We start from the raw sequence: 72,089 nt of genomic DNA, 5'->3' as shown, positions 1-72,089 counted from the left end.
CTCCCAGGTTTGTATTAAATGGCCACTGTCACCTCTGGATTTAGAACACAGCTTAACAATTGTACTTTGTAACAACCTGCCATTAAAATGTAACAATGTGGAATTAATATAAAAAATACACTTTTTATAAAGTAAAAATATTTGCATTCAAAAATTACAGCTACAATTTAAAAGTGCTATTATCAATTCAATTTACTCAAGCACAGTACTGAGACTAAGTGCAGTTAGTCACTTCTCACCACTGGTTAGCATATTTCACAGAAAATGACTTTTAACAGAAAACGTGTCATACAAAGTAACTCCATCCATATTCATTTTCTTTGTTTCAAAAATTGATAGTTTAAGTGAAAATACAATGTAATCAGAATGAGAAAATTAAAAGAGTGCAATGAAGAGTAGAGAGAGCAGAATCAAGTTGGTGTCTCTGCACAGAAGAAGAGAGAAGGTCAGGGGAACCATGCAATGGTTCTGTGTAAGACGTGGTGCTCAGTGGAGGTCCGTGATCAGTTCTACTGTGCAGTGGAGATCCGAGCAATCATGGGGCTCCTAGAGATCCTGTGGTTGGTGAGATGTGCTCAGGGTAGACATAGTTGGGCTCAACATCGAGGGATAGAGGCCAGCACGAGACTCAGGAGAGGACCATGTTTTCCAGGGTTTTGTCCCCACCTGAGCATGCTAGAAGTTGGGTAAGCAGGGCATGATGAGAGAGAGTCCTGAAAACAAAGATATAAGCAATCCTAATTGTTTTTTATCCTTGGTTTAAACTCATTATTTATAATCAATATATCTTGAGTTTAACCTCCTCCCATGCACTTTGTTGAACTATTTATTGATTAACTTACGGATGTGATTTGGACCCCCGTTTTTTTAAATAAATGGACAACATATTTTTGTCCAACTTTTTGCATTGTGTGTTCTCATTGACCGGCCCATCTTTTTATGACATCATTGTCAAAAAGTTCAAAAAAAATGCTAGCTGTGAACAACCTGGGATCACATTCATATTATTAATCTGTCCTTTTAAAAAGTAGATTATTACACGGGCCCAACTCAACCATCGGGTGGTTGACAGTCCAAGGCAGGGTCCTGGGGGTTTCCCCCACTCCCTTTTGGGCCTTCATTTTTTTTAAGGGGGTTTCCCCCTTAGCAGGAGGGTACAGTTATGGTGCTGGTAATCCCCTCTATCCCCTGATTACGAACAAAGTCCTCACTTAGACCATTGCATGGTAACTGAGATAGGGATGATCAAAAACACTGACTTGAGGCCACCCTTTGATCGGAGAGGGACACTCATCAGCACTATGAAGAAGCCCTGACAGTCTCAGCCCCCTTTTTGGTGCTTAACAAAAAAATATTTGGGATATCGGGTTTTTAAAAAGGAAAGGGGAAAAAAGTCACTAGAATAGCAGGAGAAACGCCAGATACTTTTTTAGATGAAAGATGGATTTCAAAAAAGACACTATTAAATCAAATGCTATTTATCACCAATAATGAAGTAATTGTGAAGAAGTGTGGGGACAAAAAAAAAGTTGCTAATTGGGAAAATAAACCCAAATGGAAAGATTTTATTCCTGAAGATATAATGTTTAACAGACTCAAGTGAAAAAAAACAAAAAAAGTGAGTCTGGATGAAGAACCCCCGAAATGGAATTGAATACAAAGAAAAGTAGTTAGAAAAACATTACAAAGGTAGAGCCAGATGAATGAGTAATCATGGTATGTAAGGGAAAAAGCTGCATGGAGAAGGACACAGTGTTGAAGGAGGGTCAGTCAGGGGGCTCAAACCACTGTTCAGTTCTGTTTCTGTACCCCCCATGACTCACATGAGTCAGATTGAAACAAACAAAAGTGCAGTCCAAAAAGATGAAACAAAATTTTAAATTTCACAGTTAAAAGGCAGAAGGTGGAATGAATCACCTGAAAAAAAAAGAAAAACAACAGAGAAAGGGGACTGGCAATGGAAAAAAAATGAGGGAGAAAGTAAGGAATGAAGAGAATTGGTGTGATTCGGGATCAGATAAAATAGAAGATGGGGGGGAACAGGAGGCCCCAACACTGTGACAGTCATAGGGGGAAAAATAAAGAAGAGGAAATATACAAAATAAATTAAAGGAAAAATTTAAAATTGAAAGAACATATTCATCACCCGCATGTTTCATATAACAAAATATAAATTCTTCAGTTTTTTTTTCTTAAATGCATCTCTATTTATACCCCCCCTTTTAAAAATCCCTATTACAAAACGAAATAGAAAAAGGAAAAGACTTTTTTAACATCCCTAGGGCTTAAATTATAAAATATTATCGTTTCAAAAAGGGAAAAAAAAGAAGGGAAATTTGTTTTTGACCCAGGGTTTATTCAAACCAAGAGAGAAAAACGTAGTTAAGAGGTTTTCATCCAGATCCAATTCAAAAACAAATTTTTTAAAGGGCTTTTGTTTCCAGTTTTTACTGATTATAATGTCCCGACTGAGCTCTCTTTATTGTCACAGCAAAGGGTTTATTACTTAGCATTCAGTGTTTACAGATCACCCCCCCTTCTCCCTCCCTTTCTGCCCATTTATTTTAGTTTAGAATGATCTGTGGAACTTGTTTTCAGTCTGAATTTTGTTTATTTTGAAAGTCCAAAGTGAATACATTCATTTTCCCTTTAGAATACAATAAAAAGAAGAACATATCCAAGTATTTTGACAAAGTATTTAGAGACATTTTCTCTGTCGCCCTTCTTTCCTCTCTGAATAATTTACAAAAACCCTCACACCATTCTACAAAAGACCCTTAATTCAGGGCCTGGGGGGGAGACGCCCAATTGAATAAATCAAGCCACAGAGTCAATAACAATGTGACCATTAGGGATTGTATAAGAAATGAGGCCATGAAAATGGATTTTCAATAACAACATAATATACTTTGCACCTAAAAGAACAAATAAAATTTAAAAGTTTCTTGAACTCTCCTTATTGAAGTTACAATTGGTAAGCCAGTAGTTTCATGGAACAGACAGTAATGTCAGCACCACATTTTTCCCGCCATTAATCTGCCTGTCTGCCACTATATATGGGTTAGGGGGTGATCTGACAACCAGAATGATCTTCTTATTACCCTTTAAAAAAAGAAAATATTATTAATTAACTCTTAAATAGAATAGTTTGCATTAAAAATAAAATGTTTTTTAATTTTTTATAATCCCTCCATATTATTTTTAAAAGCGGGAAAAACCCAGAAGGACCCGAAGATCAAAATTTCATGGGAAGCCAAAAAAAACTGCAACATAAGACCGGATTGCTTGGGTGATCTTTCTGACCCCCCTAAACACCAACTAAGAGCCAAAAAGAAATGCTCATTTAATATTTGAGCAAAATATTTTGTGTTTTTTTAAAAAAATTCTTCAATATCTACATATTAATTAAGAACAATAACTGATATTTCACATTTCATTTAGGTTGTAAATCCATTTATCTCACCAGTGGATTTAAACTTTAAAATAAAAAACATAAACACTAGAACACTGATGCGTATCAGGTGACGTGGCATCAGGTGCATCATTTTAAATGACAGAATCAGAATTTGATCATCACAGCCGCGATGTTTTTGGAATGAAAATTCGTGGGACCTGAGGGATAGTGACAAATGAAGGAGGGGCATCCTGAGAAGAAGGTTTAGTGAGTGTGCATTAGAGACAATAAAAAAAATATCACTCAGCATGTACCTAAAACTACCTCCACTACCTAAACCCATAGGCCTAAGCACATGGACATCATTGAAACTTGGCAAGGATCCTGGCTTGACTTGAGGTAAAATGGAGTGCAGACGGTGTTACCTCTGACCACAAATGAGCAGGAGTGACATGGAGTGAAGAAGGAAACAGTGTCTAAAAAACCCTCAGATGCGGGATAAGCAAAAACCATTTGGTATCACTCATGTATGGACTACCAGTGTCAGTGGTGATAAATATTCAGCCAAATAATGCAATTATAACATCATGCGAGTTGAAGTTCTATCAATGTAATGTTTTCACATACAATATAATTACTAAAAGTCAGAATTTAAAGATATCTCAATATCAACATCAAACAATCAACACTAAGGCACAGTGGCGCTTAGTTGGTAGCATTTTTGCCTTGCAGTTAGGAAACCTCTACTTTTCGTGGTCCTCCCTATGTAAATGACCCAGATTATTTGTTCTATTTGATATTTTTTTGATACTTAAATCCTGAACGAATTATACCTTATATGTTCATTAGACTCTTATTTTGAAATGGGAACAGGCAACTTCCTGGGAAGGAAGTTCAAACTGCTACTGTTTGCTCACCAGAAAAGGTTAATGAAAAGTTATCGCTTTTCCATTCATCTTTAAAATTAGCATCTAGCTGGAAGGCTTAACAGCTCTTACGATGTGTCTATGGTGATTTGTGAATAAATGTGTTGGAATACCCCACCATGGTCCATTCGTCATGATTATTGAGTGCATCGTCTGAATAAAGTCCAGCTGGAATGCTACAGTAAGAGCTGATCCCCCGCATCATCCTGCTGCCACTCTGCACCACGGAACTACGAGGACGAATCACTGTGTTGCTATTCGCCTGGGATTGACAAGACATTTCACGGAGCAGCTCGCGCCATTCTACGGGTCTTCTAGACAGAGAGACTTTATGATCATCATGCAGCTGGCTTAATGGTTTGATGTGACGGTCAGAAAAGGTATGGAACATTTCATTCTAATTGACAAAGAAAGGACATTGATTCTCATCGATGGTGGCTGTGAAGGAGCGCGGGTGGCTCGCTAAAACCGGAGGAGGCTCGGCGCAGAAGGGCACGGCGTGAGCTAAGCGCAGTCAACTTTTCATGTCGAGAGAAGGACGTCAACTACTGTGGGCATTTACTGCATTAAGACAACGGACATGAAGAATAAGTGAAGTAACTTTGTTTATTGGTATTGTCAGTCAGCAACAGCTAGCAGCTTGCATTTATTATTTTATACATTTCTTCTTAATGTTATGTTGGTTATTGGCTTCTATTTTAACTTAGTTTAAAACGCAAAGATTCTCCTTCTGTTAATGCAGCCTGTAAGTTATAGTAACTACAAACAGCTCATTAACTAAAGCCTACAAATTAGATAAGTAAATAACATAAATATGAAGGAAATGGAGAATCCCTCCTCACAAACAGAACTAGAGCATCAGATAGTCGACCTGCAGAATAAAATCAAAGGCTTAAGGCGCCTCTCAAGACACATCAGAAACTGCGGAAATAGAACTTTTGGAGAAGGAAATTCAACGTGAGAGAAGAAACGTTGAACAACTTACAAGGCAAGCTTAAAGAAGGCCTCCCACCGACTCGAACAAAAATCCCAACCCAAAGGTGCTCGAAATGCAACAGGAGGAAGCAAGAAAAAGGGAAAGAAAGTTCATCTCAACATACAAAGATGGAAGATTCGAGCCCGAGAGTCAAGAGAGCAGCTCAAGTCAGACATTAGTAAAGGCGAGCTGGCATCTTTGATGGATGCTTTGGAGAAAGAGAAAGAGGCTGTGTTAAACACTTACCTTGAAATACGAAGTCACATTACACCTTCTCCAGAATTAAGACGTCACGTAGACAGTTGTGGGGGTTACAGCGAAATTGTGAAGGTTGCCTACAGAGAATGTCAGACCTCGATGGAGATTATGATGCAGAACAAGTGCAACGCCTCTCAGGGAGCTGCTTAAGAACAGCTACGACGCTCCATCTATGGATCCACCGCATCTAGAGTGACAAAGTCAATCCGTAGTCACAAAAGCACTACTTTAACACTTAAACAGGCGGATGCCGCAGCAGAGCTGCTAAGGAAGTCGAATTTGAAGGTTGCTCGAAGAAGAGAGACAAAGGAGAAGATAGAGGAACAGCAGAGAAAAATGGAAGTAGAAAAGCGCAGACTAAACGCCTTCAAGCAGAAAGGAATTTAAGGGCTGCTCGGGCCAAACTGCAGGTCTACAGCCAGGTAGCCTCGCAGGAAGGCAGTCTCCATTCCTCTAATAGTTCAGTGGGAAATCATCATGTTCCCCTGCTATCGGCCATCCAACTCCCAACGTCACAGCATCACCACCCACCTAAACGTGTCATCCCTTGCCCAAGCCCTACAAGATAGTATGGCTCTAAATAGACTTCCAGTTCCAGAGCCGTCTGTATTTAATGGTGACCCCATTCAGTTCATTGAGTGGAAAACTTCATTCATGTCACTTATTGACAAAAAGGCCATCTCCCCAGCGGACAAACTTTATTACTTAAGGAAGTATGTAGGCGGTCCAGCTCGAAAACATTGGAAGGAACTTTCTATAGAAATGACAGCGACGCTTATAAGGATGCGTGGAACAAACTGGATAACAGATATGGCCAAACCTTTATTATACAGAGAGCCTTCAGAGATAAGCTCACAGATTGGCCAAAGATCCAACCAAGGGATGCAGAAGGATTAAGAGACTTCTCAGATTTCTTAAATGCTTGCCAAGATGCAATGACACATGTGAAGAGCCTTGAAATACTGAACGACTGTGAAGAGAATAAGAAGCTAGTCCTCAAACTACCAGAGTGGATAGCATCTCACTGGAACAGGAAGGTTACTGAAGCCCTAAAAGGCAAGGAATTCCCCAGTTTTAAGGACTTGCTGCATTTATGACGACAGAGGCAGAGATCGCTTGCAATCCGATCACCTCAGCTTATGCCCTCCGCAGCTCTGAGTCAAGCACTGCAAAACAAGGCAGCAGAGAACCTAAGAGGAACAAGGCAAGCGTTCTGAATACACAGACTGAGGCTGACACTGAGAGGCTCAAGCCAGTTAAAGGAAAGGAAAAGCCTCCTTGTGCTTCTGTCAAAATCATCAGCACAGACTACATGGATGTCCCAAGTTTATTGCTAAAACTCTGGAGGAGCGAGATTTTGTCAGAGAACATAAGCTCTGCTATGGCTGCACCAAACCTGGACATAGTGCAAAAGACTGTCACATCGACACGCATGCAACACGGTAAGGGTAAACATCCCACTTGTTTACACGATGACAACTATATAAAGAAGGAGAAGGTCCTGCCACAGGAAACCGCTATCCTGAGCAACGCCAGCCAAACGGAGGCTGCTGCAACTTCAATGTCAGTGATTACTGGACAGCCAACTAACACATCAATGATTGTGCCCGTGGGTGTCAAAAAGGATACAGGAACAGAGAAACTGGTTTACGCCTGCTGCTGGACACAAAGCGACACCATTTGTTGAGCAGGAACTGAGCGATGTACTAAAGGCAGATTCCTGTCCAGTTAAGCTGAAGTTAACTACTATGAATGGACGTGACGTGATCGTGAAGAGCCAAAGAGTCTCAGGGCTTTGTGTGCGGGGTTATCGCTCCTCCCTCCTCATCAACCTTCCTCCTGCTTATACCAAGGATTGCATACCGTAAACAGAGCCCATATCCCAACAAGCGAGACAGCTAAAAGATGGAATCATCTCTCCAAGGTCATAGAAGAGATTCCACCTCTACAGGATTGTGAGGTTGGTTTGTTGATAGGATATAACTGTGCACAAGCAATGGCACCAAGAGACGCCATATCGGGAGGAAACGATGAGCCTTATGCGATCCGCACGACTTAGGATGGAGCATAGTTGGTGGTGCTCACATGCCCGCGCTTCAAGTACAGCGGACAGTGTTTCCGAGTTGCAGTCAAGGAGCTCCCACCAGTCACCCCGCAGATGCCATTCGATTCTAGAGTCTGACTTTAAGGATGCTAAGGAAGATGGCAAACCAGTGTCTCAGGAGGACATCCTGTTCCTGGACAAACTCAAGAACCACATCAAAAGAATAGTCAAGGTCACTACGAGATGCGCTACCCTTTAAGGAGAGACCTACCTTACCTGACAACAAACAGCTTGCAGTCATGCGCCTGAGCCATCTAAAGAGGAAGCTGTTAAAGGATGAAAGGTACAAAGAACAGTATGTCAAGTTCATGGAGAAGGTCATAGAAAAGGGTGATGCAGAGGAAGTCCACGATGATGGGAAGGAGGGCGAAAAATGGTACATACCTCATCACGTGTATTCCACGACAAGAAGCCAGGCAAACTGCGTGTGGTGTTCACTGCTCTGCCAAGTACCAGGGAACCAGTCTGAACGATCATCTGCTCACTGGTCCTGACCTGATGAACAATCTCAACGGTGTACTCCTTCGCTTCCGGTTGCACTCCACTGCATTGATGTGCGACATAGAGAAAATGTTTCATCAATTTCATGTGAGGAAGTCGGATCAGGATTACCTGCGCTTCCTCTGGTGGAAGAAAGGAGATCTCGTGCACAGCCCCAAGAATACCGTATGAGGGTGCATATCTTTGGCGCAGCCTCATCGCCTGGTTGTGCTGAACTACGGATTGAAGCATTTGGCTACAGAAAATAAAGACCGATACCCATTAGGCTCTCAGTTCATTCTGAGAAATTTCTATGTCGACGATGGAGTCACAAGTACAGACAGCTCAGAGAAGGCTATTAAGTTGGCAGAAGAAGCCAGAAGACTTTGTGCCCTGGGTGGTCTTAGGCTCCACAAGTTTGTGTCCAATGACAAAGCTGTCCTGGAAAGCATACCAGCAACTGAACGTGCATCAGACATTAAAGACCTCAACCTTACCTTGACAACTTACCTTCGAGAGAGCTTGGGTATCCAATGGCATGTTGAATCAGACAGCCTGAAGATCAGCACCAATCTTAAGGAACAGCCTGCAACGCGCGAGGCATATTGTCCATTGTTGCATCCCTGTATGATCCCTTGGGTCTCGTAGCCCCTTTTTTGCTCATTGGAAAGGAAGTGCTGCAGCAGATGTGCTGCCATGGAACAGGTTGGGATGACCCTCTCACCAACGAACTTCCCACGGTGGGAGAAATGGAAAACGACCTCAACAACTTGGAGAGGATAAATATACCCCGTTACGCACCGCAGATTTCGGAAAGGTTATCAAACGTGAGTTACATCACTTCTCCACGCAAGCACAACCAGCTATGGACAGTGTTCATATCTGAGGCTTAGCAATGAAGAAGGAGACATCCACTGTGCACTAGTCATGGCCAAATCTCGTGTCGCCCCAACAAAGGTCACCACGATCCCAAGATTAGAGTTGACGGCTGCAGTCATCTCTGTGAAAACCAGCAATGTTTTGAAGGAAGAACTGGGATATGGACATTGAAGAGCATTTTGGACCGATTCCAAGGTTGTACTAGGGTACATCAATACGAGGCTCGACGCTTTCACACGTTTGTAGCCAACCGTATCCAGAAGATACATCTCTACACGAATCAAAGGCAATGGAGATACGTCCCTACCGACCAGAATCCTGCAGATCGTGCTTCTAGAGGTTGTTTCGTCAATGAGCTAATATCATCAAACTGGTTTACCGGCCCTGCATTTCTATGGGAAAAGGGAGTTGACCTCTCAGAAGAGGTGGCTCCGGAACTGTCAGTCGGAGATCCAGAAGTTAAAGAAACACGGACTCTAAACACGGAAACTATAGAACAAGACTCTCTTGCCAATCGGCTGACAAGGTTCTCGTCCTGGACTCATTCGTTTGTGCAGTGGCTCGCATTCTTCAAGGATCAACAAGGATAAGTCAAACGGTCTCTCTACAGTGCAGGAAAGAGAAGAAGCAGAGTGCCTCATCATCAAAGATCTGCAGAGACAAACATACTCGGAGGAAGTGCGGGTATTGAAGAAAGGTTGTCAGCTGCCACCTCATAACAAGCTACATCGCTCAACCCCTTCTTGGACAACGATGGTGTGATTAAGGTGGGAGGTCGACTCCATGATTCAAATCTTCCTCTCAGTCAAACACCCTACCATCATTCCAAAGGAACATCATGTTACAAGGATGATCATAGCATACTGTCAGAAGAAGTCAAGCATCAAGGCAAGGGATGACTCTCAGTGCGATCAGGACAAGGGGTTACTGGATATCAGGAATTGGTAGGACGGTTGCATCTTATCTTCGCCGATGTGTAGTTTGTCGAAAGCTTCGGAGACGGACAGAAGAACAGAAAATGGCTGATCTCCCTCCAGAGCGAGTAAATCCATCTCCACCCTTTACCTACTGTGGAATGGATTGCTTTGGACCCTTCTATAGCAAGCAAGGACGTAGTGTGCGAAAACGATACGGTCTCCTTTTCACCTGCTTCTCCTCTAGAGCCATCCATATTGAAATGCTCGAGGACCTATCTACAGACTCATTCATAATTGGATTGCGCTGCTTCATTGCTATACGTGGAGCCGTGCGCCAGATCAAATCTGACCAAGGCAGTAACTTCCTAGGAGCCAAGAATGAACTACAGGAAGCCCTCACGGAACTAGATGGTGATAAACTGACAACTTCCTTTCTAAGAAGCAGTGTGACTTCATCCTAAATGCTCCTGGTTCAAGTCATGTTGGTGGAGTGTGGGAGCGTCAAATTAGAACAGTCAGGAGTGTTCTCAACGTGACCCTCGCACTCTCACCTGGAAACCTACCTGATGCTTCACTCCGAGCATTCTTCTATGAAGCAATGACGATAGTTAACAGTCGTCCTCTCACTGTTGAAAACTACACGATCCCAATAGTCTTGAGCCACTGACACCAAACCACTTACTTACCCTGAAGTCTACCATTACCCTTCCTCCCCCCGGCAAGTTCATAAGGGAAGATATGTACGCGAGAAAGAGATGGCGCCACGCACAATACTTGGCCGATCAGTTCTGGAGCCGTTGAAAGAGTATTTGGCCAACATTGCCTTCAGACAATGCTGGCACACCCCAAAGAGAAACCTGCAGACGGGAGATATAGTCATAATGAAGGATGAAGACTTGCCCAGAAATGAATGGAGGTTGGGCAGAGTCATAGAAACTACAATGGACAGAGATGGACTGGTTAGGAGAGTAAAGCTATGTCTAGGTGACAGGAAACCTGGCAAAAATGGTGAACGTCTCATCAAGCGGTCAGTGCTTGAACGGCCAGTGCAAAACTAGTCTTATTGTTGGAAAATGACTAGTTCATTCCTTGCATACTATGCTTCTGTTGGTTGGTCATTCTTTGTATTAGGAAATCATTTGTGTTCTCTCTTCCTATGGTTATGAAGTTATGATATTTGAAACACTAATGATTTGGTGGGAGTGTAAATGACCCAGATTATTTGTTCTATTTGATATTTTTAGATACTTAAATCCCTGAACAAATTATACCTTATAATGTTCATTAGACTCTTATTTTGAAATTGGGAACAGGCAACTTCCGGGAAGGAAGTTCAACTGCTACTGTTTGCTGACCAGAAAAGGTTAATGAGAAAGTTATCGTTTTCCATTCATCTTTAAATTAGCATCTAGCTGGAAGGCGAACAGCTCTTACGATGTGTCTATGGTAATTTGTGAATAAATGTGTTGGAATACCCCACCATGGTCCATTCGTCATGATTATTGAGTGCATCGTCTGAATAAAGTCCGGCTGGAATGCTACACCCTGTGTGGAGTTTGTATGTTCTCCCCGTGTCTGCATGGGTCTCCTCCAGGTGCTCTGGTTTCCTCTCACAGTCCAAAGACATGCAGGTTAGGTGCATTGGCAATCCTAAATTGTCCCTAGTGTGTGCTTGGTGTGTGGGTGCGTTCTATGTTGGGCTGGCACCCTGCCCAGGATTTGTTTCCTGCCTTGTGCCCTGTGTTGGCTGGGATTGGCTCCAGCAGACCACCGTGACCCAGTAGTTAGATTATAGCGGTTGGATAATGGATGGATGAACAATCAACACTAAAATAAGAAATTGCTGATATCTTGAGGGGCTGCTGGGTAAGGGTGAATGTTGGTCAATACACAGTGTTTGGAATATTATTTTCTGTCTATTGAATTGCTCCTTATTTTTACTTTCTCGTATGCAAAGTATAGATAAAGTATTGTAATCATCTAAAAATTAGATGTCGAGATTTTGATGAATCTCGATATTTCCTACCTCCCCAGTCCGAAAATATCAATTTTGTAATTATGTCTGTGTGTGTGTGTATGTGTTTGTCCAAGTATAAACACTATAATTGAGTATACTTTCACTTTCGTGAACCAAATTTTGGATACAAGAATTAGGTACAAAACATAGATTTCTTTTAGGCTATTTCTGCTAACCGGAAGTGGTACTTTAACTTTTATAATATTTATGTTGAGTCTTGATGGTCAGATCCCTTGTATTATATGTCTTATCAAATGTTTAGTAAAAAATTGATCAGAAAACCAAAAAACATGATTATTGGTGATGTCTTAAGATACAGTATAAATTCTCAAAAAATTTTCAAGGTTTCTACTTTATCTAATATTAGATTGTTTAAACAAACAACATACAATCAACCAGTGGGTCATTTTAAACGAATGTAGCCTTCAAACCCCTATGTGGAAATGAAATTTTCAGGTTTTACATTCACACCCCTAAGCAAAATGAAAAGAACAGCAGTGCAGGGTCCGAGGGTCTGGCTAGGCAATGGAGAATCAGGGTCCCGGTTCCAGGCACAAAGAAAATTTCACATACTCCAAAAATTAAATATTGTTCTGCATAAGAAACCGCATTGGGCATATAATGGAAAATTAGAAAATTATGATTATGACTAATAAGATGAGTTAGATGCTATCGTGCAAGAGAGAGAACATGACAAAATAAGAAAACTAAATTGATTATCAGAACTTAAGAAATTTGATAAATAAGAGGAGACCATTCAGTCCATGAAGTTTGCTTGTTTCGCTAATAGCTTAGCTGTCCTAATATGTCAGGACGCTTCTTAAGCGCTCTCAAGATTTCTGCTTCATCTACTTGTCTTGATGGTTTGTTCAAAAAAATGAGGAGCACCTCAACAATTGTGCGCAGGGCCATACTAATTTTAATTAATGTACTCCCTTGATTACTTGATTACACAAGTTCAGGAAGAAAAGGTTAGTTCTGAGGACGCTTTTTGTAAGAGAAGATGTAAATATATACGATAACAGAGACAGGTTAACCACAGAAGTGCTCATCCACCTGAAGCTAAGCATGTTCAGGCCCAGCCAGCACTTGGATGGGAGACCATATAAGACATGGGTAGGCAATGTCGGTCCTGAGGGCCACAGTGGCTGCAGGTTTTTGTTTCAAACCAGATTCCTAATGATAAGTCGATTATTTCTGATGAAGCACTTATGGCTGAAATGACATTCTGATGCTTCATTATAGTGGTATCACTTGTTAAGGTTCCTCACCCTTAATTGCTTATTTCAGTGTTAAATGTCTGCATTCCCTGTTCTAATGGCTCCTTTTTAGCAATAAGATGTAAATGACAAAGCAGCCAGCAGTTCTCCATCTAACTTGTTTCCATTTACAACTCTGTGGATTCATATTCCAATATTTGGTTTAATTAAATACTGAAGAGAAAATGTGCCAGACTGACAGATAATCATTTCTGTTTTCTATTTGTGTTCATTAAAATGACAGGCTAAAGAAAAAAAAGCGTATTTGAAAATATAAAATGCAATTTTAGTGTGTGCCCAGTTTCACTAATTTCTTAAGTTTTGGTTACAATAAAAATTAAATGTTTTAAAAAGAAATGTTGCTTTATTTACAGAATCTGCTAAGAAAATACTGACAGTGTGCAACTTGATCTTCATATTAAACTATCACTAGGCCTTTAATGTATATTTAATGTATATTGCTCAAAAGAATTAAAGGAACACTTTTAATCAGAGTATAGCATAAAGTCAATGAAACTTATGGGATATTAATCTGGTCAGTTAAGTAACAGAGGGGTTGTTAATCAGTTTCAGCTGCTGTGGTGTTAATGAAATTAACAACAGATGCACTAGAGGGGCAACAATGAGATGACCCCAAAACAGGAATGGTTTAACAGGTGGAGGCCACTGACATTTTCCCTCCTCATCTTTTCTGACTGTTTCTTCACTAGTTTTGCATTTGGCTACAGTCAGTGTCACTACTGGTAGCATGAGGCGATACCTGGACCCTACAGAGGTTGCACAGGTAGTCCAACTTCTCCAGGATGGCACATCAATACGTGTCATTGCCAGAAGGTTTGCTGTGTCTCCCTGCACAGTCTCAAGGGCATGGAGGAGATTCTAGGAGACAAGCAGTTACTCTAGGAGAGCTGGAGAGGGCCATAGAAGGTCCATAACCCATCAGCAGGACCAGTATCTGCTCTTTCGGCAAGGAGGAACAGGATGAGCACTGCCAGAGCCCTACAAAATGACCTCCAGCAGGCCACTGGTGTGAATGTCTCTGACCAAACAACCAGAAAGACTTCATGAGGGTGACCCAAGGGCCCCATGTCCTCTAATGGGCCCTGAGCTCACTGCCCAGCAGCATGCAGCTCGATTGGCATTCGCCATAGAATACCAGAATTGGCAGATGCACCACTGGTGCCCTGTGCTTTTACAGATGAGAGCAGGTTCACCCTGAGCACGTGACAGAAGTGAAAGGGTCTGGAGAAGCCATGGAGAACATTATGCTGCCTGTAACATCATTCAGCATGAGCAGTTTGGTGGTGGGTTAATGATTGTCTGGGGAGGCATATCCATGGAGGGTCACACAGACCGCTACAGGCTTGACAAAGGCACCTTGGCTGCCATTAGGTATCAGGATGAAATCCTTGGACCCATTGTCAGACCCTATGCTGGTACAGTGGCTCCTGGTGCACGACAATTCCTGGCCTCATGTGGTGAGAGTATGCAGGCAGTTCCTGGAGGATGAAGGAACTGATACCATTGACTGGCCACCACACTTTCCTGACCTAAATCCAATAGAACACCTCTGGGACATTTTGTTTTGGTCCATCCACCAGGTTGCACCTCAGACTGTCCAGGAGCTCAGTGATGCCCTGGTCCAGATCTGGGAGGAGATCCCCACAACACCATCTGTCATCTCATTAGAAGCATGCACCGATGTTGTCAGGCATGTATACAAGAACACAGGGCCATACAAAGTGCTGCATAATTTTGAGTTACTGCAATTAAATTTTGGCAAAATGGACTAGCCTGCCACATAATTTTTTACTCTGATTTTGGGGCGCCTTTGAGTTCAGGGCTCTGTAGGTTGATCATTTTCATTTCCATCAAACGATGTGGCATCCTTTCGTTCCTAACACATTACCCAGTCTATATCAGTATAGATATCCAGGAGGATTTCTTTTTCCCATTGAGATCTGATGTTTTTCAAAGTGTTCCTTTAATTTTGAGCAGTTTATATATATATATATATATGTTTATATATGTGTCTGTGTGTGTATATATATATATATATATATATATATATATATATATATATATATATATATATATATATATATATGCCAGCAAAACTCATGACAATGACAAAACAATTACATTGTCAATCATGTTACGTATTATTAAAATGTTTCCTTTTCTTTTACTTCTCCGCTGCCAATCGTAGGTATTTTGATATATATATATATATATATATATATATATATATATATATATATATATACAGATATATATAAATATATATATATATATATAAATAGATAGATATGACAACAACACTCATATCAATGACAAAACAATTACATTAACAATCATCTTACGCTATTTTTAAAATGTTTGCTTTTCTTTTCATAACTTCTTTAACACTACTTCTCCGCTGCGCTGGTATTCTGCTAGTATACAGTATAAAAGGGAAAAAATAATACCGCATATCATATTAATACTGAAAAATTTTATAGCATGTTTTTAGTTTGTTTCTCTTCTATAACCTGTAAGTGCTACTCGGGATGGATGGTCATCCTGTCCAAGAGAGGGGATACATCTTTACCCGGACGGGAGGCTTCTAGAGGACAGACAGACATCCTGATCAAGGGAGAGAAAGGTGCCAGACTTGCAAACGAATTCTTGGGAGGATGGACGAAAATCCCATCCTGAAAAAATCTTTGCCCAGGCGGGAAGCCACAGGCAGATGCACAGGCAACTCAACTGGACATATATCTAGGACATTTCCTCGCATGGAAGAAAGGGAAGGATAGGGAAGAACTGTCTCTGGGAATGTTTATTCCCCCGAGTCACTAGATGGCAGTGGCTCTCGATATCTGCACCCATTTGGGAACCAGCTGGGAATGGCAGGATTTGCAGTCTAACAGCGCAGTCCTGCTGGGGTCTGTGAGTAATGCAAGAGGGTGCTGCGGATACAATTTCTGATATGTGGACTTCCGTGTGACCCAGAAGTACTGTACTTCCAATGGGTAACAGCCATGGGACCGGAAGAACTCCTGGGTCCTCATTTAAAGAGATTGCACTCCCTTGTCCAGGCAACTCGGAGCTGGGAGGAGGACGAGCAATACTGGACTGGAGAAGGTCAGAACAGGGAAAGAGGAGAAGTCAACTAGAGGAGAGCTAACTGTGTTTGTGGTTCATTTGTCAGGTGCTGGGTAATAAAACTCCATTTATTTGAACCTGGGACTGTCTTGGTATATTCGTATTGGGATTTGGGACTCTGGTGCCTGCTTGCCCTCACAACCTATAATAATCAGCATTGTAGCATATACCACTAAATATATTATTTCAGACCCTGCCCTAAACATGCTTAAGATTTTTATTTCATCATTATTCTTTGATTTTATGTCACTTACTTGAAACTTCCTTTAGTGCCACAGCAATGTCAGTTCCAATTCTTGAGACCACTGGACAAAAAGAGTAGAACCAAATGTCTAGACTCATTGTCAAGCTGGGTCTTCTATTGTAATTTTTGATTCTTCAGTTTTTGGTAAGTTCATTTAAGAACATCACCCTGTTTTACTGGTTTTGACCGAGGAAACAACTTCAATAACTAAAACTGTAACAAAAGCAGAAAACAAAATCAGCTCAGATACTCATATTTAATTTAAAATAGTCAAACATTTTTAAAGAATGTTAGACAGTCCAGGATACATACAGTATAAGCATGGAAACACGCAGTTAAATAAAATTTCAGACTGCACTCTTCTTTGTTATTACTCCTAGTAACAAAGAGAAACAGACAGACCTTTAGGAGAGGGCAAAATGGAACGAGGAATCCAACTCCAAAGGTCTGGACCTTGTCTCCTTCTTCATGACTTCAGGCACACAAGACATTAAATGAAGCACAGAGAAGAAAATAAAATTAATGAAGAAATTAACAAATATGAAATCCGCCAATTAAAAATAGTTTGACAGATATATTTATATATCTAACAATATTGCTAATAATCTATCTATGCATATATACAGTATATATAGTGTGGTCCCTGGTCGGGCAGGAGCCCGCCGGGACGCCTCAGGAGGACCAGAGGAGGGCTTGTGCCTCCTCCAGACCGCAGGGGCGCCCGCCCTGGTTATGTTGGAAGCCCAACCCCTGTAGGGGCCCGTGGCCACCTCCAGGCGGTGCCCAGGTGCCTGAGGAACCCTGGAGCCCAGCACTTCCACCACAACAGGAAGTGCTGGGGGAAGACGACAGGGACACCCGGACGACTTCTGGGCGCAGTTGGCACTTCCGCCACACTGGGGTGTGGCTAGGACTGATTGCCGGGAAGCAGCTGGAGCCTATCCGGTTCCTATAGGCCCTCCCTCCAGTCATTGGCGGAAGTCGGGTGGAAGAGGACGGAGCTGGAGTGAGGACTGGTGGCGCCAGGAGAAAGAAAGGCACAGGACTGTGTGGCCTGGACATTGGGGAATCGGTGCTGGAGGCACTGGGGAGATTGAGGAGGAATCCACTGCCAGGAAGACTGCCCCAAGCGCCCCGAGAAGGTATTGCAATGTCCATGATGGCTCCCCGGGACGTATGCGCGAGGCATCCCGGCCGGGCATGGGACCCGCTGTCCGTCACAATATATATACATAAAGTGAGCCTTTTAGTGTCTCAGTGCTGAAAGTTGAAAAATCTGTTAATTTTTCAAAGAAAATGAAAGTACAAGAATTTCAATATTAACTATTGCTTTTTTCATAATTAGAGGTAGAATTTTTAAAGATGAACTTGAAGGAGCTGCCTGTTCTGCTAACTTACAGACTGTTTAGGAAATTTCCTAACTGGAAAAAATGGCAGCCACAGGGCTGAGATGAAGCAGCCATTGAAGATGAGAAGCACCCTTTCAGAATGAAAAGACAAATGTAAAACAATCAATAAGGAAACTGAAAGTAAGATATATAAATAGATCTTGTATGGTACATAATTGCCATGTTCACTGCCAATAATCAGCTCATTGAAAGTTTTTCCAGTGTTAGCAGGACTATTAATAAAATGTGAAAGTGCAGCTGTGATGGCCTTCACTCCTCAGACCTGGCATTCAGTAATCTGATTACCTGAGATCACTTGAAACTGACTGGACTCAATGTTTTGAAAGGTAGCAATTCTAGATTTTTTTAAACTTTTCATACAATGTGATACTTTTAACGTGAATAAAACGTTTTTCTTTTTTTAATGTAACCATCTTGTAAATGTTTCTGCATTTTAAGTAATTTCTACTACTTGTTATGATAAGTGAAATGAAAAATGTCTTTTGTTAATGTGCACAGGAATCAACTGAAGAATGATTTATTAGTGAGTTCTAAAATGTTGCTCTAACATGACATCAACTCCACAAAGAAAGAGAAAAGTGAAACACTGTATTACTAATCTTAGGTAAAACATTCAAAGGAGATCTGCACCATACTGTATTTAATTCAAACCAACCAAGCTATGTAAGTGGAACTGGTAAGACAGGCCAAGCTAATAGTAAAGAAGGACAAATCAGACCAACTTAATCCAATTCTAAAACAGGGGGTTGGGGGCAAAGCTTATCATGGGAGTTGTGAGAGAAGAGAAGGGAAGCAGAGCAGGACAGGTGCCAGTCCTCTCTGGGCAGAAGGAGGCTGTAAAAATACAAAACCAAATTGGCATGAGTTGTACAGTAGGACATTTAAAAGTGCTGCCTTGGCAATGAGCAGAAGAAGCGTGTCGATGTTTATACTGCTGCTCTGTATAACTAACTGGCTTTTATTTGGAGATACGTATCAGTGGTGCACTATGAAGCTAATGTGTAGACAAGATAGAAGGTAATAAACTTCACATTTTGGGGCATTTTAAGTGATGTCTAATTTACCTTGCCTAATGAATTTACTTATTTTTGAGTAGATTGTTCTTTATTTAATAATGATTCTTTTGTTTGTGAATCCATTCTGGTTATTTCCTCACTATACCAAGTCAACCTCCTTTGAATGTTGATCGCTGTATCATCTCCTTCCGTACAGATCAAAGATAATCTGGTGGATTGTGAAACTGCTCGATAGCTTCCCAGTCCACCAATTGGAGATCTTTCTGCTAACACTTCACAAAGATCTTTTTCTTAACCTTAACGGCTTCTCTCACCACAGATGTCCAGCACTCAGTCCTAGTGTATGGTTGTTGTTTATTACTCTGAACTTCAATATGGTCCATTCAGACACTGTGTCCCTGACCTCTGTCAGTATTCACCAGCACTTGTTCTAATGGTGAAAACTAAACTCCTCCTAACAGATACATCTGCTAACACGTTTGGGCCTTCCAGGTCTATCCAGGTTGTGCTCCACCTAAAGAGGCCATCAGATCACATGACAACAAAGTCAACTATTGTGCACATATGTGGCTACCAGGAGAACAAATGAATAATCTTTTGTTTGAACATCAGACTGAAATGTAATAATAATAAAAAAAAAAAAAGTTGAAGGAAACATCATTGATACAACGCATAAAAAGTTTTTTTTAACCTTGTGCTAATTTGAGAATTACATTCCTACAGATAACAATATATAAAGATGTGGGATTTTTCACAGTTGGTTTTGTACAGATGAACTTGCACCACATCCAGTGTTGTTTCCTGCCAAGCATCTACAGCTGCCAGCTTCTGTACTTCTGTCTTGGAGGAAACCGGTTGGGGAAAGTCTTAAAATATGGGCACTGGCTGGGGACCCCAGGAGCATAGGGGCCCACAATGTTTCTGATGCCTATTTATGATTCAGTTTTGCTGTCAAAACAGAGGCTCCTACTATCCTGGGGTCCTATGATGCTGTTAAGACGGCCCGTGTGACTGCCAGCATCAGCCTCTTCCTATTTCTGATTGGTTAGCTTGTATCATCTTTAATGAAGCAGACAGTCTTCTGCTTTTTCAAAACACATCCAATTCACAAAACCTTCTGGGATAGAGTTTTCTCTCTGTAACTATCCTCCTGGGTTTATAGTGTGGACGGGTGAATAATTCCATGCAGAGTCCAAAAAGTATTGGGGTACCAACAGGGTTAAATTTTTTCATTTTCATACTAAATAAATCAAAATTCAGTGCTCAAGAGTACAGAAATGGAAACAAAAGGATGCTAGGAGAAAAGGCTTTGCCTCCAGAGAGCAGATCTGTCACTGGGAGTTTGTACTTCCACTTTGTCCAGCTCCAAATGACAAACCAACATCAGTAGGCCTCGGACCTTTATAGCACTGCTGCTGTAAGTGTGGGGTTATTTTCCCACAAGGGCGTCTTCTGACTGCAGTAGAAGAGGATAAACAAGATGTGGCTGTTGGCAACAGCACCCCCTGTCTCCCTAATGGAGTATTGCATACCTGTGATCAGCTGAGAAGTTTGTTCCTCTGATGCACATGGGTGACAATAGCTATACTAAGGAAATGATTTAATGGGGTGATTTTAAAATGCCTCTCCTGTACCCTAGTCATATCATTGCACATTCAGATCTCTACCATTCCTATTCACATTTGAACTTGAGCTGCCTCATGTACATATTGCTATTGTATGCGCTAGAACTTTTATTTTATCTATTATAGCAAGCAAGCAAACAGTCACCGGTTTCCTTTTCATCAAAGACAATAGAGAATAACTGATTTTCCTTTTATGATTGTAATTACTTTATAATCTGTATTGTATTTCAGTGCTACCAGTAATTAATTGTGCTTCATCTGCTAACAGGCAGTGACACACTTGGTGTAATGCGTCCTGTGTGACAGGATTGTGTCACTTGCTCTGCATACACCCCTGTAACATTTATGCAGCAAATTGTAAAGGGAGTTAGAAAAGACTCAATTTAGTTTAGGCATGTGTGTTATTCATTGACCCCCCACAGTACTGAACTGACATCCTGCACTACGTAGTATTGAGGTGGGGTCACAGACCCTACAATCCATCAAGCCAGAAACTTTGCAAGTGTAGCCTCAACATTTTGTGTTAAATTTAAATAGAACTTTATTTAGCCCTGGGAAAATCTGGCTTTGACAGACGCTCTTTACATAAATAAATACATAAATCAATAGATAAGTAAGTAAATAAATAAACATACACATACACTTTGGTCTGAACACACACAGAAATTACTAAAAAGCAAGAAAAATTCCAAAGAAAGAAAAGTTCTGACTTGTCTGTCAAAGTCATCAAATACTTCAGTAATTTTTCTGCTTGTTTGTTAGTTGAAGCAAATGAAATGAAAATATGAAAATGAAAATATTGAGCAGCACATGTCTAGAACAGGAGTATTAGAAATGGCCAGGGAAGGTCGTGTTTCACTAATTTACTGGAATTCTTTGAGGAACCAAGAAAAGAACACAATCAGTGAGGTGCATATGAAACCATTGATTTTAACATATAGAAGACGTTTGATAAGAACCCACATGAAAGGCTAGTGATGAAATTAAAACAAGTGTGAATTCAATAAGCAGTGTGTAGGCGGAACAAGATTGGCTCAGACACAAGAAGCAAAGGGTTACAGTGAGGGAATATTTTCAGAATTAGGTGATGGTTAAAGTAATGTCCCTTAGGGGCCGCTGCTCTTTTAATGTGCTTAAATGACCTGGACAAGAATATAATCAATATGCTTGTTAGATCTGAACAGAAAACCAAACTAAGTAGAAAGGTAGATAAAGTAGAATCAGCAGAATGATTACAGAGGGACTTGGACAGATATGTGACTGATAAAATGAATGCATGTAAATGTAAAATATTATATATTGGAAGTAAACATGTTAGATTTGAATACATAATGGGAGGTCTGAAACTTGAAAGTACCCCTTATGAGAAGAACCTGTGAGTCTCAGTGGATTTGCCACTGTCTGCAGTGTACTGAAGTCATTAAGAAGGTTAACAGAATGTAAGGTTATATAGTGCCCTGATGTGTAGAGCAAAAGTCACAGGTGGAGAACACAGGGACATAGTTGGAAACTTGTTTAGGTAAATTTTACAAAGACATTAGACTGGTTTTCTTCACTTAGAGAACCATAGGCACATGGAATAAATGATCAAGTAGTGTAGTGGAGAGTAGGACTTTAGAGACCCTTAAAACTACACTTGATGTTATTTTGGAGAAATTAGGTGTACAGGATTGACAATCAGTTTGTGGGTGAATAGCGTGTTCTTATCAAGTGTTTTCTACTACTCTATAGACTGTGGCCCTTCAATGTCATCTTGTCTGGATTAACATGTGTAAATTGCAGTGCCCTTGGAAGTTATGTTGTTATGAACAACACTACTAAAATGTGCACAGACGTAGAGAATGAGGAAGCTGCTGTGCATATAAATGTCTAAACATTGTCAGCATTGAATTAACTTTTCCAACCTTTTGACTCAATTTGTTTGAAGCTCTTCCTGATAAATTATGTGTGTATAAAACTATATGAGTAAAAGAAGCTTTGCAGACAGAAATGTTTAACCTCCTCACTAATTTTACCAAATCTCCACTCTCTTACAACGTTTAATATTTAACTCAAGTTTGGAAATGTTGCATTGCATCTATGCTAGTTTTAGGAAACAAATACAGATTCTCCAAACTGACATTTCTGTTCCTTTTACAGTTAAAATAAAATGTTTAAAAAACCTGGAGCCCTCAATTAATCTGGCCATATAATCTTAGCTGAATTAATACAAAGTTAAGGGATGCTGTGGACTCTATGGTTTGCTACTGCAGTGTGAAGCTCTGCTGTTTGCTAAGACACAACATTGTGATCCACTGCTTCTGGCTGGTGACTTTGTTCTGATTATGATTTATTTGAAACTGTGTTCAAAAGCTCATTAGGGACTCATGTCATCCACTGATGTCCCCTGTATGTCTCATCTTAAAATCTGACTGACACCCTTAGAGGCCATGACATTCAGAACTGACCTGCTCACCGACTCAATGGCCTGTGCCATCATAATGAAGTTATCCCTTTCAATTAGAACTGAATCTGTTACTGAAAATGTGGCTGATGGAGAATTTCTAAATAGTCAACACTACAATATTTACATTTGGTAACGTAATAATACATTCCAGGCACATCCAATGTCCTTATAAACTTTACTAAGACACTCGTAAACATCTGTGTAACCATTCACCATGGACTTCTGAAAATATGCACCAACTACCACTTAATTGAGTCAAAAGTGTGATGTTAGATGCAACACAAAAACAACATAATGATGCTGTGACTTTTGGATGCTAATTATGTTAGTCTTCTTCACAGGAATGGAAATGAACTGTAACTCAAATAGACAATGAAAATGCATAATGAATGTATATAAGGAAGGGTTACTTACTAAAAGAAGAAATGAAATGCAGTGGTAGAGGGATAGTTACACTCTTCTTCTTCACTTTCTTTGTAGATATTTTCATTAAGTAGTGGAGTGAAAATAATAGCAAAAAATCAGAGACACAGCACTTTTTAACAATGAGAGCATGAAACACAACCAGCCCTATGATCTGCTGAGACTGGACTGCCTGTGAGGTGGTCTTCATCCTCTATGAATTGGAGGTCAATTTAAATGGCTTCACCATTCATTTGGGTGCAGTTTCAGAAGATGGGGTAGCTAATCTTAGATTCAAACCTTAAGTCATAAGACCAAATTTCCGTATGGGTAGATTAGAAATAATGAGGTATTGGTTTACACTTGAGTAGTAAAAGCCAGCATTATAACTGGTGTACTAAACTAAAAATATATCAGCAGTTCAGAAAGAACCATGCAGTTTTAAATGCTGTTTATTGAACATTCGCTCTCTTGGCACTAAAGCTGTTTTGGTAAATGATATATATTAAGTACAAAATCTGATCTGTGTCTTCTTACTGAAACCTGGCTTAGTAAATGTGACACTGTTCCCTAGCTGAGGCGTCACCAGATGGATACTCGTTCCTTCATAAGTCTAGAGATTCTGGTCGAGGAGGAGGCCTTGGAATAATTCATTGTAACAAAATGCAAATCACTCCTAAAAATTTAGGCAACTTTACATCCTTTGAGGCATTCATTTTAAATATTAAAACAGATTCCAACACAATTATAGTGCTAGTCTACAGACCACCAGGGCCATATTCATTGTTCATGACTGAATTTAGCAACCTTCTGTCTGATTTGGCTATAAATTATGATCACGTAGTTCTGATGGGGGATTTTAATGTACACATTGATGTGGAAACTGACACTTTTAGCAAATGTTTTACTTATTTGTTAAATTCAGTAGGATTTTGTCAGATTGTCAAAGGTCCAACTCATAATCATAACCACACATTAGATTTAATTATAACTTACAAAGTTGAAATTCAAAATTTAAATATTACTCCATTAAATGTAGTTATTTCCGATCACTTCTTAATTACATTTGATTTAGTTCTGCCCATGCCAAGCACTCACAGATTAAAACAAAGACAGTGCGACATCTAGATTGTAATTCTGCTTCAAAATTTATAGATACCTTGAGTAAGTCGAGTGTAATTGTGGAAAACCATTTAGATCAGTTAACATCAAATGTAAACGTGGAAAACAATTTAGATCAGCTAATATCACATTATAATGTGACCTTGAGAGATGCTCTGGACACAGTGGCTCCCCTAAATACAAAAGTGATCAAAGCACATAGAAACTCTCCCTGGTTTAATGAAAATACTCGAGCTCTTAAATTAGAGTGTCAAAACTGGAGCGCAGATGGAGAACAACAAAGCTACATGTCTTTCAAATTGCATGGACAGAGAGTGTAAATAAATATAAAAAAGCCCTCTTTAAAGCTCGCTCAGAATACTATTCTACATTAATAGATAGCAATAATAAAAATCCTAGGGTACTTTTAGAGCAGTGGCTAAATTAACAAATGGGAATTCAGATCAACAGTGCAAAATACCAACAGATATTAGCAGTACAGACTTTATGAACTTCTTCAATGAGAAAATTAAAAATATAAGATCCCAGATCTCAGCATCACAGTACAAACCAAATACTAGCTTAGCAGACCCTGCACATTGCATTCAGCACTTTAATAATTTTAATCCTGTAACTCACCAGGAAGTCTTAACTTTAATTACTAAAATGAAGCCCACTACTTGTTCCCTAGATCCAGTGCCAACAAAACTAGTAAAAGTGCAATGGATGTTCTTGCAGCCTATTCTAACCATTATCAATAGTTCATTACTGCATGGCACAGTACCTGATGCACTAAAAGTGTCAGTCATTAAACCTTTACTTAAAAAGTCAGACCTAGACCCACACATACTAAATAACTATAGGCCTATTTCAAATTTACCATTTCTCTCTAAAATACTAGAAAAGTAGTCGCCAGTCAGCTTCAGTCACACCTTACGCATTACAATTTATTTGAGAAATTCCAGTCTGGCTTTCGACTGGTCATAGTACAGAAACGCACTAACACGGGTTGTAAATGACATTCTGATATCCTCTGATGAAGGAAATTCCACTGTAATTATGTTGTTGGACTTAAGTGCAGCATTTGACACCATTGACCATTCTATTTTACTGCACAGGCTAGAAAACGATGTTGGGCTTACAGGCCCGTGCTCGCTTGGTTCAGTTCTTATTTATCAAATCGATTCCAGTATGTACAGAAATGTGCAGACAGTACTCCATCATTATACACAGAAGTTCAATATGGTGTCCCAGGGCTCAGTACTGGGACCTTTACTGTTTTCACTTTACATGCTTCCACTGGGATCTCTCATTAGGAAACATAATGTTAATTTTCACTCGTATGCAGATGACACCCAGTTATACCTTTCATTTAAATCAAATGAAGTTTCTCCGATGTTGTCTTTAATTAGTTGTGTTAGTGAATTAAAGGAATGGATGAATGAGAACTACTTGTCTTTAAATACAGATAAAACAGAGATGTTAATTGTTGGAGGGAATGACGCTGATCACAGCAATATTTTGTCGTCATTTAACTCAGTTGGAATCCCAATTAATTTTACTGAATCAGCCCGCAATCTAGGAGTTATCTTTGACTCTAGCATGTCATTTAAAGCACATATTACAAAGTCGTCCAAAACATGTTTTTCCATCTTAAAAATGTTAGGAAATTAAGGCTTTCTAAATAAACATGATTGTGAGAAATTAATTCATGCATTTATCTCTAGTAGGATTGACTACTGCAATGCGGTGTTCACTGGCTGTTCAAACTGTTCTCTATACAGCCTCCAGTTAATCCAAAATGCGCTGCAAGAATTATTACAAGAACAAGAAAATATGAACACATAACCCAGTTCTTAAATCTTTACACTGGCTCCCAGTTAAGTTTAGGGCAGATTTCAAAATCCTCCTTTTAACATATAAAGCATTAAATGGCCAAGGTCCGCTTACTTGTCTGAACTTATCATGACTTACAAACCTGAGCGCACATTAAGATCTCAAGATGCCGGTCTGCTTAGGATTCCAAGGATTAATAAAATAACAGTGGGAGGTCGAGCTTTTAGTTACAGGGCCCCTAAACTGTGGAATGGTCTTCCTGCTTCCATAAGAGATGCCCCTGTGTCTTAGCCTTTAAATCCCGGCTGAAGACTCACTACTTCAGTTTAGCATATCCTGACTAGAGCTGCTGATTAACTGTACATACTGCATCTCTGTTGTTAGTCATTAGCACTATAATATAAGTAACATGATAATATGAATACTAACCCTCACCTATTCTGTTTCTTTCTCGGTACCCAAATGTGGCCATTGGTGCCACGCCCACCTGCCAAGTTGTTTGCCTGCCTATGGTAAAGTCATCCCTGATGGAGGATCACAGGAATCATGGGAAAGCAACGTTTCAGCCGTGGCATGGCCAAATGGGGAGGCAGCTAGATGGATGAGGTCTCCAGGACTCTAAAAATATCCAAACCTAATTATGTCATATCATCTACTGTTAAACCGTACTTCTAAAATTTTATTATTATGCTGTCTTAAGGAATTGTTCTGTTCTGTGTATTGTGTTGTATTGACCCCTACTTTTGACACCCACTGCACGCCCATCCTACCTGGAAAGGGGTCTCTCTTTGAACTGCCTTTCCCGAGGTTTCTTCCATTTTCCCTACAAGGTTTTATTGGGAGTTTTTCCTTGTCTTCTCAGAGAGTCAAGGCTGGGGGCTGTCAAAGGCAGGGCCTGTTAAAGCCCATTGCGGCACTTCCTGTGTGATTTTGGGCTATACAAAAATAAACTGTATTGTATTGTATTGTATTGTGTAACAAAATGTAAAGCTTGAAACATTAGAAAAATAGGAAGAAAGCTGCAATATGATAGTTTCATTATAGTAATTCCCTTGCATTCCAGAGGTGCAAACATAGTAATAATAAGAAACAAGATACAGGAGATTAATCGAAAGAAGTCCTGAATATTCTGCTGTAACTCCCAGAAGGATGAAGCAATCTGAACCAAAAAATATACCTTGGACGTATGTGTAATCGATTGCATTACATGTGATGCTGGAAGTGGTTTCCGCTTTTCTGCCAGACATATTTTGACGTGGCAAACATATCAGCAAGCATCTTGGGGGTAATAGCAGCAATTTCACATTGATAGTTTCCTTCAAATCTTCCACAGTGTGAGGCTTGTTCTGATAGACTTTTCCTTTGAGCAGACACCAAAAGAATAAGTCTGGTGGTGTCAGATCCGCGACCATGGTGGCCAAACCCATTTGAAATTACCCTGTTGCCGAAGAAGGACTCAGTTTATGCCATGCTCCTTGCAAATGTGTGACACGCTGCTCTGTTAACTCATGATCATCCTGTTGATTCTGACATCGCTTAAACAATTTGGTGACCCAATAGGTTTGCACCATGAAGAAGCACCTCTCAATACTGTACACACCATCCTGATGAGAAGTCGAATGACTGAGTGAAGGGGTATGGGTGGTGTTCACCCAGAAGTTGCAAACGGGTTTAAACATCACGACGGCTGTCTGGGGCCTACCTCTTCACTATGATGCAGGGCATCCCATCTTGTTTGAAGATCCATATACTGAGGAGTATTTTTTAGATTGCTTTGTCCTATCGAGTTATTACAGAATATTCAGGGCTTCTTCTGAGTGAATCTCCTGTATAACTTGATCTTTGGGGTGGGTGACTACATGTCCCACTTTGCCATTGTGGGTACATTAATTATTCTTGTTGACAATACTCTATGTTGTCATGTACGCTGACACTTGATGTAGTTTCCATTTGTTATTGTGTTGGGATTAAATCCTACATATAATTTTTCAAAATTAATTATTTTTTCTTTTACGGTAGCAAGTTGTCACACTGTAATAAAAGTTTAAAATCAAATATGTAATACTGTGATTTAGGAGCATGGTTTTCCCTAAAATACTTATTACATACATAGATGTTCTAAGTGAGAAAATTAGACATGTCTTTCAGGCAGCTGTGACAATCTGAAGACTACTAGATTAGACCAGGTGCAGTGTTAGGTCACAGCATGTAGAGGAAGATAATGAAAGAATGTGCGATCCTGGTTGGAAGAGAGTGAAATCCATTGGTCAGTAGAATACAAAAATAACTCATTGAGTGATCTAAAATGGTCAGATAAGCTTTAAACCACACACAGTGCTGGTCAGTGGAAAGTGTGAGTATAAAAGCTTGTCAGAGTCTCAGAGAGTCTGAAGACACCTGGCACAGATGGAAGATGCCCTGTTGGCACAGATGTGATGTTGACTCTATGCCAAGTGAATTGGCAATCCCAAAGATGAAAATGCAATTGTTCTATGGATTGTCTTTGCCTGTACATATGTATAGATTAGATTAGATTCGATTAGGACTGAAAGCTTCATTTTAAAGAAAGTTAAAAATATACTTTACATTTTGCTTTATTTGTCTGGTCTTAATATCTCCACCACGGTTACTGGGATGGGATTTGAATAAGTTCAGAGAATGAGCTACAATTCTAAAAAGAACACATTCCCAGGTAGAATCGGTCTCATTTGAATACAATCAGTAAGGGATAAACAAAATCAATCATGTACGGCATTAAAAAATTGGGATGCATGGAGAATCACTTTATCATTGCACTGAATCAAGCAGTGTCTCAGGGGTCACCACCTCTGTTCTGTACTACCCTTATTTGGCACACTGTGAGACAACCATAGTTAGTTTGTGATGTTTAATTATGAGAGCTTATTGCAATTAACATCTCTAACAACAGCAGAGCAAAAAAAAAAAAAGAAAATGTGGAGACCCTGAAATAAATTTTTCATCAGCATAAAAAATGCTTCCGTAGTTTGATAGACTAAATAATAAAAATATTAAGGTAACAATTACACAAGCAAATAAATAGCCAGCCAAAGGCCCAGTTAGTGCAACAAGACTTGAAGATAAGTAAATTTCTATGTCTATGTGTCAAAAGAAAATCGTTTGTGACAAAAAAGTGTCTCCTCTCAGAATACTGACATAGTCTCTGTCTCTACTTCATTTATTTGTCATGTGAACTTTGTCAGACTAGTCTTGCTGTAATACGTGTGGATGTGGCACTCTGTGGAACAATGCCCCACAATCACACAGAAACACAGCCTTGGCAAACAAATGGCGACTCACAGAAATCAGAAATAAAACACTATATTACGGTGTTGCAGCATAAATGCATTTTTACTACAAAGTACTTTTATTTAGTAACAAAATTTAACCAAATGTTATAATATGCATTTAAATCAATTTAATATTGTCTAAGTATGTAAAATATATATCCTTTTATAATATAATCATACCCATTTTCTCCTGGAGTTTAAATACACTTTCATTAAAATTATACCCCCATTCTTGAACAGCAGACTCTGAATAAGTTTGAATAAAAGATACACACAGTCAGGTAAACATAAATTAAAGAACGGCCACCAACCCATATTCTCAAAATAACAAAAAATCAGATTTTCTGCAGCTGAGGAAGACTGAAATGCAGTAGACAGAAAGAACCTAAGGTGACATATGTAAAACATATCTTTTTGGACTTGTCTCACATTTTTAATTTGTTTTCTGAATGCACCATTCACTCACAATGGTGGTCATTTTAGAATCACCTTTTAACCAACCTGCAGGTCTTTGGGACAGACAGGGAAAACGCACAAAAATATGTCAAATTCCTATCACGATTACCATCTAGATAGAGGATTCAGTCATATGACGCTTGATTCATAAAGCTGCAGCACTGACCCAGCTTTACAAAAACATCTGAAAGTGACAAACGAAATTTAGAATTTAAGTAACTTTTTACAGTTCATTTTAATAAAGCGCTTCTACATCTGTTCATATATTCAAAGTTATTGAAATCAAAGCTTTTATCTTATTTGCTTTTGAAGATGACTCTAGCATATGACATATGAACACCATATCCTAGTGGTTAGGTAGTTTCACTTCTGAATTCTGTCTTCACTCTAACAGAATATCATGTTAACACAGTCAACCTCTTATTTGCAATTTAAACAGTTAATCCATGTTCAGATTGCTTATTTTGTGCTCCAGTCAGTTACTTTAAACTGAGAATGGCTGAACCTTTTCACATTTCTACATTAAAGACTCACTGAGACTAGAGTTGATTTTAGAAAAGGCTCAGTGATTAGGGGTGGGAAAAGTATATTTCAAAGAAAATAACTGAAAATGTGAAAAGGAAAAAGCAAATGAGATCATGAGAACAATGACTGGGGTGATATGAACTCAGACCTCTCATGTTTCTTTATTCATTTATAATGGTGCCCTCAAGACAACCTTACATGTGAAGGTGCGCCACTTACCTTGTTGTTTCTTCTCAATCTCATTCAGTAACTTCTGTAAACTACACAGATCTCTGTACTGAAATGTAAAGGATTCTTGGAAACTCTCCACTGAAACCTATAGCAAAAATAAGAAAAGTGCCATTAGAGAATTTTAAAACTAAAATGTTCTGTAAAACACTGTGCTACAGTGACCTGGGACATATGTCCGAAACATGAACTAAAAGATGCTCAGTGATGAAGCTGACCTCCAGTGCATCATGTGTACTATGACAGAGACAAGTACGGAGTAGTAATAGGAATTGACTTGTAAAAGAATTTGTATGGATGACCAGTGGAGAAGCATGAAGTAGAAAATATGAAGTAGAATAAAATCTGAGAGAGACTTAAGGCAACATCCAGAAGACAGTGTTAGGGTTGGTCAAAAATTAGGTCAGGTCAAAATGTAGAGAAAGCACAGGTATAGCTAAGGATCCTGGTTGGTAGAAATGCAGTCCAGTCCCAACCGCTGAAATGACCATCTATTTATCTGCGAAACCAGACCCCTTGTCCAGCCACTCAGGTCCCCAACAATAAGGAACCTGTGAGTTGGATCACTTTTGAGGAATCATGTCATTTGGCCCAAGTGGCATAATTGAAGCTCCCTCAAAATGCAAGTAAACTTTTCTGATTTAAATCTGTATCTGTCTAAAAGCCATCATATACAAGCAGACACCAAATGTCCATAGCATGAATGGCTGGCTGAAGAGAAGAACAGTGAATTCTGGATTTCCTTAGAAGTAGATTATGTTACCTGGTTCTTCAGGCTCTTTTGCACTCTTCGTCCTTTGTAACAGCTTATCAATGAGATTATGAGCAGACTTGAATAGATCATTACATTCCTTAACTTCTGTCTCTGGTGAATTCTGACAAGACATACACAAGCATTCAGTTCAATCACAAGTGTACTAAATGACATCTGCTATCATGAAATATTGCAGTTCTACTAATTCATAGAATAACTCAGTGCTAAAAGATCAGTTTCTTCTGGATGAGAAAAACATTTGATGACAGCATGTAATGGAGCCAAATATGGTGGATGTCATCCTAAGAAACATATTTAATTCAAGCACACTAATCTGCAGTACCTCTTTGAGCTCATCACATTCTAGAGATTTCACTGAACTCTCATCAGTGACAGTATCTCACAAACAAAGCCTAATCTGCTGCCAGACAGCAAAGCATAATTCAATGTTAGAGTTAGGGAAGGATGTGACCGTTGCTCCCTTTATGTTCCTATATGTCTAACCTTGAATAGTCTTTCAGTAAATATTACCTTAAGATGGGGAACATCATCATCTTTCTGTTTAGTCTCCTTGTCTGCCTTCTGGAATTCCTCTGCATTGGTTTGTACCTGAGCCAATTTGGAAAGACAAGTCAACAAAAGTTTCTTAGTTGTCTTGAGGAAAACTTAGTCAATGCTGATTACATCGTTCTGAGTCATTACAAAACCATAAAACTGTTAAAATTGAAATAAAAACTCAATTGAGATGAAGATTTCTTGACATGGATTTTACAATTTTATCAATTAATGAAACTAACCTTACTTCCAAATTTTATCTAAATTGAGATGTTGCCTGGTTCACAGAGATCTGACAAGAGAAAGAAACTGAATGGCATGTGATGAGAGTAGTGACCGTCAAAGGCCTGTGAGAGTGACAGAAGTCTGCGTCAGTGCATGGACAGTTGAACTGAACAACAGATCAACAGCTCTGAGGCTAGGGATCTGCACTGGCAATCAGAAGGTTGCTGGTTCGAAACCTGTAAATGCCAAAAGAGACTCTGCTCTGTTGGGACCTTGAGCAAGTACCTTAACCTGCAATTGCTGAGCACTTTGAGTAGTGAGAAAAGTCCTATAAATGCAAAGAATTATTATTATTATTATTACTATTATTATTATTATTAACAGTTACGATATGTAGAGGACACTCAGTATGCCTTGTACTGTGTGGTCTCCCAATGTCAATGCTGTACAGGCACTGGACTGCGACACTGGTAGTCAGGTGAGTGTAATTCCTGTGTGCAGACAGTTGACTGATTTATCCTGTGAGAGGTGGGACTCACTGACAAGGAGAGAGTAGGCTGTATGGCAGGGCTATTCAATTAAAAATTCAGTTGGGCCAGATTGCCAAACCAAGAAGGTTAGCTGGGCCAGTCATTTTAGCAGCAAAGCAGCTCGTAATGACAAATTTTAAAACCAACACAAACAAATTTATTGAAAAACATAAGGTTTATTCGTTGTTTCTCTTTTAACTTTGGTCAGTTTGCAGAGCAAAAGGTGCATACAAAAAGAGCTGAATTAACAGAATCTGAGGTAGCCCCTATTTTTTCCACTTGCAAAAGAAAAAAACTGACCTAGGCTACATATCTGACCTATCTGATCACAAAGTGCATAAAACAAAATAGTGCACAGTAGTAGGCTATTAGAAATAACATTGTTTCCTTTTGAAACAAAATAAACAGCTTGCACACATTTGACCCAGGAACATCTCAAAGTGCATAAAATAAAAAGTACACAGTATTCACAACTATAACAACACTGAGGGAACATATTTTAAATCACCATGTGTGATTAGGCATGCCTCTGTTACACATCCCACATTATATTGATGTATTGTAGGCTACAGTTACCCTGCTGACTTAGTGGGAGAAGTGACATTTTTTGTTTTGAATGAGAGCAGTGACTTTAGGCTCGTAAGTTGTCAATGCAATTCAAGGCATTGGTGGAGAGTATGGTCAGTCAGGGAGCAACGAGTTGCTTTTATGGAGTTCATGTGTGAAAACTTGAGTATATGTTGATCCAAACATACTGAGCATGACGATCGCTACTTTCTTAATGTTAGGGAACTGATGTGCGTTGACATCAGTCCAAAACATTGCAGGCCCGTTAGTGGAAAGCTCCTGTGCCATGGTTACAGATGACTGCATGTCAACAAGTTTGAGTGTGAATTTCCCCTCGTCAATGGAAGGGACCAGTTTCTTAGCTCTGGCGGATAAGTCCTCTTCTATTGCAACAGTGAACGGTCTCTGACAAAACTGCCAACTCTGTGGGCAGATCAAGTCCATCCAATCGACCAGCAAAGTTATTTTTCAACATCGCAATGAAATCTGTCATCACATCCGTGATTTGTGCAGGGATGAGATGCATTTGCGGAGTGTCAGAAAATGCAGCATTCGCCTGTGCTCAAATCATTTGCCAAAAGTTCCAGTTTAACTTGGAATGCGCGCATCTGTTCCACAAGGTCAATGACAGTTTTATCTCTGCCTTGTAGTCCCAAATTGAGATCGTTCAGGTGTTTGAATATGTCGCTCAGAAAGCAGGCATCGCCATGAAGTTGTCGTCCAGTATGCACTCAAGTGCGTTTCTGCCTTTTTTGCTTGCTGCCGCTGGAGGTAAGTTATGATCTCTTCTCTGAGACCGCAGAAACGCTCCAGTGCTTTGCCTTTGGACAGCCACCTCACGCCAATGTGCAAAAGAAGGTCGTGGTGCTCAGCAGACATTTCTGACAGCAGCATGCGGAATAAGCGGTGTTGGAGGCTTGATGTGGAGCGAATAAAATTAATTATAGCCATAACGCTGTCCATTGTCGTTTTGAGTGCCCCGCTTAGTTTTGCGCACAACAACGCCTGATGCACAATGCAGTGTAAGGAAATCAACTGAGGTGCAACAGCGGACCAACGTGCTGCCAAACCATTCACTTTCCCTGTCATGAACGGAGCCCCATCTGTCACAGGCATGCACACACACTTCATATCCAGACCACTGTCTTTAAAAAGGCGGAAATTTTCCCAAAGACTATATCGCCAGTTGTGTGTCCTTCTAACGGCAGTAGGCGAGCAGCTCCTCTCGGAAGCATTTGCCATAAAAAACGGACATATATGCACAACTGAGCAGTATCAGTTTTGTCTGTGGACTCATCTACGCTATAGACATAGTATCAGCTTTCATCAGGTCTCTTAACAGCGTTTCATACACATCTGCAGCAAGAATTTCAACCCTACGAATGTTTGAAGTATCTGACAGGGGTAATGCTTTTTATAGCTGATACCACGCTCATTTTAATTTTATCGTCATTTATCACCTCATCCACGACAACCAGCATAGAGTCCTTCACAGTTTCAGAGTCTGTGAATGGCGTTTTCTTTTCCAGTATCCAGGAAACACGAAGGGATGCTGCAGTAGCTCTCTCTTGGGCTGTGAATGACCGCACCATGGTAGTACTGCTCGGTTGTAGAATGCAATCAAACTCTGCACTTTTGCAGCCCTCTCTTGAGATCCCTCTGGAAAATTGGTGCGAAAAGTGTGGTGTTTCTCAACATGATGCCTCGCACATTGTAATCTTTAAATACTCCAACGCACTCATTACAAATTAAACACATCGGTTTGGCGCTTGGATGTGGCGGTAAAATAAACAAGTATTTGTCAGTCCAGGCAGGGTTAAACTTACGGTTTTCATTGGCAATTTTACGTTTCAGTGTTGAGAAAGACATATTGATAGCAATCTAAGCTACTACCCGCACGCTCTGCATTGTTTGCGTGTTGCAGGCTACGGAATTTACGTAGGAATGCGCGTTTTGTCGGGACCATAGACATAATAAATACTTTATATTTATTCATAAATTGTTATTTTATATATATATATATATTATATATATATATATATATATATATATATATATATAAAATAACAATTTATGAATAATATATATTAATTTATTATCTATGGGCGGAACCACGGGCGGGCCACTGGAGGTTCATTCTGGGCGATTTGACCCGGGCCGCCAATTGAATAGCCCTGCTGTATGGGGTCATGTAGGCCAAATTTATAAGGGGCATAGCAAAGCTAAGGGAGGTTTATAAAACCCTTTTTATTAAATTGAATTTAATTCCAAAAGTAGTATTATAATGAAAAGTAATAATTAAATACATATGGATACATTAAAGAATTATTTAAAAAAATATGATCTGTTCCATATGTCAGAGGGAGAGTAAACATTCATTAAGCTTAGTCAACATTTAAACCCTCACCACTCTTCCACAGGCAGTAACTGAATCCAAGGCAAGGTGGTGCTTTGGGAAGAAGATGTGCTTTATTATTGAAAGGCTACAATAGAAGATGACAGAGATTATGAAGGACGAGAGCCACGCCAAATTGCAGGCAGGGCCAAGTATCTCCTGTTAAGTAGGTTCAATGGAAGTTTGTCTTTGTCTTGATATTTTAATATCTTCACTTTTCCTGGAGTTTTATTGAATGCTTTAAGAAATTATCACACAATTTAAACAACCAAAAGCAAATTATTACAGAAATTTAGAAGAGGAATATATTTAAAATGAGAAACCGACATATTACTTGCATAATAATGACAGTGAAGTTTTATATAATTAAGTGTAAACTCTTTTACCAATGTCTGACATTCAACTCGAGTATCACATACTAAATACTCTGTTACTTTACTTCTGTTGTTTCAGATCTGCATTGCCTACATGCACAAGCATAATGGCCTCCTCAAGCTCTTTCTTTTCAGATTTGTCCAATTCAGAGAACTCATTGGTTATCCGGCTTGACTTCTTCTCCCTCAGAGCACGACTGGGGCCCTCAGTCCCTACCCGTTCATTTTGAGATGATCCGTATTTAGGTCTGTGCTTTTCTCAATTTCCTCACACTCAAATTGAGGAGAAAAGGTCCCTAAAGTTAACATTTTAGGATTTGTAAAGATATGACATGATCTTAATTAGCTCATTCAATTCAGCAAGTCTGCCCCCAGCACGCCTACCTTTCATAGATACAAAGAGCTTGTCTTTATTTTCTGACTTGTTTGTAAAGTGGACAGCAACATTATAAGCTCTGCTTCTCTTCTGTTGTGTGACTGAAGTGTTAACGCTAACTGCTTTCTACTTACTTTTAGATCATTTGAAGGCTGTTCACTCGTGTTGTTTTGAACATACAAAGTTGTGTCACTCAGAGATTTGCTCCTTTCACCGGCTGTGTCATTCTCGCTACCAGTGCTCTGGCCCTGGCCATTCTGTTCACTTTTGGTTGCCGGGTTCATTTGGTTTGTCAGACCACTATGGGAGGCAGGCTGAGATGGAACTTCTGAATCTTGTTGTTGTTTTGTCTCCCTGTCTTCAGAGTCTTTATCTGTGGCAAGTACAAATGAAATATGTTTCCATTATTTTACCTTAAACACATCTGCAGGTGTGATGTCAAACTATCCTGACATCACTAGAGGTGGCCTGATGCAAATAGGCAATAACAGAAACAAAAAGTAGGAACAAGATTCTGACTTTTTAATATAATATTACGTAACTTTCTCAGAGTTGCATTTTGCAGTTCATGGTTACTGGGTGCTGGCCCATCCTAGCAGTTATCGTGCAAACCAGACGCCATTTCTGGACAGAGTGCCAGTCCAACACCGGCCTATTCACACTCACACTCACCCAAGGACTTTGGGAGTCGCTGGTTAACCCAACCTCCATATCTTTGTGGATATGGCTGGAAAATGGAGTTTATGGAAGATAGGATTAGATTTAAAATGTATATTGTTATCAGATTGTTGTGTCAAGCGATTATTTCAAATATTTGGCAGTCTATTTCATTTACAAAGCATTTAATATACTCTTGGAATACTGAATGTACTTACGGTTAATAAATGTCATCAATATGCTGTCTACCACAGTTAATTTACTGAATGCTGCTTGTGTTGGAAAACCCATTCATGTATGTCGGGCATTGTGCACCTTCATATTGATTTGCTGCACTCTGGGAGACAATCACATGTAAGACCCTACTACCATCTCAGATCTAATAAATGCAATCAAACTCCATAAGTTACAACAAGAGAGGTGAATTTAGAGTGAGAATGTGATGTATGGATTTCACAGCCATCATTGCTAACAAGCTAAGTGAGCAACGCTCGGTCAAATCAGAGGAAACTGAAGACAGCTGCGCAAAACCACGATAGAGAATGTCAGCGCGGTCTAATGTGCACACCGAGTCTTGGTTTAAGAAGGCCATGTTGTCTAAAAGATGTTGAAAAGTATTATGTTGCCTGTGAATGGCAGACAGCAGCCCAGTGTTTGGCAAACAGACAGGTGACAAACATATCTACATGTGAATTAGAAAATGGCAAAGTAATGGCACTGCAGCAAAATGCATCTGCAATCGGAATACTCAAGTACTCTCTAAAGGACTTCATTTATCTGATATGCGATGCTTTGTCACAGCAGTTTCGCTGTACTACGAAAGGATGTGGCAGCTGTAGCTTTAACAAGTCATAAAACTATAAAAACTGCTCATTCTGTGAGACGACATGAAGCTTCACGTCACATAGACATGGGGTCGTGTACCTCTCTGGGACCACTCGTTTACCCCTCTTCATCTCTGCCTCTAACCCCTTGAGACTTCATCATTTTGGACATCCTCAGTACCTATTAGATCCCACTCTCTCCTTTCTAAGTGTTGTCCGTATCCTTTGCTGTACCTTTATTAACCCTGAACTGATTTACTCGCCATGTCATGCAGATGCAGAATGAAACAAGAATTTTGGGCAGTTACACAGCGCACTCCCTACAAAACCACCAGGTCAGTCTCATCAGATGTCATGGAACTCCTGCTGCTGGTGTCCTTTCCAAATTGTTGAAGCTGGAGGTCTACCGGCTGAGGAAGCAGACTGTCTGCTAATACACATTAAACTTCAAAACTTGCCACCCCGTCCCGTGATTGCTTTGGCTGGTCAAACCGTATTTGGGAATGGGCAAATATGGTGCTGGTTTTATTTCAGACACTTTTTCTCCCAGTTTTGTCTTGCCCACTACTGCCTTCCTCATGTGACGCTTCTCTTACAATCACTTTGATTTATTGTGACAACCTTGGGCATCAAGCTTACCATCCACAAGCTCTCCTCTGTCTGTCCTGAGGGCGGTCCCCACTTCCAGTCTTCACTTCATCAGGTAATGTCCCACAGTCACATGAAACGGTCTTGGCAAACAAATATCGACCCACAGAAATCGAAAATACAACAGTAAGTGACGGTGTTACACCCTAATTGCATTTAAGCACCAAGAATTTCTTTTAAGTAGCCAAATCGAACCAGATGTTTTAGTGTACATTGAAATCAATTTAATATTGTCTAACTGTGTAAGATACATATCCTTTCCTAAGCATGATTATACCTGCTTCTTCCTAAATTGTACCCCTCTTTCATTAAAATTCTGTCTCCGGTTAATCAGCACTAAAGTTTGAATCCAACATACACCTAGGCAAGTGAAGCTGAATTTAAGCACCACACATCCGCACCCACCCATATTCTCAAACAAAAACAAGAAACAAAAAAAAAAAAAAATCAGACTTTCTGTGAAAGAGGAGGATTGTAAAGTGTTAGACAGAAAGAAGCTAAAGGTGCCATTTGTAAAAACGTGCATTTGATGGACTTGTCTCAAAGCTTTTTCATTTTTTTCTCAACGCACTATTCACTCACAATGTTTACCATTTTAGATTCACCGTTCAACCTAACCAGAAGGTCTTTGGGAATGACAGGGAAAACACACAAACGTGTGAAAATCCATCACAATCACATCTAGGCCCAGAATTGAGACCAATGACATTGAATTCATAAGGCAGCAGTGCTAACCCAGCTTAACAGAGCCATCTCAAAGTGACGTATGAAATGTAGAACTTCAGAGAACTTTAATGCAGTTCATTTTCATAAAGCGCCTCTACATCTGTTTGCATATTTGACTTGTTAAAACCACAACGTTCTCAGATTTGCTCTTGCAGGTGACTCTAGCATATTTCATATGAACGCCATATTCTAGTGGTTTGGTAGTTTCACTTTTGAATTCTGTCCTCACTTCCACAGAATGTCATGTTAACACAGTCATCCTTTCAGTTGCAGTTTATAACAATCAGTTACCCCATTGTCAGATTCTTTGTCTTCTTTGCCATTCAGATTCTTTAAACTGAAAATGACTGAACCTTTTAACAATTCTGAGTTAAGGCCTCACTGAGACTTGCAGTGACTTTAGAAAAGGCTCAGTGTTGAGGAGGGAGACAAGTGTGTTTGAAACAAAATAACTGAAAACTGAAAAAACAAATAAGATCATGCAAGCAAGGAGTGGGACAATATGAACTCAGACCTCGCATTGTTTCTTTATTCATTTATGATGGTGTCCTCAGGACAACCTTACACTTGAAGGCTCCACTCACCTTGTGGTTTCTTCTCGATCTTTTCGTATCTCATGCACACCATGTTTGTTCTGAGACTCGGAGAGGAATCTGTTAATTTCTCCACTTCATCCTAAAGCAAGAATAGGAAAAGTGACATTATAGAAATTTAAACATAAAAATGTTTTGTAAAACACTGTGCTGAACAGACCCAGGATGTCTGTCTGAAATGTGAACAGAAAGCTGCTCAGTGATGAAGATGACCTCCAGTGCATCATGTGCTTTACTGACTAGGTGAGGAGGGCGTAGTAGTAGGAACTGACATATTAAAGTACTTGTATGGAAGACCACCGGAAAAGCATGAAGTAGAAAATATAAAGTGGAATAAAACCTGAGAGAGACTTAAGGTGATATCCAGGAGGCAGTGATGGGGATGGCCAACCAAGAAGTATGATTCCATACATCCCATACAACCATCCAACCCATAAACCATGACAAGCTCTTTGTGATAAATTGCTTTGGCCTTAGTATGAGTTAATAATTAAACAGTTATGCATACATTAATGAATTACTTTTAAAAAATTATGACATTTTCCATAAGTCACAGAGAGACTTAAGATTCATTAAACTTAGTCAACATTTAAACCCTCACCACTCTTCCACAGGCAGTAACTGAATCCAAGGCAAGGTGGTGCTTTGGGAAGAAGATTTGCTTTATTATTGGAAGGCTACAATAGAAGATGACAGAGATTATGAAGGACGAGAGCCACGCCAAATGGCAGGCAGGGCCAAGTATCTCCTGTTACGTAGGTTCAATGGAAGTTTGTCTTTTGTCTTGATATTTTAATATCTTCACTTTTCCTGAGTTTTATTGAATGCTCTAAGCAATTATCACACAATTTAAACAATCAAAAGCAAATTATTACAGAAATTTAGAAGAGGAATATATTCAAAATGAGAAACCGACATATCACTTACATAATAATGTCAGTGAAGTTTTATATAATTAAGTGTAAACTCTTTTACCAATGTCTGACATTCAACTCGAGTATCACATACTAAATACTCTGTTACTTTACTTCTGTTGTTTCAGATCTGCATTGCCTACATGCACAAGCATAATGGCCTCCTCAAGCTCTTTCCTTTCAGATTTGTCCAATTCAGAGAACTCATTGGTTATCCGGCTTGCCTTCTTCTCCCTCAGAGCACGACTGGGGCCCTCAGTCCCTACCCGTTCATTTTGGAGATGATCCGTATTTAGGTCTGTGCTTTTCTCAATTTCCTCACACTCAAATTGAGGAGAAAAGGTCCCTAAAGTTAACATTTTAGGATTTGTAAAGATATGACATGATCTTAATTAGCTCATTCAATTCAGCAAGTCTGCCCCCAGCACGCCTACCTTTCATAGATACAAAGAGCTTGTCTTTATTTTCTGACTTGTTTGTAAAGTGGACAGCAACATTATAAGCTCTGCTTCTCTTCTGTTGTGTGACTGAAGTGTTAACGCTAACTGCTTTCTACTTACTTTTAGATCATTTGAAGGCTGTTCACTCGTGTTGTTTTGAACATACAAAGTTGTGTCACTCAGAGATTTGCTCCTTTCACCGGCTGTGTCATTCTCGCTACCAGTGCTCTGGCCCTGGCCATTCTGTTCACTTTTGGTTGCCGGGTTCATTTGGTTTGTCAGACCACTATGGGAGGCAGGCTGAGATGGAACTTCTGAATCTTGTTGTTGTTTTGTCTCCCTGTCTTCAGAGTCTTTATCTGTGGCAAGTACAAATGAAATATGTTTCCATTATTTTACCTTAAACACATCTGCAGGTGTGATGTCAAACTATCCTGACATCACTAGAGGTGGCCTGATGCAAATAGGCAATAACAGAAACAAAAAGTAGGAACAAGATTCTGACTTTTTAATATAATATTACGTAACTTTCTCAGAGTTGCATTTTGCAGTTCATGGTTACTGGGTGCTGGCGCCATCCTAGCAGTTATCGCAAACCAGACGCCATTTCTGGACAGAGTGCCAGTCCAACACCGGGCCTATTCACACTCACACTCACCCAAGGACTTTGGGAGTCGCTGGTTAACCCAACCTCCATATCTTTGTGGATATGGCTGGAAAAATGGAGTTTATGGAAGATAGGATTAGATTTAAAATGTATATTGTTATCAGATTGTTGTGTCAAGCGATTATTTCAAATATTTGGCAGTCTATTTCATTTACAAAGCATTTAATATACTCTTGGAATACTGAATGTACTTACGGTTAATAAATGTCATCAATATGCTGTCTACCACATTTAATTTACTGAATGCTGCTTGTGTTGGAAAACCCATTCATGTATGTCGGGCATTGTGCACCTTCATATTGATGTGCTGCACTCTCGAGACAATCACATGTAAGACCCTACTACCATCTCAGATCTAATAAATGCAATCAAACTCCATAAGTTACAACAAGAGAGGTGAATTTAGAGTGAGAATGTGATGTATGGATTTCACAGCCATCATTGCTAACAAGCTAAGTGAGCAACGCCGGTCAAATCAGAGGAAACTGAAGACAGCTGCGCAAAACCACGATAGAGAATGTCAGCGCGGTCTAATGTGCACACCGAGTCATATCTACATGTGAATTAGAAAATGGCAAAGTAATGGCACTGCAGCAAAATGCATCTGCAATCGGAATACTCAAGTACTCTCTAAAGGACTTCATTTATCTGATATGCGATGCTTTGTCACAGCAGTTTCGCTGTACTACGAGCGGATGTGGCAGCTGTAGCTTTAACAAGTCATAAAACTATACAAAAACTGCTCATTCTGAGAGACGACATGAAGCTTCACGTCACATAGACATGGGGTTGTGTACCTCTCTGGGACCACTCGTTTACCCCTCTTCATCTCTGCCTCTAACCCCTTGAGACCATCATTTTGGACATCCTCAGTACCTATTAGATCCCACTCTCTCCTTTCTAAGTGTTGTCCGTATCCTTTGCTGTACCTTTATTAGCCCTGAACTGATTTACTCGCCGTGTCATGCAGATGCAGAATGAAACAAGAATTTTGGGCAGTTACACAGCGCACTCCCTACAAAACCACCAGGTCAGTCTCATCAGATGTCATGGAACTCCTGCTGCTGGTGTCCTTTCCAAATTGTTGAAGCTGGAGGTCTACCGGCTGAGGAAGCAGACTGTCTGCTAATACACATTAAACTTCAAAACTTGCCACCCCGGTCCCGTGATTGCTTTGGCTGGTCAAACCGTTATTTGGGAATGGGCAAATATGGTGCTGGTTTTATTTCAGACACTTTTTCTCCCAGTTTTGTCTTGCCCACTACTGCCTTCCTCATGTGACGTTTCTCTTACAATCACTTTGATTTATTGTGACAACCTTGGGCATCAAGCTTACCATCCACAAGCTCTCCTCTGTCTGTCCTGAGGGCGGTCCCCACTTCCAGTCTTCACTTCATCAGGTAATGTCCCACAGTCACATGAAAACGGTCTTGGCAAACAAATATCGACCCACAGAAATCGAAAATACAACAGTAAGTGACGGTGTTACACCCTAATTGCATTTGCGTCACCAAGAATTTCTTTTAAGTAGCCAAATCGAACCAGATGTTTTAGTGTACATTGAAATCAATTTAATATTGTCTAACTGTGTAAGATACATATCCTTTCCTAAGCATGATTATACCTGCTTCTTCCTAAATTGTACCCCTCTTTCATTAAAATTCTGTCTCCGAAGTTAATCAGCACTAAAGTTTGAATCCAACATACACCTAGGCAAGTGAAGCTGAATTTAAGCACCACACATCCGCACCCACCCATATTCTCAAACAAAAAACAAGAAACAAAAAAAAAAAAAAAAATCAGACTTTCTGTGAAAGAGGAGGATTGTAAAGTGTTAGACAGAAAGAAGCTAAAGGTGCCATTTGTAAAAACGTGCATTTGATGGACTTGTCTCAAAGCTTTTTCATTTTTTTCTCAACGCACTATTCACTCACAATGTTTACCATTTTAGATTCACCGCTCAACCTAACCAGAAGGTCTTTGGGAATGACAGGGAAAAACACACAAACGTGTGAAAATCCATCACAATCACATCTAGGCCCAGAATTGAGACCAATGACATTGAATTCATAAGGCAGCAGTGCTAACCCAGCTTAACAGAGCCATCTCAAAGTGACGTATGAAATGTAGAACTTCAGAGAACTTTAATGCAGTTCATTTTCATAAAGCGCCTCTACATCTGTTTGCATATTTGACTTGTTAAAACCACAACGTTCTCAGATTTGCTCTTGCAGGTGACTCTAGCATATTTCATATGAACGCCATATTCTAGTGGTTTGGTAGTTTCACTTTTGAATTCTGTCCTCACTTCCACAGAATGTCATGTTAACACAGTCATCCTTTCAGTTGCAGTTTATAACAATCAGTTACCCCATTGTCAGATTCTTTGTCTTCTTTGCCATTCAGATTCTTTAAACTGAAAATGACTGAACCTTTTAACAATTCTGAGTTAAGGCCTCACTGAGACTTGCAGTGACTTTAGAAAAGGCTCAGTGTTGAGGAGGGAGACAAGTGTGTTTGAAACAAAATAACTGAAAACTGAAAAAACAAATAAGATCATGCAAGCAAGGAGTGGGACAATATGAACTCAGACCTCGCATTGTTTCTTTATTCATTTATGATGGTGTCCTCAGGACAACCTTACACTTGAAGGCGCTCCACTCACCTTGTGGTTTCTTCTCGATCTTTTCGTATCTCATGCACACCATGTTTGTTCTGAGACTCGAGAGGAATCTGTTAATTTCTCCACTTCATCCTAAAGCAAGAATAGGAAAAGTGACATTATAGAAATTTAAACATAAAAATGTTTTGTAAAACACTGTGCTGAACAGACCCAGGATGTCTGTCTGAAATGTGAACAGAAAGCTGCTCAGTGATGAAGATGACCTCCAGTGCATCATGTGCTTTACTGACTAGGTGAGGAGGGCGAGTAGTAGGAACTGACATATTAAAGTACTTGTATGGAAGACCACCGGAAAAGCATGAAGTAGAAAATACAAAGTGGAATAAAACCTGACAGAGACTTAAGGTGATATCCAGGAGGCAGTGATGGGGATGGCCAACCAAGAAGTATGATTCCATACATCCCATACAACCATCCAACCCATAAACCATGACAAGCTCTTTGTGATAAATTGCTTTGGCCTTAGTATGAGTTAATAATTAAACAGTTATGCATACATTAATGAATTACTTTTAAAAAAATTATGACATTTTCCATAAGTCACAGAGAGACTTAAGATTCATTAAACTTAGTCAACATTTAAACCCTCACCACTCTTCCACAGGCAGTAACTGAATCCAAGGCAAGGTGGTGCTTTGGGAAGAAGATTTGCTTTATTATTGGAAGGCTACAATAGAAGATGACAGAGATTATGAAGGACGAGAGCCACGCCAAATGGCAGGCAGGGCCAAGTATCTCCTGTTACGTAGGTTCAATGGAAGTTTGTCTTTTGTCTTGATATTTTAATATCTTCACTTTTCCTGGAGTTTTATTGAATGCTCTAAGCAATTATCACACAATTTAAACAATCAAAAGCATATTATTACAGAAATTTAGAAGAGGAATATATTCAAAATGAGAAACCGACATATCACTTACATAATAATGTCAGTGAAGTTTTATATAATTAAGTGTAAACTCTTTTTACCAATGTCTGACATTCAACTCGAGTATCACATACTAAATACTCTGTTACTTTACTTCTGTTGTTTCAGATCTGCATTGCCTACATGCACAAGCATAATGGCCTCCTCAAGCTCTTTCCTTTCAGATTTGTCCAATTCAGAGAACTCATTGGTTATCCGGCTTGCCTTCTTCTCCCTCAGAGCACGACTGGGGCCCTCAGTCCCTACCCGCTCATTTTGGAGATGATCCGTATTTAGGTCTGTGCTTTTCTCAATTTCCTCACACTCAAATTGAGGAGAAAAGGTCCCTAAAGTTAACATTTTAGGATTTGTAAAGATATGACATGATCTTAATTAGCTCATTCAATTCAGCAAGTCTGCCCCCAGCACGCCTACCTTTCATAGATACAAAGAGCTTGTCTTTATTTTCTGACTTGTTTGTAAAGTGGACAGCAACATTATAAGCTCTGCTTCTCTTCTGTTGTGTGACTGAAGTGTTAACGCTAACTGCTTTCTACTTACTTTTAGATCATTTGAAGGCTGTTCACTCGTGTTGTTTTGAACATACAAAGTTGTGTCACTCAGAGATTTGCTCCTTTCACCGGCTGTGTCATTCTCGCTACCAGTGCTCTGGCCCTGGCCATTCTGTTCACTTTTGGTTGCCGGGTTCATTTGGTTTGTCAGACCACTATGGGAGGCAGGCTGAGATGGAACTTCTGAATCTTGTTGTTGTTTTGTCTCCCTGTCTTCAGAGTCTTTATCTGTGGCAAGTACAAATGAAATATGTTTCCATTATTTTACCTTAAACACATCTGCAGGTGTGATGTCAAACTATCCTGACATCACTAGAGGTGGCCTGATGCAAATAGGCAATAACAGAAACAAAAAGTAGGAACAAGATTCTGACTTTTTAATATAATATTACGTAACTTTCTCAGAGTTGCATTTTGCAGTTCATGGTTACTGGGTGCTGGCGCCCATCCTAGCAGTTATCGTGCAAACCAGACGCCATTTCTGGACAGAGTGCCAGTCCAACACCGGGCCTATTCACACTCACACTCACCCAAGGACTTTGGGAGTCGCTGGTTAACCCAACCTCCATATCTTTGTGGATATGGCTGGAAAAATGGAGTTTATGGAAGATAGGATTAGATTTAAAATGTATATTGTTATCAGATTGTTGTGTCAAGCGATTATTTCAAATATTTGGCAGTCTATTTCATTTACAAAGCATTTAATATACTCTTGGAATACTGAATGTACTTACGGTTAATAAATGTCATCAATATGCTGTCTACCACAGTTAATTTACTGAATGCTGCTTGTGTTGGAAAACCCATTCATGTATGTCGGGCATTGTGCACCTTCATATTGATGTGCTGCACTCTCGAGACAATCACATGTAAGACCCTACTACCATCTCAGATCTAATAAATGCAATCAAACTCCATAAGTTACAACAAGAGAGGTGAATTTAGAGTGAGAATGTGATGTATGGATTTCACAGCCATCATTGCTAACAAGCTAAGTGAGCAACGCTCGGTCAAATCAGAGGAAACTGAAGACAGCTGCAAAACCACGATAGAGAATGTCAGCGCGGTCTAATGTGCACACCGAGTCATATCTACATGTGAATTAGAAAATGGCAAAGTAATGGCACTGCAGCAAAATGCATCTGCAATCGGAATACTCAAGTACTCTCTAAAGGACTTCATTTATCTGATATGCGATGCTTTGTCACAGCAGTTTCGCTGTACTACGAAAGGATGTGGCAGCTGTAGCTTTAACAAGTCATAAAACTATACAAAAACTGCTCATTCTGTGAGACGACATGAAGCTTCACGTCACATAGACATGGGGTTGTGTACCTCTCTGGGACCACTCGTTTACCCCCTCTTCATCTCTGTCTCTAACCCCTTGAGACTTCATCATTTTGGACATCCTCAGTACCTATTAGATCCCACTCTCTCCTTTCTAAGTGTTGTCCGTATCCTTTGCTGTACCTTTATTAGCCCTGAACTGATTTACTCGCCGTGTCATGCAGATGCAGAATGAAACAAGAATTTTGGGCAGTTACACAGCGCACTCCCTACAAAACCACCAGGTCAGTCTCATCAGATGTCATGGAACTCCTGCTGCTGGTGTCCTTTCCAAATTGTTGAAGCTGGAGGTCTACCGGCTGAGGAAGCAGACTGTCTGCTAATACACATTAAACTTCAAAACTTGCCACCCGGTCCCGGTGATTGCTTTGGCTGGTCAAACCGTTATTTGGGAATGGGCAAATATGGTGCTGGTTTTATTTCAGACACTTTTTCTCCCAGTTTTGTCTTGCCCACTACTGCCTTCCTCATGTGACGTTTCTCTTACAATCACTTTGATTTATTGTGACAACCTTGGGCATCAAGCTTACCATCCACAAGCTCTCCTCTGTCTGTCCTGAGGGCGGTCCCCACTTCCAGTCTTCACTTCATCAGGTAATGTCCCACAGTCACATGAAAACGGTCTTGGCAAACAAATATCGACCCACAGAAATCGAAAATACAACAGTAAGTGACGTGTTACACCCTAATTGCATTTGCGTCACCAAGAATTTCTTTTAAGTAGCCAAATCGAACCAGATGTTTTAGTGTACATTGAAATCAATTTAATATTGTCTAACTGTGTAAGATACATATCCTTTCCTAAGCATGATTATACCTGCTTCTTCCTAAATTGTACCCCTCTTTCATTAAAATTCTGTCTCCGGTTAATCAGCACTAAAGTTTGAATCCAACATACACCTAGGCAAGTGAAGCTGAATTTAAGCACCACACATCCGCACCCACCCATATTCTCAAACAAAAAACAAGAAACAAAAAAAAAAAAATCAGACTTTCTGTGAAAGAGGAGGATTGTAAAGTGTTAGACAGAAAGAAGCTAAAGGTGCCATTTGTAAAAACGTGCATTTGATGGACTTGTCTCAAAGCTTTTTCATTTTTTTCTCAACGCACTATTCACTCACAATGTTTACCATTTTAGATTCACCGTTCAACCTAACCAGAAGGTCTTTGGGAATGACAGGGAAAACACACAAACGTGTGAAAATCCATCACAATCACATCTAGGCCCAGAATTGAGACCAATGACATTGAATTCATAAGGCAGCAGTGCTAACCCAGCTTAACAGAGCCATCTCAAAGTGACGTATGAAATGTAGAACTTCAGAGAACTTTAATGCAGTTCATTTTCATAAAGCGCCTCTACATCTGTTTGCATATTTGACTTGTTAAAACCACAACGTTCTCAGATTTGCTCTTGCAGGTGACTCTAGCATATTTCATATGAACGCCATATTCTAGTGGTTTGGTAGTTTCACTTTTGAATTCTGTCCTCACTTCCACAGAATGTCATGTTAACACAGTCATCCTTTCAGTTGCAGTTTATAACAATCAGTTACCCCATTGTCAGATTCTTTGTCTTCTTTGCCATTCAGATTCTTTAAACTGAAAATGACTGAACCTTTTAACAATTCTGAGTTAAGGCCTCACTGAGACTTGCAGTGACTTTAGAAAAGGCTCAGTGTTGAGGAGGGAGACAAGTGTGTTTGAAACAAAATAACTGAAAACTGAAAAAACCAAATAAGATCATGCAAGCAAGGAGTGGGACAATATGAACTCAGACCTCGCATTGTTTCTTTATTCATTTATGATGGTGTCCTCAGGACAACCTTACACTTGAAGGCGCTCCACTCACCTTGTGGTTTCTTCTCGATCTTTTCGGTATCTCATGCACACCATGTTTGTTCTGAGACTCGGAGAGGAATCTGTTAATTTCTCCACTTCATCCTAAAGCAAGAATAGGAAAAGTGACATTATAGAAATTTAAACATAAAAATGTTTTGTAAAACACTGTGCTGAACAGACCCAGGATGTCTGTCTGAAATGTGAACAGAAAGCTGCTCAGTGATGAAGATGACCTCCAGTGCATCATGTGCTTTACTGACTAGGTGAGGAGGGCGTAGTAGTAGGAACTGACATATTAAAGTACTTGTATGGAAGACCACCGGAAAAGCATGAAGTAGAAAATACAAAGTGGAATAAAACCTGACAGAGACTTAAGGTGACATCCAGGAGACAGTGATGGGGATGGCCAAACAAGAAGTATGATTCCATACATCCCATACAACCATCCAACCCATAAACCATGACAAGCTCTTTGTGATAAATTGCTTTGGCCTTAGTATGAGTTAATAATTAAACAGTTATGCATACATTAATGAATTACTTTTAAAAAATTATGACATTTTCCATAAGTCACAGAGAGACTTAAGATTCATTAAACTTAGTCAACATTTAAACCCTCACCACTCTTCCACAGGCAGTAACTGAATCCAAGGCAAGGTGGTGCTTTGGGAAGAAGATTTGCTTTATTATTGGAAGGCTACAATAGAAGATGACAGAGATTATGAAGGACGAGAGCCACGCCAAATGGCAGGCAGGGCCAAGTATCTCCTGTTACGTAGGTTCAATGGAAGTTTGTCTTTTGTCTTGATATTTTAATATCTTCACTTTTCCTGGAGTTTTATTGAATGCTCTAAGCAATTATCACACAATTTAAACAATCAAAAGCAAATTATTACAGAAATTTAGAAGAGGAATATATTCAAAATGAGAAACCGACATATCACTTACATAATAATGTCAGTGAAGTTTTATATAATTAAGTGTAAACTCTTTTTACCAATGTCTGACATTCAACTCGAGTATCACATACTAAATACTCTGTTACTTTACTTCTGTTGTTTCAGATCTGCATTGCCTACATGCACAAGCATAATGGCCTCCTCAAGCTCTTTCCTTTCAGATTTGTCCAATTCAGAGAACTCATTGGTTATCCGGCTTGCCTTCTTCTCCCTCAGAGCACGACTGGGGCCCTCAGTCCCTACCCGTTCATTTTGGAGATGATCCGTATTTAGGTCTGTGCTTTTCTCAATTTCCTCACACTCAAATTGAGGAGAAAAGGTCCCTAAAGTTAACATTTTAGGATTTGTAAAGATATGACATGATCTTAATTAGCTCATTCAATTCAGCAAGTCTGCCCCCAGCACGTCTACCTTTCATAGATACAAAGAGCTTGTCTTTATTTTCTGACTTGTTTGTAAAGTGGACAGCAACATTATAAGCTCTGCTTCTCTTCTGTTGTGTGACTGAAGTGTTAACGCTAACTGCTTTCTACTTACTTTTAGATCATTTGAAGGCTGTTCACTCGTGTTGTTTTGAACATACAAAGTTGTGTCACTCAGAGATTTGCTCCTTTCACCGGCTGTGTCATTCTCGCTACCAGTGCTCTGGCCCTGGCCATTCTGTTCACTTTTGGTTGCCGGGTTCATTTGGTTTGTCAGACCACTATGGGAGGCAGGCTGAGATGGAACTTCTGAATCTTGTTGTTGTTTTGTCTCCCTGTCTTCAGAGTCTTTATCTGTGGCAAGTACAAATGAAATATGTTTCCATTATTTTACCTTAAACACATCTGCAGGTGTGATGTCAAACTATCCTGACATCACTAGAGGTGGCCTGATGCAAATAGGCAATAACAGAAACAAAAAGTAGGAACAAGATTCTGACTTTTTAATATAATATTACGTAACTTTCTCAGAGTTGCATTTTGCAGTTCATGGTTACTGGGTGCTGGCGCCCATCCTAGCAGTTATCGTGCAAACCAGACGCCATTTCTGGACAGAGTGCCAGTCCAACACCGGGCCTATTCACACTCACACTCACCCAAGGACTTTGGGAGTCGCTGGTTAACCCAACCTCCATATCTTTGTGGATATGGCTGGAAAAATGGAGTTTATGGAAGATAGGATTAGATTTAAAATGTATATTGTTATCAGATTGTTGTGTCAAGCGATTATTTCAAATATTTGGCAGTCTATTTCATTTACAAAGCATTTAATATACTCTTGGAATACTGAATGTACTTACGGTTAATAAATGTCATCAATATGCTGTCTACCACAGTTAATTTACTGAATGCTGCTTGTGTTGGAAAACCCATTCATGTATGTCGGGCATTGTGCACCTTCATATTGATTTGCTGCACTCTGGGAGACAATCACATGTAAGACCCTACTACCATCTCAGATCTAATAAATGCAATCAAACTCCATAAGTTACAACAAGAGAGGTGAATTTAGAGTGAGAATGTGATGTATGGATTTCACAGCCATCATTGCTAACAAGCTAAGTGAGCAACGCTCGGTCAAATCAGAGGAAACTGAAGACAGCTGCAAAACCACGATAGAGAATGTCAGCGCGTCTAATGTGCACACGAGTCTTGGTTTAAGAAGGCCATGTTGTCTAAAAGATGTTGAAAAGTATTATGTTGCCTGTGAATGGCAGAAGCAGCCCAGTGTTTGGCAAACAGACAGGTGACATATCTACATGTGAATTAGAAAATGGCAAAGTAATGGCACTGCAGCAAAATGCATCTGCAATCGGAATACTCAAGTACTCTCTAAAGGACTTCATTTATCTGATATGCGATGCTTTGTCACAGCAGTTTCGCTGTACTACGGCGGATGTGGCAGCTGTAGCTTTAACAAGTCATAAAACTATACAAAAACTGCTCATTCTGTGAGACGACATGAAGCTTCACGCCACATAGACATGGGGTTGTGTACCTCTCTGGGACCACTCGTTTACCCCTCTTCATCTCTGCCTCTAACCCCTTGAGACTTCATCATTTTGGACATCCTCAGTACCTATTAGATCCCACTCTCTCCTTTCTAAGTGTTGTCCGTATCCTTTGCTGTACCTTTATTAGCCCTGAACTGATTTACTCGCCGTGTCATGCAGATGCAGAATGAAACAAGAATTTTGGGCAGTTACACAGCGCTCCCTACAAAACCACCAGGTCAGTCTCATCAGATGTCATGGAACTCCTGCTGCTGGTGTCCTTTCCAAATTGTTGAAGCTGGAGGTCTACCGGCTGAGGAAGCAGACTGTCTGCTAATACACATTAAACTTCAAAACTTGCCACCCGGTCCCGTGATTGCTTTGGCTGGTCAAACCGTTATTTGGGAATGGGCAAATATGGTGCTGGTTTTATTTCAGACACTTTTTCTCCCAGTTTTGTCTTGCCCACTACTGCCTTCCTCATGTGACGTTTCTCTTACAATCACTTTGATTTATTGTGACAACCTTGGGCATCAAGCTTACCATCCACAAGCTCTCCTCTGTCTGTCCTGAGGGCGGTCCCCACTTCCAGTCTTCACTTCATCAGGTAATGTCCCACAGTCACATGAAAACGGTCTTGGCAAACAAATATCGACCCACAGAAATCGAAAATACAACAGTAAGTGACGGTGTTACACCCTAATTGCATTTCGTCACCAAGAATTTCTTTTAAGTAGCCAAATCGAACCAGATGTTTTAGTGTACATTGAAATCAATTTAATATTGTCTAACTGTGTAAGATACATATCCTTTCCTAAGCATGATTATACCTGCTTCTTCCTAAATTGTACCCCTCTTTCATTAAAATTCTGTCTCCGAAGTTAATCAGCACTAAAGTTTGAATCCAACATACACCTAGGCAAGTGAAGCTGAATTTAAGCACCACACATCCGCACCCACCCATATTCTCAAACAAAAACAAGAAACAAAAAAAAAAAAAAAATCAGACTTTCTGTGAAAGAGGAGGATTGTAAAGTGTTAGACAGAAAGAAGCTAAAGGTGCCATTTGTAAAAACGTGCATTTGATGGACTTGTCTCAAAGCTTTTTCATTTTTTTCTCAACGCACTATTCACTCACAATGTTTACCATTTTAGATTCACCGTTCAACCTAACCAGAAGGTCTTTGGGAATGACAGGGAAAAACACACAAACGTGTGAAAATCCATCACAATCACATCTAGGCCCAGAATTGAGACCAATGACATTGAATTCATAAGGCAGCAGTGCTAACCCAGCTTAACAGAGCCATCTCAAAGTGACGTATGAAATGTAGAACTTCAGAGAACTTTAATGCAGTTCATTTTCATAAAGCGCCTCTACATCTGTTTGCATATTTGACTTGTTAAAACCACAACGTTCTCAGATTTGCTCTTGCAGGTGACTCTAGCATATTTCATATGAACGCCATATTCTAGTGGTTTGGTAGTTTCACTTTTGAATTCTGTCCTCACTTCCACAGAATGTCATGTTAACACAGTCATCCTTTCAGTTGCAGTTTATAACAATCAGTTACCCCATTGTCAGATTCTTTGTCTTCTTTGCCATTCAGATTCTTTAAACTGAAAATGACTGAACCTTTTAACAATTCTGAGTTAAGGCCTCACTGAGACTTGCAGTGACTTTAGAAAAGGCTCAGTGTTGAGGAGGGAGACAAGTGTGTTTGAAACAAAATAACTGAAAACTGAAAAACAAATAAGATCATGCAAGCAAGGAGTGGGACAATATGAACTCAGACCTCGCATTGTTTCTTTATTCATTTATGATGGTGTCCTCAGGACAACCTTACACTTGAAGGCGCTCCACTCACCTTGTGGTTTCTTCTCGATCTTTTCGTATCTCATGCACACCATGTTTGTTCTGAGACTCGGAGAGGAATCTGTTAATTTCTCCACTTCATCCTAAAGCAAGAATAGGAAAAGTGACATTATAGAAATTTAAACATAAAAATGTTTTGTAAAACACTGTGCTGAACAGACCCAGGATGTCTGTCTGAAATGTGAACAGAAAGCTGCTCAGTGATGAAGATGACCTCCAGTGCATCATGTGCTTTACTGACTAGGTGAGGAGGGCGTAGTAGTAGGAACTGACATATTAAAGTACTTGTATGGAAGACCACCGGAAAAGCATGAAGTAGAAAATACAAAGTGGAATAAAACCTGACAGAGACTTAAGGTGACATCCAGGAGACAGTGATGGGGATGGCCAAACAAGAAGTATGATTCCATACATCCCATACAACCATCCAACCCATAAACCATGACAAGCTCTTTGTGATAAATTGCTTTGGCCTTAGTATGAGTTAATAATTAAACAGTTATGCATACATTAATGAATTACTTTTAAAAAAATTATGACATTTTCCATAAGTCACAGAGAGACTTAAGATTCATTAAACTTAGTCAACATTTAAACCCTCACCACTCTTCCACAGGCAGTAACTGAATCCAAGGCAAGGTGGTGCTTTGGGAAGAAGATTTGCTTTATTATTGGAAGGCTACAATAGAAGATGACAGAGATTATGAAGGACGAGAGCCACGCCAAATGGCAGGCAGGGCCAAGTATCTCCTGTTACGTAGGTTCAATGGAAGTTTGTCTTTTGTCTTGATATTTTAATATCTTCACTTTTCCTGGAGTTTTATTGAATGCTCTAAGCAATTATCACACAATTTAAACAATCAAAAGCATATTATTACAGAAATTTAGAAGAGGAATATATTCAAAATGAGAAACCGACATATCACTTACATAATAATGTCAGTGAAGTTTTATATAATTAAGTGTAAACTCTTTTACCAATGTCTGACATTCAACTCGAGTATCACATACTAAATACTCTGTTACTTTACTTCTGTTGTTTCAGATCTGCATTGCCTACATGCACAAGCATAATGGCCTCCTCAAGCTCTTTCCTTTCAGATTTGTCCAATTCAGAGAACTCATTGGTTATCCGGCTTGCCTTCTTCTCCCTCAGAGCACGACTGGGGCCCTCAGTCCCTACCCGTTCATTTTGGAGATGATCCGTATTTAGGTCTGTGCTTTTCTCAATTTCCTCACACTCAAATTGAGGAGAAAAGGTCCCTAAAGTTAACATTTTAGGATTTGTAAAGATATGACATGATCTTAATTAGCTCATTCAATTCAGCAAGTCTGCCCCCAGCACGTCTACCTTTCATAGATACAAAGAGCTTGTCTTTATTTTCTGACTTGTTTGTAAAGTGGACAGCAACATTATAAGCTCTGCTTCTCTTCTGTTGTGTGACTGAAGTGTTAACGCTAACTGCTTTCTACTTACTTTTAGATCATTTGAAGGCTGTTCACTCGTGTTGTTTTGAACATACAAAGTTGTGTCACTCAGAGATTTGCTCCTTTCACCGGCTGTGTCATTCTCGCTACCAGTGCTCTGGCCCTGGCCATTCTGTTCACTTTTGGTTGCCGGGTTCATTTGGTTTGTCAGACCACTATGGGAGGCAGGCTGAGATGGAACTTCTGAATCTTGTTGTTGTTTTGTCTCCCTGTCTTCAGAGTCTTTATCTGTGGCAAGTACAAATGAAATATGTTTCCATTATTTTACCTTAAACACATCTGCAGGTGTGATGTCAAACTATCCTGACATCACTAGAGGTGGCCTGATGCAAATAGGCAATAACAGAAACAAAAAGTAGGAACAAGATTCTGACTTTTTAATATAATATTACGTAACTTTCTCAGAGTTGCATTTTGCAGTTCATGGTTACTGGGTGCTGGCGCCATCCTAGCAGTTATCGTGCAAACCAGACGCCATTTCTGGACAGAGTGCCAGTCCAACACCGGGCCTATTCACACTCACACTCACCCAAGGACTTTGGGAGTCGCTGGTTAACCCAACCTCCATATCTTTGTGGATATGGCTGGAAAAATGGAGTTTATGGAAGATAGGATTAGATTTAAAATGTATATTGTTATCAGATTGTTGTGTCAAGCGATTATTTCAAATATTTGGCAGTCTATTTCATTTACAAAGCATTTAATATACTCTTGGAATACTGAATGTACTTACGGTTAATAAATGTCATCAATATGCTGTCTACCACAGTTAATTTACTGAATGCTGCTTGTGTTGGAAAACCCATTCATGTATGTCGGGCATTGTGCACCTTCATATTGATGTGCTGCACTCTGGAGACAATCACATGTAAGACCCTACTACCATCTCAGATCTAATAAATGCAATCAAACTCCATAAGTTACAACAAGAGAGGTGAATTTAGAGTGAGAATGTGATGTATGGATTTCACAGCCATCATTGCTAACAAGCTAAGTGAGCAACGCTCGGTCAAATCAGAGGAAACTGAAGACAGCTGCGCAAAACCACGATAGAGAATGTCAGCGGTCTAATGTCAATGTGCACACCATGAGTCATATCTACATGTGAATTAGAAAATGGCAAAGTAATGGCACTGCAGCAAAATGCATCTGCAATCGGAATACTCAAGTACTCTCTAAAGGACTTCATTTATCTGATATGCGATGCTTTGTCACAGCAGTTTCGCTGTACTACGGCGGATGTGGCAGCTGTAGCTTTAACAAGTCATAAAACTATACAAAAACTGCTCATTCTGTGAGACGACATGAAGCTTCACGCCACATAGACATGGGGTTGTGTACCTCTCTGGGACCACTCGTTTACCCCCTCTTCATCTCTGCCTCTAACCCCTTGAGACTTCATCATTTTGGACATCCTCAGTACCTATTAGATCCCACTCTCTCTTTCTAAGTGTTGTCCGTATCCTTTGCTGTACCTTTATTAGCCCTGAACTGATTTACTCGCGTGTCATGCAGATGCAGAATGAAACAAGAATTTTGGGCAGTTACACAGCGCACTCCCTACAAAACCACCAGGTCAGTCTCATCAGATGTCATGGAACTCCTGCTGCTGGTGTCCTTTCCAAATTGTTGAAGCTGGAGGTCTACCGGCTGAGGAAGCAGACTGTCTGCTAATACACATTAAACTTCAAAACTTGCCACCCGGTCCCGGTGATTGCTTTGGCTGGTCAAACCGTTATTTGGGAATGGGCAAATATGGTGCTGGTTTTATTTCAGACACTTTTTCTCCCAGTTTTGTCTTGCCCACTACTGCCTTCCTCATGTGACGTTTCTCTTACAATCACTTTGATTTATTGTGACAACCTTGGGCATCAAGCTTACCATCCACAAGCTCTCCTCTGTCTGTCCTGAGGGCGGTCCCCACTTCCAGTCTTCACTTCATCAGGTAATGTCCCACAGTCACATGAAAACGGTCTTGGCAAACAAATATCGACCCACAGAAATCGAAAATACAACAGTAAGTGACGGTGTTACACCCTAATTGCATTTGCGTCACCAAGAATTTCTTTTAAGTAGCCAAATCGAACCAGATGTTTTAGTGTACATTGAAATCAATTTAATATTGTCTAACTGTGTAAGATACATATCCTTTCCTAAGCATGATTATACCTGCTTCTTCCTAAATTGTACCCCTCTTTCATTAAAATTCTGTCTCCGAAGTTAATCAGCACTAAAGTTTGAATCCAACATACACCTAGGCAAGTGAAGCTGAATTTAAGCACCACACATCCGCACCCACCCATATTCTCAAACAAAAAACAAGAAACAAAAAAAAAAAAAAAAAAAAATCAGACTTTCTGTGAAAGAGGAGGATTGTAAAGTGTTAGACAGAAAGAAGCTAAAGGTGCCATTTGTAAAAACGTGCATTTGATGGACTTGTCTCAAAGCTTTTTCATTTTTTTCTCAACGCACTATTCACTCACAATGTTTACCATTTTAGATTCACCGTTCAACCTAACCAGAAGGTCTTTGGGAATGACAGGGAAAACACACAAACGTGTGAAAATCCATCACAATCACATCTAGGCCCAGAATTGAGACCAATGACATTGAATTCATAAGGCAGCAGTGCTAACCCAGCTTAACAGAGCCATCTCAAAGTGACGTATGAAATGTAGAACTTCAGAGAACTTTAATGCAGTTCATTTTCATAAAGCGCCTCTACATCTGTTTGCATATTTGACTTGTTAAAACCACAACGTTCTCAGATTTGCTCTTGCAGGTGACTCTAGCATATTTCATATGAACGCCATATTCTAGTGGTTTGGTAGTTTCACTTTTGAATTCTGTCCTCACTTCCACAGAATGTCATGTTAACACAGTCATCCTTTCAGTTGCAGTTTATAACAATCAGTTACCCCATTGTCAGATTCTTTGTCTTCTTTGCCATTCAGATTCTTTAAACTGAAAATGACTGAACCTTTTAACAATTCTGAGTTAAGGCCTCACTGAGACTTGCAGTGACTTTAGAAAAGGCTCAGTGTTGAGGAGGGAGACAAGTGTGTTTGAAACAAAATAACTGAAAACTGAAAAAACAAATAAGATCATGCAAGCAAGGAGTGGGACAATATGAACTCAGACCTCGCATTGTTTCTTTATTCATTTATGATGGTGTCCTCAGGACAACCTTACACTTGAAGCGCTCCACTCACCTTGTGGTTTCTTCTCGATCTTTTCGGTATCTCATGCACACCATGTTTGTTCTGAGACTCGGAGAGGAATCTGTTAATTTCTCCACTTCATCCTAAAGCAAGAATAGGAAAAGTGACATTATAGAAATTTAAACATAAAAATGTTTTGTAAAACACTGTGCTGAACAGACCCAGGATGTCTGTCTGAAATGTGAACAGAAAGCTGCTCAGTGATGAAGATGACCTCCAGTGCATCATGTGCTTTACTGACTAGGTGAGGAGGGCGTAGTAGTAGGAACTGACATATTAAAGTACTTGTATGGAAGACCACCGGAAAAGCATGAAGTAGAAAATATAAAGTGGAATAAAACCAGATAGAGACGTAAGGAGATATCCAGGAGGCAGTGATGGGGATGGCCAACCAAGAAGTATGATTCCATACATCCCATACAACCATCCAACCCATAAACCATGACAAGCTCTTTGTGATAAATTGCTTTGGCCTTAGTATGAGTTAATAATTAAACAGTTATGCATACATTAATGAATTACTTTTAAAAAAATTATGACATTTTCCATAAGTCACAGAGAGACTTAAGATTCATTAAACTTAGTCAACATTTAAACCCTCACCACTCTTCCACAGGCAGTAACTGAATCCAAGGCAAGGTGGTGCTTTGGGAAGAAGATTTGCTTTATTATTGGAAGGCTACAATAGAAGATGACAGAGATTATGAAGGACGAGAGCCACGCCAAATGGCAGGCAGGGCCAAGTATCTCCTGTTACGTAGGTTCAATGGAAGTTTGTCTTTTGTCTTGATATTTTAATATCTTCACTTTTCCTGGAGTTTTATTGAATGCTCTAAGCAATTATCACACAATTTAAACAATCAAAAGCATATTATTACAGAAATTTAGAAGAGGAATATATTCAAAATGAGAAACCGACATATCACTTACATAATAATGTCAGTGAAGTTTTATATAATTAAGTGTAAACTCTTTTACCAATGTCTGACATTCAACTCGAGTATCACATACTAAATACTCTGTTACTTTACTTCTGTTGTTTCAGATCTGCATTGCCTACATGCACAAGCATAATGGCCTCCTCAAGCTCTTTCCTTTCAGATTTGTCCAATTCAGAGAACTCATTGGTTATCCGGCTTGCCTTCTTCTCCCTCAGAGCACGACTGGGGCCCTCAGTCCCTACCCGTTCATTTTGGAGATGATCCGTATTTAGGTCTGTGCTTTTCTCAATTTCCTCACACTCAAATTGAGGAGAAAAGGTCCCTAAAGTTAACATTTTAGGATTTGTAAAGATATGACATGATCTTAATTAGCTCATTCAATTCAGCAAGTCTGCCCCCAGCACGTCTACCTTTCATAGATACAAAGAGCTTGTCTTTATTTTCTGACTTGTTTGTAAAGTGGACAGCAACATTATAAGCTCTGCTTCTCTTCTGTTGTGTGACTGAAGTGTTAACGCTTAACTGCTTTCTACTTACTTTTAGATCATTTGAAGGCTGTTCACTCGTGTTGTTTTGAACATACAAAGTTGTGTCACTCAGAGATTTGCTCCTTTCACCGGCTGTGTCATTCTCGCTACCAGTGCTCTGGCCCTGGCCATTCTGTTCACTTTTGGTTGCCGGGTTCATTTGGTTTGTCAGACCACTATGGGAGGCAGGCTGAGATGGAACTTCTGAATCTTGTTGTTGTTTTGTCTCCCTGTCTTCAGAGTCTTTATCTGTGGCAAGTACAAATGAAATATGTTTCCATTATTTTACCTTAAACACATCTGCAGGTGTGATGTCAAACTATCCTGACATCACTAGAGGTGGCCTGATGCAAATAGGCAATAACAGAAACAAAAAGTAGGAACAAGATTCTGACTTTTTAATATAATATTACGTAACTTTCTCAGAGTTGCATTTTGCAGTTCATGGTTACTGGGTGCTGGCGCCCATCCTAGCAGTTATCGTGCAAACCAGACGCCATTTCTGGACAGAGTGCCAGTCCAACACCGGGCCTATTCACACTCACACTCACCCAAGGACTTTGGGAGTCGCTGGTTAACCCAACCTCCATATCTTTGTGGATATGGCTGGAAAAATGGAGTTTATGGAAGATAGGATTAGATTTAAAATGTATATTGTTATCAGATTGTTGTGTCGCGATTATTTCAAATATTTGGCAGTCTATTTCATTTACAAAGCATTTAATATACTCTTGGAATACTGAATGTACTTACGGTTAATAAATGTCATCAATATGCTGTCTACCACAGTTAATTTACTGAATGCTGCTTGTGTTGGAAAACCCATTCATGTATGTCGGGCATTGTGCACCTTCATATTGATGTGCTGCACTCTCGAGACAATCACATGTAAGACCCTACTACCATCTCAGATCTAATAAATGCAATCAAACTCCATAAGTTACAACAAGAGAGGTGAATTTAGAGTGAGAATGTGATGTATGGATTTCACAGCCATCATTGCTAACAAGCTAAGTGAGCAACGCTCGGTCAAATCAGAGGAAACTGAAGACAGCTGCGCAAAACCACGATAGAGAATGTCAGCGCGGTCTAATGTGCACACCGAGTCATATCTACATGTGAATTAGAAAATGGCAAAGTAATGGCACTGCAGCAAAATGCATCTGCAATCGGAATACTCAAGTACTCTCTAAAGGACTTCATTTATCTGATATGCGATGCTTTGTCACAGCAGTTTCGCTGTACTACGAGCGGATGTGGCAGCTGTAGCTTTAACAAGTCATAAAACTATACAAAAACTGCTCATTCTGAGACGACATGAAGCTTCACGCCACATAGACATGGGGTTGTGTACCTCTCTGGGACCACTCGTTACCCCTCTTCATCTCTGCCTCTAACCCCTTGAGACTTCATCATTTTGGACATCCTCAGTACCTATTAGATCCCACTCTCCTTTCTAAGTGTTGTCCGTATCCTTTGCTGTACCTTTATTAGCCCTGAACTGATTTACTCGCCGTGTCATGCAGATGCAGAATGAAACAAGAATTTTGGGCAGTTACACAGCGCACTCCCTACAAAACCACCAGGTCAGTCTCATCAGATGTCATGGAACTCCTGCTGCTGGTGTCCTTTCCAAATTGTTGAAGCTGGAGGTCTACCGGCTGAGGAAGCAGACTGTCTGCTAATACACATTAAACTTCAAAACTTGCCACCCCGGTCCCGGTGATTGCTTTGGCTGGTCAAACCGTTATTTGGGAATGGGCAAATATGGTGCTGGTTTTATTTCAGACACTTTTTCTCCCAGTTTTGTCTTGCCCACTACTGCCTTCCTCATGTGATGTTTCTCTTACAATCACTTTGATTTATTGTGACAACCTTGGGCATCAAGCTTACCATCCACAAGCTCTCCTCTGTCTGTCCTGAGGGCGGTCCCCACTTCCAGTCTTCACTTCATCAGGTAATGTCCCACAGTCACATGAAAACGGTCTTGGCAAACAAATATCGACCCACAGAAATCGAAAATACAACAGTAAGTGACGGTGTTACACCCTAATTGCATTTCGCTCACCAAGAATTTCTTTTAAGTAGCCAAATCGAACCAGATGTTTTAGTGTACATTGAAATCAATTTAATATTGTCTAACTGTGTAAGATACATATCCTTTCCTAAGCATGATTATACCTGCTTCTTCCTAAATTGTACCCTCTTTCATTAAAATTCTGTCTCCGAAGTTAATCAGCACTAAAGTTTGAATCCAACATACACCTAGGCAAGTGAAGCTGAATTTAAGCACCACACATCCGCACTCCACCCATATTCTCAAACAAAAACAAGAAACAAAAAAAAAAAAAAAATCAGACTTTCTGTGAAAGAGGAGGATTGTAAAGTGTTAGACAGAAAGAAGCTAAAGGTGCCATTTGTAAAAACGTGCATTTGATGGACTTGTCTCAAAGCTTTTTCATTTTTTTCTCAACGCACTATTCACTCACAATGTTTACCATTTTAGATTCACCGTTCAACCTAACCAGAAGGTCTTTGGGAATGACAGGGAAAAACACACAAACGTGTGAAAATCCATCACAATCACATCTAGGCCCAGAATTGAGACCAATGACATTGAATTCATAAGGCAGCAGTGCTAACCCAGCTTAACAGAGCCATCTCAAAGTGACGTATGAAATGTAGAACTTCAGAGAACTTTAATGCAGTTCATTTTCATAAAGCGCCTCTACATCTGTTTGCATATTTGACTTGTTAAAACCACAACGTTCTCAGATTTGCTCTTGCAGGTGACTCTAGCATATTTCATATGAACGCCATATTCTAGTGGTTTGGTAGTTTCACTTTTGAATTCTGTCCTCACTTCCACAGAATGTCATGTTAACACAGTCATCCTTTCAGTTGCAGTTTATAACAATCAGTTACCCCATTGTCAGATTCTTTGTCTTCTTTGCCATTCAGATTCTTTAAACTGAAAATGACTGAACCTTTTAACAATTCTGAGTTAAGGCCTCACTGAGACTTGCAGTGACTTTAGAAAAGGCTCAGTGTTGAGGAGGGAGACAAGTGTGTTTGAAACAAAATAACTGAAAACTGAAAAAACAAATAAGATCATGCAAGCAAGGAGTGGGACAATATGAACTCAGACCTCGCATTGTTTCTTTATTCATTTATGATGGTGTCCTCAGGACAACCTTACACTTGAAGCGCTCCACTCACCTTGTGGTTTCTTCTCGATCTTTTCGGTATCTCATGCACACCATGTTTGTTCTGAGACTCGGAGAGGAATCTGTTAATTTCTCCACTTCATCCTAAAGCAAGAATAGGAAAAGTGACATTATAGAAATTTAAACATAAAAATGTTTTGTAAAACACTGTGCTGAACAGACCCAGGATGTCTGTCTGAAATGTGAACAGAAAGCTGCTCAGTGATGAAGATGACCTCCAGTGCATCATGTGCTTTACTGACTAGGTGAGGAGGGCGTAGTAGTAGGAACTGACATATTAAAGTACTTGTATGGAAGACCACCGGAAAAGCATGAAGTAGAAAATATAAAGTGGAATAAAACCAGATAGAGACGTAAGGAGATATCCAGGAGGCAGTGATGGGGATGGCCAACCAAGAAGTATGATTCCATACATCCCATACAACCATCCAACCCATAAACCATGACAAGCTCTTTGTGATAAATTGCTTTGGCCTTAGTATGAGTTAATAATTAAACAGTTATGCATACATTAATGAATTACTTTTAAAAAAATTATGACATTTTCCATAAGTCACAGAGAGACTTAAGATTCATTAAACTTAGTCAACATTTAAACCCTCACCACTCTTCCACAGGCAGTAACTGAATCCAAGGCAAGGTGGTGCTTTGGGAAGAAGATTTGCTTTATTATTGGAAGGCTACAATAGAAGATGACAGAGATTATGAAGGACGAGAGCCACGCCAAATGGCAGGCAGGGCCAAGTATCTCCTGTTACGTAGGTTCAATGGAAGTTTGTCTTTGTCTTGATATTTTAATATCTTCACTTTTCCTGGAGTTTTATTGAATGCTCTAAGCAATTATCACACAATTTAAACAATCAAAAGCATATTATTACAGAAATTTAGAAGAGGAATATATTCAAAATGAGAAACCGACATATCACTTACATAATAATGTCAGTGAAGTTTTATATAATTAAGTGTAAACTCTTTTACCAATGTCTGACATTCAACTCGAGTATCACATACTAAATACTCTGTTACTTTACTTCTGTTGTTTCAGATCTGCATTGCCTACATGCACAAGCATAATGGCCTCCTCAAGCTCTTTCCTTTCAGATTTGTCCAATTCAGAGAACTCATTGGTTATCCGGCTTGCCTTCTTCTCCCTCAGAGCACGACTGGGGCCCTCAGTCCCTACCCGCTCATTTTGGAGATGATCCGTATTTAGGTCTGTGCTTTTCTCAATTTCCTCACACTCAAATTGAGGAGAAAAGGTCCCTAAAGTTAACATTTTAGGATTTGTAAAGATATGACATGATCTTAATTAGCTCATTCAATTCAGCAAGTCTGCCCCCAGCACGTCTACCTTTCATAGATACAAAGAGCTTGTCTTTATTTTCTGACTTGTTTGTAAAGTGGACAGCAACATTATAAGCTCTGCTTCTCTTCTGTTGTGTGACTGAAGTGTTAACGCTAACTGCTTTCTACTTACTTTTAGATCATTTGAAGGCTGTTCACTCGTGTTGTTTTGAACATACAAAGTTGTGTCACTCAGAGATTTGCTCCTTTCACCGGCTGTGTCATTCTCGCTACCAGTGCTCTGGCCCTGGCCATTCTGTTCACTTTTGGTTGCCGGGTTCATTTGGTTTGTCAGACCACTATGGGAGGCAGGCTGAGATGGAACTTCTGAATCTTGTTGTTGTTTTGTCTCCCTGTCTTCAGAGTCTTTATCTGTGGCAAGTACAAATGAAATATGTTTCCATTATTTTACCTTAAACACATCTGCAGGTGTGATGTCAAACTATCCTGACATCACTAGAGGTGGCCTGATGCAAATAGGCAATAACAGAAACAAAAAGTAGGAACAAGATTCTGACTTTTAATATAATATTACGTAACTTTCTCAGAGTTGCATTTTGCAGTTCATGGTTACTGGGTGCTGGCGCCATCCTAGCAGTTATCGTGCAAACCAGACGCCATTTCTGGACAGAGTGCCAGTCCAACACCGGGCCTATTCACACTCACACTCACCCAAGGACTTTGGGAGTCGCTGGTTAACCCAACCTCCATATCTTTGTGGATATGGCTGGAAAAATGGAGTTTATGGAAGATAGGATTAGATTTAAAATGTATATTGTTATCAGATTGATGTGTCAAGCGATTATTTCAAATATTTGGCAGTCTATTTCATTTACAAAGCATTTAATATACTCTTGGAATACTGAATGTACTTACGGTTAATAAATGTCATCAATATGCTGTCTACCACAGTTAATTTACTGAATGCTGCTTGTGTTGGAAAACCCATTCATGTATGTCGGGCATTGTGCACCTTCATATTGATGTGCTGCACTCGAGACAATCACATGTAAGACCCTACTACCATCTCAGATCTAATAAATGCAATCAAACTCCATAAGTTACAACAAGAGAGGTGAATTTAGAGTGAGAATGTGATGTATGGATTTCACAGCCATCATTGCTAACAAGCTAAGTGAGCAACGCCGGTCAAATCAGAGGAAACTGAAGACAGCTGCGAAAACCACGATAGAGAATGTCAGCGGTCTAATGTGCACACCGAGTCATATCTACATGTGAATTAGAAAATGGCAAAGTAATGGCACTGCAGCAAAATGCATCTGCAATCGGAATACTCAAGTACTCTCTAAAGGACTTCATTTATCTGATATGCGATGCTTTGTCACAGCAGTTTCGCTGTACTACGAGCGGATGTGGCAGCTGTAGCTTTAACAAGTCATAAAACTATACAAAAACTGCTCATTCTGAGAGACGACATGAAGCTTCACGTCACATAGACATGGGGTTGTGTACCTCTCTGGGACCACTCGTTTACCCCTCTTCATCTCTGCCTCTAACCCCTTGAGACTTCATCATTTTGGACATCCTCAGTACCTATTAGATCCCACTCTCCTTTCTAAGTGTTGTCCGTATCCTTTGCTGTACCTTTAGGAGCCCTGAACCGATTTTTCGCCATTTGTCATGCAGATGCAGAATGAAACAGGAATTTTGGGCAGTTACACAGCGCACTCCCTACAAAACCACCAGGTCAGTCTTATCAGATACCATGGAACTCCTGCTACTGGTGTCCTTCTGTATTTTTGAAGCTGGAGGTCTACCAGCTAAGGAAGCTGGTGGTCCACTAACACACACTGAACTTCTAAACTTGCCACTCCTTTCCTGGTGATTTCTATGGCTGGTCAAACCATTATTTTACTCTGTTCCAGGATGGTGCTGGTTTTAATTCAGACACTTTTTCTTTCACTTTTGTCTTGCCTACTAAAGTCTTTCTCATGTGATGTTTCTCTTCCAATCACTTTGCATTATTGTGACATCTTTTGGTATCAATCTTTTCATCCACAAGCTCACCTCTGTCTGTCCTGAGGACCGCACCCACAACTCCCGCTGTCTTCACTCAATCAGATAATGTCCAACAATAACAGAAGAACATGGAAGTTGGCGTTGATAGATTTATGCATCTTGATTTTTTGTGCATACAAACATTTCAGCTTTTGTCCTTACGCCATGTTAGAATGTGAATTCTGCGCGACGTTAGGCATGAGGCCCTGGTGTTATATTTATAGTTTAAGGTGTAAAGAGTGAAGAGAAAAGTAGAAAGGGTTGTTCCTTGTGATGCTCCAGTGTTGATCACAACCATATCAGAGACCAAGTCCTTAAGTCTCACAAAATGTGGTCTGCCCAACAGATTTTTTATTATCCAGGACACCACAGTCTTATGCACCTGCATATCTCCGAGCTTGCCCTTTAACAGAGATAGCTAACTCCATTTCAAAAACTTGGGCTTTGCCAGGATAAACATCAAGAAGGTTCCTTGCTCTCCTAAGATTTCTAGAAAGAGGCTGGTTATGCTCCTAGTTTGACATAAATTGATTTATTAAACCAAAGCGTCATTATCCTAAAATTACAAAAAGTGTTCTTACACCCTGCTGTTCTGAGAAGCTCACCACTGCTGGACCCCAGACATACTGGATCATCTGGGACGGGTTTTCATCTTTCAGACATTTCTCCACACCTTAACCACACCCAAACAAGACCACAGACTGCACATCAAGAACAGAATGAGAGACAGAGAGCACCCTGACTACTGCATGAGCATTCATATCATTCAAATGGAGATCTCCTGGCAATGCTTGACCTTTGGTTGTGCACTGAAAAAATTCTTTAATACCAGCTAACTAGAAAAAGGATAATTTGTGTGTTGACTGTTTTATGTTGTGGTTGTGATTATTTTGTTATAGCTGTGGCTTTGAGGTATCACTGTAAACAGAATAAACCTGTCATCTTAGCCAGGGTTTCTGCTCTGGCTGGGATTCAAGTTGACATTTAATGTCTCATTTGTTCATTTTGGATTCGTTAATTTATGTACTTAATGTTCATTCTTTATTTTTGGTTTTGTCTATGTTTCTATTTCAGTGGTTGTTCTCTAAGAGGCAGGGCAACCAGCCAATCACTGTATGGAACTGCCCTTCACCCTATAAACTGGAGGGCCTTCCACAGTTTCTGCCAGTTCATTTCAAATGCACTAGAGAGTGGAGAGTTTACTTGTGCTTTGTGGGTTATGTGATTTCTTGGAATGTTGAACCTGTGCTCTGTTATTGACTTTGCTTTGAAATTCTGTATTGGAACTGGATTTTCTGTGGATTCCTATTGTGATCTTTTGGTGCTAAAGAGTATTTTTGTTAAAAATGAAATCTTTTCATTTATAAAGAATATTCAAAGCCGTTTTGTTTCTAGTCGGGTTTTGATGGTAAACCCCTCAGAGGGCAATTTTTGAAAGTATTTATCAGACTTACGTGCTTTTCTGACTCCCAGTTTAAGACAAAACCTGCGCAGCGCAATTCCCACCCTGAATCTGGTCTATCCATGGAGCTAACACTTCCTGCTGTATAAAACGTAAAATGTGAGTGTTTTAGCAATCAGCAGAGGTCTGTGATTTTGATCCATTCTGCTGCTGTTTACTTTTCAGACTTGCCAACTTCAACTTCTCTAAAAATAAGTTCAGTTGTTTTACATATTAATAGTTTAGCCTAAGAGATATTACACATCAGCATTTATTCTTTATCTACAGTGATGTGTTTTGCTAGCTATACATTAGCTGACATAGGAGTGGGTGGTATGGCGAAATGATCCTTATCTGCTATTTTCTTTTGTATATTCTGTTCAGATTGAAACATAGCTTTTTAACAAATACAACAAATGTATAACTGATTAATTGTGCACACAGCCAAGCTTCTTATCCGTCAAAATGCTGGTTAAAGCTTTGCTGCTCAAACAGATTAAATTTCCTTCCTTGTTCCTTTCCCTCTCGCTCACTCATGTCAACCTGCCAAGCAAACACAGCACAAGACATGGCTTCTCTCTGTGAAATCTTCCTGTTTGCATCTTCCTCACAGATGTACTTAAAGGGGTAGACTTACTTGTTAAACACACAGTTCACACAGAAGTCCATAAACACAGAAATTAACTTTATGACTGACACAAAATCACAGTCCCCATTTTCTTTTGTATGTTTTGTGTTTTATTTTAAAAGATGTTTAAGTTTTAAACTACTTTTTTTGCACAACGCTTTTTATTCCTGGTGGAAGAAGAATTTCTAAGTCAACAATGGAGTTATTTTGTTAGACTTGTTACCTACATGCACAGGCACGCTAACCTATTATTCCAGATCATTCTTGAACTTGTATGCCTGTTTTATCTTCCATTGCACAATTTTTAGTGATGTGTGTTGGTGTTCCTGTATTCCTGTACCCTATGCTCATATGGAGGACACTTTACATGTTTGATTCTCTTCATGATTTAAGCAAAGTTGACATTGCATTTTCCTCACACACACCCATTCACACTCCCACTCTCACGAATTTGGAATTTTCAATTAACTTAATAATCGCCAGTTCCTCCAACTCACAAACAACAACTCAAATAAAGAACATTTGATCTGTGAAACTGTAGCTTTACTGTGTCTCCATACTTAAGATCTACTCATATAAGCAGTAATCAGTTTACTAGTAAATGACATTTCCTTTGTTAGTATTGTACTATAGGGGAGAAAGGAAGGGCTTCAGTTCAAAAGTTAAATGACATCAACATGCTTATCTCCCAGCATATATGCATGACAGAATTTTCTGGAAGTTAATATTTTAGCAACAACAACTAAAAATATGTTTGAGTCTCTTTGAGCATATGACTGAATATCCAACATTTGGATTATACAATACAAGTAATTTGTTTTTTCCATGGGCTTTTGATATTGTTTAGAGTTTTTCAAACTTGGTCTCCACAGAAGTTCATTATATCAGTGATTTTGTGATATACAATTTCCAGGAAAACATGAGATGGAGAGTTTTGTCATATTTGGTTGGAGTAGAATATTCCTTTAAATATGAATTATTGGCATTAATGTGAAGGTTTAAAGTTGTCCCACTGTGTTGAATAATAATAACCAGCCCTGCTTTGAAAACACTTGAAAGTCAGTCAGTCAGCCATTATCTAACCGGCTATATCCTAACACAGAGTCACGAGGGTCTGCTGGAGCCAATCCCAGCCAGCACAGGGTGCAAAGCAGGAACAAATTCCAGGCAGGGCGCCAGCCCACCGCAGACACTTCAAAGTGAGTTCAGATATAGTGACATTAAGTGTATTGAGATCAGAACTTTTAATTGAATTTACTTATATTTTAAGACTCCTTAATCTGTTTGTCATACTAGACGCCAGAACCTTTCAGCACACCACAGCTTTCACTTTGAAAGAACTGCACCGTTTAGAAAAATGAAGCTTTTATCATGAAGTAAATGGAATAGAGAATAACAACAGCTTTTGATATTATACATGAACCCGCCAATTTAAAGAATTAAGGGAAAACTTGGTTTACTATTTACTCAGATTTGCCATCTGCTAGAATTAGGATGATTTGTCTGTTAAATTGGTGTTTGTCCCTTCATATCTGCACTGGTTAGTTGTGGAGCAGGACTGGGCCCCTCACATTTTTGTCTTCATTATGTTCAGGGTCTAAAACTAGCAGGACTGGCCACCATTGGCTTTCTAGCTTCTTTTAATAAAGATTTAATATGCCATCCTCAGGTTTGATGCCACGCTCTGTTGCTGTTTTGAATCACATAACATCCATCCATCCATCCATTATCCAACCTGCTATATCCTAACTACAGAGTCAAGGGGGGTCTGCTGGAGCCAATCCCAGCCAACACAGGGCGCAAGGCAGGGACAATTTAGAATCACCAATGCACCTAACTTGCATGTCTTTGGACTGTGGGAGGAAACCCACAAACCCGGGTCTCCTAACTGCGAGGCAGTAGCGCTACCCACTGTGCCACCATGCCTCCCCAATCACATAACAACAGGTAACTATTATGTTTGCCGGACATTTTTATAATCCGATACTAAAGGCTTCGTTCTGTGAGGGTTGTTTGGTTTTTCTGTCTGATTTCCTCATTCGTCAATGTCCTGGCCACGGTATTCTGGTCCACTTGCTGTAGTAGAGGAAGTCTCCGCCGAAGTAATGTCTGGTGTCGGTTTCATTTTATTTCTACATCGTCAAAACTTTTTCCCCGTGACAAGTCAAGTGAAACAAATGCTAGTAATTATTATACCCTGCAATTTCAATGGCTGGATATTAAAGCAAACTGATATCATTAACGGCATATTTAATCTATAATTAGAATCACACAGTTTAGGAAAGGGGACAAGGAAAAGCAGAATCAAAACTTTTATATTACACCTTTCTTTTTCTTTTTTTTAAAGAGCAAAACAATCTGTACAGCAGAATGGGGCGCAACAGTGGGATCTACCCAGTTTTATGCCAGTGCAGAATGCACTCTCTTTATACATGTAAGTTTTAGAAACACGGAATTTTGGATTTAAAAAACGTAGACGTTAAAAAGGACAGTCCGGCATACAGCAACTGGGAATTGAAAGTGAAGCGATCGAGTATCAAATGTCCTGCTGACCTGAATTCCTGGCACATGTCTGCACTGCAGCGGCTGTACGCCCTTTTGACAAGAAGAGCCCTTTTCATAGCAGGCTTGCCAATCGAACTCTTTCATTCTTAAATCTCTAATGACAGCACCCGAAAAATAAGGTTAAAAGAACAATGCTGTATATAAATGATGCAACACCTACCTGTCTGTCCGTGAGAAAGTCCGAGTGGTCTGTTCAGTTCTGCTGACACGACTTAAAAACTGTTTTGTTCAGTTAAGATTCCTGGTCGTTCAACCAACCCGCACTAATCACCTCAAAGATGTTTAAATCAAACTTTTTTACGCAACAGATTTTAAGTGATCAGATGTGAAA

The 72,089-nt window shown here is 39.8% G+C and overlaps 1 protein-coding gene and 2 long non-coding RNA genes across 3 annotated transcripts; all 3 read right to left on the bottom strand.

Moving 5' to 3' along the window:
* Positions 1–16,614: 16,614 nt before the first annotated feature.
* Positions 16,615–40,202, bottom strand: LOC120520403 (myb-like protein X). Its single transcript, XM_039742801.1, has 7 exons — positions 40,169–40,202; positions 36,864–37,102; positions 32,239–32,316; positions 31,717–31,828; positions 30,945–31,041; positions 17,004–17,073; positions 16,615–16,814 (listed from the first exon to the last, which is right to left on the bottom strand). The coding sequence occupies exons 1-5, from the start codon at positions 40,200–40,202 to the stop codon at positions 30,986–30,988; spliced, it is 519 nt and encodes a 172-aa protein (XP_039598735.1). The 3' UTR covers positions 16,615–16,814; positions 17,004–17,073; positions 30,945–30,985.
* On the bottom strand, positions 40,202–44,887 carry LOC120520401. The gene is made up of 3 exons (XR_005631826.1): positions 44,864–44,887; positions 41,652–41,890; positions 40,202–40,259 (listed from the first exon to the last, which is right to left on the bottom strand). It is a non-coding gene; the product is annotated as an uncharacterized LOC120520401 (long non-coding RNA).
* A 9,495-nt stretch (positions 44,888–54,382) lies between these two features.
* LOC120520404 lies at positions 54,383–65,477 on the bottom strand. Its single transcript, XR_005631827.1, has 6 exons — positions 65,239–65,477; positions 63,754–63,845; positions 60,545–60,783; positions 59,058–59,149; positions 55,835–56,073; positions 54,383–54,440 (listed from the first exon to the last, which is right to left on the bottom strand). It is a non-coding gene; the product is annotated as an uncharacterized LOC120520404 (long non-coding RNA).
* Positions 65,478–72,089: the final 6,612 nt, after the last annotated feature.

The sequence above is a fragment of the Polypterus senegalus genome, unplaced genomic scaffold (genome assembly GCF_016835505.1).
Source record: "Polypterus senegalus isolate Bchr_013 unplaced genomic scaffold, ASM1683550v1 scaffold_2666, whole genome shotgun sequence".
Lineage (NCBI taxonomy): Eukaryota > Metazoa > Chordata > Cladistia > Polypteriformes > Polypteridae > Polypterus > Polypterus senegalus.
Note: the sequence above shows the minus strand (reverse complement) of the source record. Positions and strands in the feature narration are given on the sequence as shown.

Bases quoted from the DNA above. Each gene is read 5' to 3' on its own strand.
- LOC120520403 (XM_039742801.1), bottom strand. From the start codon at position 40,202: ATGAGATACGAAAAGATCGAGAAGAAACCACAAG. The intron at 37,103-40,168 runs GTGAGTGGAGCC...TACTTGCCACAG, and splicing joins GATCGAGAAGAAACCACAAG to ATAAAGACTCTGAAGACAGG. The intron at 31,829-32,238 runs GTAATATTTACT...ATGTCTTGTCAG, and splicing joins ATGATGTTCCCCATCTTAAG to AATTCACCAGAGACAGAAGT.